A 62,792-nucleotide genomic window follows, 5' to 3' on the forward strand; every position below is an offset into this window, starting at 1 on the left:
ATGGGGTTTTGTTGTGCTTTAGTTTTAACTTCACTGTAGCTTTGAGTATAAAAAACTGGGAAAGAATAAGTATAGTTTTATATATTAAAGAACCTAAAGCACTGTGCCACAGACAGCTGGGTGGGTGAAGACACTCGCCTCCAAGCCTGATGACCCGAGTTTGATTACTGGGACTTGGTGGGACCAGAGGAAGGTGTTGAACTTCATCTCACTGCCGACACTTCCCGGTGTCCTGGGGTTGCAGGCACACCCTACTCCCAGTTTGTGCAGTACTAAGAATCAAACCCAGGGCTGCCTGCGCATTAGAGGGAAAACCCTACCAACTGAGTCACAACTCCAGCCTCCCCTCTTGTATTTTGAGGCAGGGTCTTGCTAAGTTGTCTAGGATGAATGTGAACTTGAGAGCCTCCTGCCTCCGTGTCTGAAATAATTAGGATTACAAGCCTAAGCCACCACACCTGGTACCACTCAATTTTCAAGAATTTTTTTTTCTAATTTTGGTTTGGTTTTTAGTTATTCATTAGGCCTATATACAATTTCATTAGTGTCTTGTCTTTGGGAACCTCTGGGGGCAGGTTCTTACAGACTCTTGCCTCCCTAGGTGATCCTACCACCTACGACTCTTGTTACCTGGCCTGGTGGAGAATTCAGTGTGTTCTAGATTCTGGGGATTAAGTAAAGACCAGTATTATCTGAAGTTCAAATGTGTCTTCAGAAATTGTATTTGAATACCCAAGAACTAGCAGGGAACTATTCTTGCTCGTAGAGTATTTCCCAATGGTTTGTTCAGTCTCCTCCTCAGGAATACATTGGTTTAGGGTGTGAGTTTAGTCTGTTGCAGCTACCAGCCAAGAAGACCCCAATCTGTAAACCTCTGGAAGCTTAAGATGCTGGGGAAATAGCCGCTTGTTAAATAATTGCCAGTAAAAGGTGCATCCATCCTTGCTCTGCTGCAGCCCCTGGGTGGAGACCTTAGAGGCACTGATTCTGACATTCCAGTTCAGCTACATAATCCTCACCAGCAAACTGAAGCACTTAATTCTGCTGAACCATATAACACTGCTTTTCAGTCCCCGGTAGATCCTGTCCACTTTGCTGTAGTTAAAAAGATTACAACCACATTTGTGAAGGCCACATTTCTTGAACTGCATAATTTTAATATCACTTGTGTAGGGTTTATAGTTTGTTTTATTGTTTTAAAAGTCATTTGGGGCTCTAAAAGAACTCAGTTTTTCCAAAGTTGTCCTTATGATTTTTTTTCACACAGTCAGAACTAATAAAACAAAACTGCTGTAGCCATTTAATTCAAAATCTCTTGGAGTTTCAATATTTTCTCTCTGCTGGATACTAAAACCAATAAGGCTACATGAGATTTTAATTATATGCCGAATTAAACGGGACTTGCCAAAAATTTGGTGCCATTTATTTTCGTCATTGTTATTGTGCAAGAGAACAAATTTTGCAGAAAGAAAAAGTAGTTCTGGCCTCTCATTTATCAAATGAGAGCTTAGGTAAACTTCTGCAACTTGTTTTCAATAATTAAGTATACATAGAGTTAAAATTTCGAATTAGTTGTGCTTGAGCAAATCAGTGAATTTTGCTATTATGACTTGGTTCTGTCTGCATTTGCACTGAAAATTATGATGTTCGGTTGTTGCGATGAATAATTTATTCAACTATGTATCAAATTATTTTATCTTATTTAATATTTGACAAAAACTAAGAGTTTTAGGAGTTTTTAAAACTAATACATCAAATAAAGATACCTAGTCCATATCACAAATGTACTGAAATAACAGAGGTGACAGGCACTGTGGCATCGTCACCCATGTTCCCTTTCCACATCTACCACATGCACTGCACTGCACTCTTCTCTGGGTGAATTTTACTGCCCACAGACTATATAATTGATGGTATTTATTTGTACAGTTTAAAAAGGTGATGCAGCCGGGCGATGGTGGCGCACGCCTTTAATCCCAGCACTTGGGAGGCAGAGGCAGGCGGATCTCTGTGAGTTCGAGACCAGCCTGGTCTACAGAGCTAGTTCCAGGACAGGCTCCAAAGCCACAGAGAAACCCTGTCTCGAAAAACCAAAAAAAAAAAAAAAAAAAAAGTAAAAAGGTGATGCACCAAATAATCAGAGCACCAAGCTTTTTAAATGGGTACAAGATCTGAGGTTGCAGTTCCCCAGAAAATTCGATACAGGTAGTCAGTAAGCATGTGAGGAGATAGATGTTCAACATCATTAGTCACCAGGGAAATGCAAATCAAAACCACAATGAGACGCCACTTTTCACAGGGTAGCTATGAGGAGGTTTCAAAAACAAAAGTGTTTATGGGGATGTAGTGTCTGGAATCCTCACATTTTGGTGGGCAGCACCATAAATGAAATAGGAAAACATGCTTATTCTTCTCGGGATGATTAAACATACCGTAACCATTACCATAATACCAGAACGCTGGTTTCAGTGGGTTACTGTATAGTTCCACCTTTTAGGTTCAGACTCAAGAAATGATAATATATTTTAACAGAAAAATTGTTCACAATGTTCACTGCAGAATTATTCATAATTGCTAAACAATGGAAACACAATAGCCAAGGCAAACAATCCAAATGTCCATCGAAGGGATAAATAAAAATGTAGTATATCTGTACAATATAATATCATATAACCAGGTGTAGTGGTACATGCCTTTAATCACAGGAGATTAAACTCAGGAGGCAGAGGTGGGTGGAGCTCTAAGTTCCAGGCAAGCCTGGTCTACAGAGGGAGTTTCATATATAGTGTGTGGATCTGAAAATACATATGTGTGTGTGTGTGTGTGTGTGTGTGTGTGTGTGTGCATGTATGTGCCTCTCAATCGAACCCAGATATCACCAATGTGACTAGTCTTGCTAGCTCATTTGCTATGAGGATCCCTTGTCTCTCCTGGAATTATAAGTAGGCTGTCATGCCCACCTAGCATTTATGCAGGCTCTGGGAATCCAAATTCAGGTGCTTGCTCAGTAAGTGCTTTAATCACTGAGCTATCTTCCCAGCCCAAGGGGGAAAATAAGGGATGAACTGTATGATATGTAAAATATTTCATTGAAGTAGCAGCTCACATTTGTAGTTCCTGTAATGAGGAAATGATGTCATCTGGAAGCCTTATGTGTGTAACCTCGGGTTTCAGCAAGTGTTACAACATCAGAAGTGATATCTTGACCGATAATCTAAGTCTGAGGGTGTACAGCCAGACTCCTAAGCGACAGCTCTGGGGAAGGTAGCAGAAACGATGAGCCAGTACTCTGGCTGGCTGAATCATGGGCTCTTCTAGTCGGCACACCAACCTGCCCTACTGGACCCATGGTCTCTTCATTTTCATTTTCTTTCATTTTTGTTTGTTTGTTTGATTGGTTTCTTGTTTGTTTTCCAGAGAAAGATGGACTTCATTGCCAAAGAACAAAATATCTAAAGAAAACAAAATAGTCTAGATTCTGGTCTTGATTTTTAAGATTTCATGAAATCATTTGAGAGACTATAGGGACTGAATTCCCCCATCCTTGACTCTAAGAATTCTGTTCTAAGAGAAGAAAAGACAGCCAATGTCAAGAGGCCAAGTCATCAATCTTGCTGGTGTGTGTGTGTGTGTGTGTGTGTGTGTGTGTGTGTGTGAGAGAGAGAGAGAGAGAGAGAGAGAGAAGAGAAGAAGAAGAAGAGAGAGAGAAGAGAAGAGAAGAAGAAGAAGGAGAGAGAGAGAGAGAGAAGAGGAGAGAGAGAAGACAGAGAGAGGAGACAGAGGAGACAGAGAGACAGAGAGAGAAAGACAGAGACCAATGTGTGTATGTGTAAGAGATAGAGAGTTGTGTGTGTGTGTGTGAGAGAGAGAGAGAGAGAGAGAGAGAGAGAGAGAGAGAGAGAGAAGTAGATCAGCTCAAGGATGTGGAAGAAAACCACTGTGGAGCTGAAGGATGGGGATCTGGGAGAGCTGGGGTGGCCATCTGAAAGTTGGAGCTTCAGGGTACCCCTGCAGTGAGCACTGTTCACCCCCGGGGTCCCGCAGGACTGCATTGCTGTCGAGCAATGTCTGACTTTCAGAGGTCACGTTTCTCCCGGCTGTGAAATGACCTAGAAATATGAACTTATTTTAAACTGGCTTATTAACAGATTCTGGAATGATTGGGAGGTGGGGAAATATTCCTCACACTTAGGCTGGATCTAAAAGGGACATTCCTAGCTGAGATTACAGGTCTCACAAGAAACTCAAAATGTTTAGAAGATGGAAACTGGACAATGGTAGGGACACATGAGAAAGCGAAATAGGAAGTGGCTTTATGAAGCCCTCATTTTGTACTTCTGAATTTTGAATTCAGGCCCTAAACAGTGCACACGGTAGGGGATTAATAGATATTTTTGAACCCTTAGTGGATTGGGGCTCCACGAAGGTCATCAGGCTTTTGAAGCAAAGTGCCTTTACCTGCTGCTCCATCTTGCTGGCCCTAATTGTGAGTTTTGACGTTTGTTTTGTGATGTGGTGGTTCAAACCCAGGGACAGCCCACATTCCTATACTCTACCACTGAGTGACACCCTTTGATTAGTTCTTAGCAACTTTAGGCTCCTATTGCCTTAAATGTAGCCATGGGCCTGGAGCGATGCCTTTTTCATGATATGATGTAGCTGTGAAGGTTCAGTGCAAATTTTCTGGCATATGGTAAGTATTCAGTAAGTGACAGTTGTCATGAAGATTAGACAGAGTCTGCTACTGCCAGTGACAACGACAGCTGTGATGGACTAGTTTTCCCCAGGCTCTTCCCGTCTTCAGGGCCAGCAGAGGCTTTGGACTCTCGGGAACTGGAGTTATAGTTGTGAGTCACCATGTGGGTTCTGGGAACTGAATCCAGGGCCTCAGCAAGAGCAACAGGTGTTCTTAACCACTGAGCCATGTCTCCAGCCCTTTTGGTTGTTTGTTTGGTTTTTTGAGGCAGGGTTTCTCAGTAGCTCTGGAGCCTTCCTAGAACTAGCTCTTGTAGACCAGGCTGGACTCAAACTCACAGAGATCCACCTGTCTCTGCCTCCCGAGTTCTGGGATTAGAGGCATTTGTTTATTTTTGAAGCAGAATCTCACTATGTAGCTCTGTCTAGCTTGGCTCTAAACTCAGAGATCCATCTGTCTCTGTCCCCCAAGTGCTGTGATTAAAGACGTGCACCACCATGCTCAATATATTACCTAATATGTATTTTTAGGATTTATATTTTGTGTATATAGGTGTTTTGTAAGTATGTATGTCTGTGTACCATGTGTGTGTATTGCCCATGGAGGCAAAAATGGGGCACTATATTCCCCGAAACTGGAGTAATACAGGGTGTTAGCCACCACGTAGGTGCTGGGAGTCAAACCTGGGACCTCTAGAGAGCAGCCAGTGCTCTTAACTGCTGAGCCCAATCTCGTGTGTGTGTGTGTGTGTGTGTGTGTGTGTGTGTGTGTGTGTGTAGCTGAGGCCCAAACCCAAAACCTCTATCACTGAGCTAAGTCCCTAGCTCCTTATTTTTTTAAGGTTGAATTTTTTGTGCAAAGAATATGAGATAGCCTCATTATTTGTCTTTATAGAAAACTAAGAAAAAGGTTGTTGTTACATTTATCAGCTCATATAGCACTAATGTTGACTTAAAAAAGTCAAAGTGATTCTTAAAAACAACACTTAAGGGTACTGAAGTGATAGCTTAGCTGTTAGGAGCACTCGCTGCTCTCACAGAAGATCTGGGTTTGAGCTACATGGTGGCTCAAAATACCTGTATCCCCAGTTTCAAGAGACCCAAAATGTCTTCTGAGGACACTACACATACATGGTTCACACGGACCACTGGAACCCCAGGTGACGTTTTTGACTACTTTTGTGGCTCCTTTTTGTAGTTTTTTTATAGTCTCAACTTGTGGATAATTCCTTGTATTGCTTGGTTCTTTGAGAATATCTGAGATTTGATTTTACATTTTTTTTTCTAGTACTAAACTCCTAGACTGTCCTGAGTTTTGGATATCACAAAATAGGATGACTATGGGTAACAAGGCAGTGCACTGGGAGACACACATGTTGACACCCAAGGCAGTGCACTGGGAGACACACATGTTGACACCCAAGGCAGTGCACTGGGAGACACACATGTTGACACCCAAGGCAGTGCACTGGGAGACACACATGTTGATACCCAAGGCAGTGCACTGGGAGACACACATGTTGACACCCAAGGCAGTGCACTGGGAGACACACATGTTGACACCCAAGGCAGTGCACTGGGAGACACACATGTTGACACCCGCCTGTAACCCTAGAGACACTGCAGCTCATCTTTGGCTACATGGCAAGTTCAAAGCCAGCCTGGGTTGATGAGACTGTCTCTTTAACAGAAAAGCAGGAAGACAGTTCAGTGGGCAAAGGCACCTACCCACCAGTGCAAACCTGAGGACCCACTCACTTCTAGGAACCCACGTAAAGGTGGAGGGAGGGAACCAACTACACAAAGTGGTCCCCTGACTTCCATATGCATACTGTCACCATGCACCCCCTCCATACACACACAATGAATTTATTTTTTGTAAAAACAGAAAGGGGAGCCGGGCGGTGGTGGCGCATGCCTTTAATCCCAGCACTCGGGAGGCAGAGGCAGGCGGATCTCTGTGAGTTCGAGACCAGCCTGGTCTACTAAAGCTAGTTCCAGGACAGGCTCCAAAACCACAGAGAAACCCTGTCTCGAAAAACCAAAAAAAAAAAAAAAAAAAAAAAAAAGACAGAAGGGGGGGGGCTGAAGAGATGGCTCAGTGGTTAAGAGCACTGCCTGCTCTTCCAAAGGTCCTGAGTTCAATTTCCAGCAACCACATGGTGGCTCACAACCATTTAAAATGGGGTCTGGTGCCCTCTTCTGGCCTGCAGGCATATACACAGACAGAATATTGTATACATAATAAATAAATATAAAAAAAAAACCAGAAAGGGGAAAATTACTACACTGTAACTCTCGAGCTAGAAATGAGAGTTTCTACCACAAGTGAGAAATGTACTTCTCTGTGAATAAGTGGCGCTTATTTCTTCCCATGTGCCAGGATGGTTTTTGTTTTTAAACTGGATATTTTGAATATTATAATGTACTGGCCCCAAATCTGATTTTCCACTCAGACTCCATATGTTTGCTACTATGACTGTAGGGACTTATTGACTTTTCCAAACTGTCAACAGAAGTTTCCTTGAGGGGGCTGGAGACTGGCTTAGCCGTAAAGAACACTTGCTGCTTACACAAGGACCTGGGTTAAGTCCCAGCACCCATGTTGGGCAGCTCCAGGGGATCTAGCACCTTCTTCTGGCTTCCAAGAGCACCTGCATGCATATGCACATGACAGAAATATAAATCCTTAGTGAAAACGAAGTTTCCTTGAAGACCAGACACCTGTAAGATAAGATCAAGAAATCATTTTGACAGAGCTGTGTTGAGACTTTCAGCGTTTCCCTGGACTACTTAAAATGTACCTTTGCTGTCACTCCCTCCTTGCATGGAGCCTACAGATCGGGCGGGCAGAAGTAAACGCTATCTTCTGGAGCTGTGTGTGCCCCTCACTGTGGCAGTGTACAGAACTTTCTGAATTTCCCAGCACTTGCAATTGTTTTTGCTTTCTTAGAGACCTCCTTTGAACAGCCGAATTTCCTAGTGAAATCCTCGCCTCTGCTTCCCCTCTGGCTACATGCACATCTTTATCTGAACAGCTAACTGTTCACCCCAGATGGTAGTGGGTTGCTCACCTGTGTTGTACCTGTGAGAGCTGTTCCCCACTTTTGAGTTAATGAGTGTCTTGTCTGTCCTTCAGGTTGTCCCAGGCAGGCTTTGAGAATGAAGCCTGCCCATTCTTAGGAACTAGGAACCACCAGGACCCCATCTTCTTGTATGTATGTGTGTTGTGTGGGTATATGTACCTGAACTTTATCCACTGGCGAGGCTGACTGGTCAGTGAGTCCTAGGAACCCACCTGTCTCTACCTGCTCCCACTTTAACCATCTCTGGGGCTACCCTGCCTGTTGCTAGGCCCTGCTTGGCTTTGGGGTAGGTGCTAAAGATCCAAACTCAAATCTTCATGCTCAAATCTTGAGCAGCCACCTTACTAGAGGAGCCATTTCCCTAGGTCCTGGGGCTGCAACTTCACAACTGTTGTAGACTCCTCAAGATGGAACGGGAAAAGGCCAGGTAAATTACTGCTTTGGTTTGCCCTGATTCAGCGCATGTGTGGTGGCTATAAATCGTTGACCGTTTCCAGAGTTTGGACAAAGTGCTAAATCTTCCACTAGATTTTCTCAAGCCATTCAAGTTATCTTCTAATACATTCTTGTTTGCTTGCTTTTGACAGGGTTTTACTATGTAGCCCAGGTAACTTTAAATTTATGATCCTTTTGTCTCAGCCTCCTGGGTTTCAGAATTAAGAACCACTGTCACTATGCCATGCAACTCTCCCATTTTAGGTGATATTGCTGTTGGTTATTTGAGTGCCTGACACTTCATATGGAGGTTTGTAGAGCTAATTTATGGCTCCGGTATTAATTTTGACATTTATTTGCTTGTCTGGCAGTTAGTTGTACTGCCATGCCCAGAGAACTTTACAACGATTAAGAAACAACGACATAAGCTGTGCTTCAATTGTGTAGGGTGAGCTGCTTCCTTACTGATGATGCAGAAGGTGTATGTCCTTGGAGTACACTGAGGAAAGCCTGCTTTTTTCCTCGATGGTACCTATATAGAAGCTTGCTTTAGGAGTTTTAATGCCGCCTGGCTACATCTATAAATATCACTGCCAAATAAGAACTTATGGGCCAGCAAGTAAAGGAAACAAATTCTAGGGCTAGAGAGATGGCTCAGAGGTCAAGAATTCTGGCTGTGCACACGATGGCCCACAATTGTCCTAACTCCGGTTCCAGGGGATCTTATGGCCTCTTTGGCCTCCAAGCACACCAAGCATGAAAGTGGAGCAGATATACAGGCAGGCAGAACATCCATACACAAAAAGAATTTAAAAAATAATTTAATATAAAAAACCCAAATTTACCAATTATATATTTAGCAAGAACATATTAGCAATATCCACAGATTAGATTGACATTATTTTTTTAAAATAACATTTCTATCTCTATAATGGGCAAAAGAGATGGCACAAGGAAGTTTAATTTCTTTGTCTTTTTTTTTTTTCTTTTTTGTTCTTCAAGACTGGGTTTCTCTGTGTAGCTTTGGAGTGTATCCTGGAACTCACTCTGTTCTGTAGACCAGGCTGGCCTCAAACTCAGAGATCTGCCTGCCTCTGCCTCCTGAGTGCTGGGATTAAAGGTGTGCACCACCACTGCCAGGCAGGAAATTTAATTTCTTGAAGTAGCATATTTTCTAATTTCCTATTAAGGTTTAGTTCTTAGTTACAAAGTCAAATCTCTAAAGCCAGGCCCTTGGAAAGATTATAAAAGATTGTCCTGGGTTCTAGGATAGTAGCTTGGGCTGCATAGTGAATATATGCCAGGCTGAGCTACACAGTGAGACTGTCTGAAGTATAAGAAGTTACATCACTTTAAAATGTCCACAACACTGAACTCAATGTGAGCACATTTACTCTCGGCATCCGCTCATTCATTCCTTCAAGGTAAATGCTCTGTTTCTTCATCCGGAAAGACCAACCTCCAGAAACAGTAGTCAGAAGGTTAAGATTCCAACTAAGTGAATGTATATACACATTTTATTATATACAAAGAATCAAGTTTTAAAAGATAAACAAAATAGAAGTTGTAGTCATAATTGGAAGTCTAAAAAAGTTTTGTCATCTCTAAGACACAGGCCTTAGAATGGGATCTCTGATGGATGGAGCTCTCCACAGGACTCCCGTGATAGCAGCTGACTCTCCAGGCTGCTGGTGAAGCCGTGTGCGAGAGCTGCTGAAGGAACGAGATGCTTGCATATCAAAGGAGGAACAAATGAAAGTGCTGAAAGAAGGGTACTTCCAGGGTCAGGTTTATTATCGGCAATGATTGTAGAGGTAATCACTAACACAGACGATTTCTAGGGAAGCCCTGGGCTTCTCATAACAAACCTTTCTGCGGGTCACAAATGGTTTAGTGATAGGAACAGGGAGAAGGGAGCTGAGAAGACAATAAAAAAGGCAGGTTAGAGGTAAGGAAATACAGAGACTGAATGCAGCCCTAGCAGGACAGGAAGGGATATGGCATTCATCTATTAAAGCCCAGGCCTGGAACAACAATTTCCATATATTTGGTATTTAATAATATACAAGAAAAAAAAAAAGGAAAAAGAGCTACTTTATATAATGAGCTAGAAACACATATTCAATGTAAATCCCAAATGAAACCCAATTTACTACATACTTGAACTACAAGGGTGATAAAAAAAGGACTTTCAAGTCACCTACATTTACTGTGATGTCTTGACATAAGTCTATCCCACTGTAATCTGTACACAAGTTCAAACTGTGGGGTTTCGGCTTTCATTTCCTTACAAAGAAAACCTTAACCCTCAGAGATTTATTGAGGGTCGAAGTGGCAGTCTGCTTTTTGATACAGAATGCTCTGAGGTCTCTTCCACTTTAGACTTCTCCACTGGGTTAATGCCTCTGTTTTCTTTGTCCTTTCCATGTGGCTTTTTATGCTGTGGGTTTAAGAGGAAAAACAAAGTCATAATTTTGCTAGATGTTGTAACATTTTTATTTCCAAGTTTTATATATTACAGGCAAAAGTTTAAATAAGAAAACCACAAAAGGCGAAGGATCCGCACAAAATTTTTTTTGGCGGGGTTGTTTGTTTGTTTTTGTTTTTTCGAGACAAGGTTTCTCTGTAGTCTTGGAGCCTGTCCTGGAACTAGCTCATGTAGACCAGGCTCACAGAGATCAGTCTGTCTCTGCCTCCTGAGTGCTGGGATTAAACACTTGCACCACCATTGCCTGGCCAGCACAAATTTGAGCCAAAAAAACCCCCAAGTACAGCCTTTTTTATTTTTCTAGTAATGGAAGTAGAAAGAAGTAGTTTGTTTTCCTAAGACAGAGTTTCTCTGTGTAGCCCTAACTGTCCTGAAACTCACTCTGTAGACCAGGCTGGCCTGCCTCTGCTTCCCGAATGCTGGGATAAAGGCCTGTGCTACCACCACTGGCAAGGAATATTTCTTTTTGGTATCATTTTCTAAAATGTAATTGTAAACTTTCCTTTGCGACATTGCTTCTCAACAGCAAGTGATTCTGCCCCCAGCGAACATAGGCCAATGTACTGAGACATTTTAGGACAGTACAAACAAGTGCTCCTAGCTCTGGTGAGGACTGGCCCTGGATGAAAGTGTTCAAACTCCAGGACCACCAGCCACAACATGGAATTTCCCAGATTAGACTGTCAACAGTGCTGCTTAGAGAGAGGAAGATTTGTCACCATGAAGAAAAGACCATTCTACTCTAAGCGGAAAAGCTGGCACGAGCAACTATGAAACACTTCCATTGGTCCATTTATCTTCCACTGCAAATGTATCTCACACTAGGTGGTGGTGGCACATGCCTTTATTCCCAGAATTTAGGAGGCAAAGGCAGGCTGATCTCTGAGTTTGAGGACAGTCTGATCTACAAAGAGTTCCAGAACAGCCAGGGCTACACAGAGGAAACCTTGGAGAAGGGGAGGGAGGGAAGGACGAAGGGAAGGAGAGAGAGAGAGGGAGGGAAAGACGAGGGAGGGGAGGGAGAGATTGATTCATACTATGCATTTGGGGACTCTATACCTCTGGAAGCTCCCTACGTCAGAAAAAAAATTAAAATGCTGCATACTCAATTATAAATGCTGAGACAAATCACAAACCAACTTTTTTTTTTTTTTTGGTTTTTCGAGACAGGGTTTCTCTGTGGCTTTGGAGCCTGTCCTGGAACTAGCTCTTGTAGACCAGGCTGGTCTCGAACTCACAGAGATCTGCCTGCCTCTGCCTCCCGAGTGCTGGGATTAAAGGCGTGCGCCACCACCGCCCGGCACAAACCAACTTTTTATAACGTTTTAGACTCTAGAGATGTAACTCAATTACTTGACATGTATTAAGGCCCCGAATTCTAACCATAGCACCAAAAGAAATAAAAAGCCACAAACAATAATAAAGAATTGGGCTGTCAGTACCGATCAGTGTTATGACTGACTAGCAAAACCAGGCCAAAACCAAAGATTAAAAGAACAGTGGGGAGAACCTGCCTTGAGATACATAAAGGATTTAAGGAAATGCAGCTGGGTGGTAATGGTGCACACCTTTAGCACTCAGGAAGCAGAGGCAGGTGGATCTCTGAGATGGAGGCCAACCTGGTCTACAGAGCAAGTTCAAGATCAGCCTGACTATGCAGAAAAAACCTACCTCAAAAGAACAAATAAATAAATAAATAAATGCAATATAAATGCATTTATATATAATGTAAAAATAATAAAAAGCCAGGTGGTGGTGGTGCATGTCTTTAATTCCAGTGCTCAGGGACAGAGGCCAGCCTGGTCTACAGAGTGATATCCAGGACGACCAGGGCTACACAACACAATGAAACCCTGCAATGAAAAATCAAAACACACACTCATTTCAAATGTAATTCAATATTACATGTCTTGCATAAGGAAATTTTTACTTTATCTATGCTCATATCTTCAAAATACAGGGAAAGATGCGAAGCAGTTTTTGACGGGAGTTTGTTTGGAGACAGGGTCTCACTGTGTGATCCTGGCTGGCCTTGAACTCAAGAGATAACTGTTTCTGTTTCCCAAGTGCTATGATCAAAGGTGTGTGACACCTCACCTGTACCAGCAGTTTTGAATGGCTCATCTCTAACTGTTAGAGGAGCATGACGTCATACATCTGTAACCCCAGCACATGGAAAGCTACAGCCGAGGATGCTACATTCTAGGCTAGCTATTCTACAGAAAGACTGTTTCAAAAGCAAACAAGGAGGTGGACATAGAATCTGTCAGATAATTTAATTGTATAGCATAAGAGAGGCTTGGGAAACCTAAGCCTAATTAATAAGAGAAAAGCCTCCAGTGGGCAGGATAAACCATTAATACAATTTATAGTCCCAAATGTTTAAATCCTTTAACCTTCAAAGTGTAATGGACAGAGATGGATACCAGGACCTACTGGGTTAAGGTACAAGTAAGAAAAATAACTGCTCTACATTAAGAGGCAGAAATGAGATGAAAATAACAGCCAGATTACTTGCTGACGTCTCTATAACTTCATCTATTGAAGTTAAATTTTACCTTTATGTATTCTCTAGAAGATTTCTTCATTAATATAAGTCTGTGTACACAATTTAAATAAAAATTATCAAGCCATTTGAAGGGAATGACTAAATTTTTTGTTGTTGTGCTAACGAGAATATTGGTTTTTTTGTTACTGCTTTATGTTTTGCTTTTAAAGACAGGTCTTGCTTTGTTAGCCTAGGCTAGCTCCTCCTTAGCCTCACAAGTGTGGGGACATCAGGTGTATATCTTTATACTAAATAGGAAAACCATGTGAGGGACAGCAGATGAGGAAGGATGCATGAAACACATTATCAAATACCTGGAAAAACGGAACACCACCAGTTACAGAGGAACCCACACTGGTATGTACAAATGTCTCTTGACTTAAAAGTTCTTCAGTACATTGTTCCAGAACCTCCTCCTCTTCATTCATGTCCTAAAATAAGAAGCTGGATGAGTGGGCAATTCCATGGCGCTGGATCACCACACAGAGTAGGATACAACTGGGATATGCTTTATACCCAGCACTCAGAAGGCAGAGGCAAGAGGATTGCTGCAAATTTGAGGCAGCTGGTCTGCATAGAAGTTCCAGGACAACCAGGGAAAGCCAAAAATCATCATGTAAGCCAGGCGGTGGTGGCACATGTCTTTAATCCTGACACGTAGAGCCAGGTAAATCTATAAAGAGTTCCAGGACAGCCAGGGCTACACAGAGAAGCCCGGTCTCAAAAATACGAAATACCATAACAGCATTTTCTTCTTTAAATGATTTCGTATGCATTATATAGAAGTTGAACATTAATAAATAGCAGAAAATCTATAAAATATAATGTATTAGCTTGTACTTAATCTCTACTTTCTTAACTTTTCTATACTTGCTATTAACTGTAGAACACAAATTGTAAGTTTGATTGCCTTGCTTCTAATTGCAGCTTCATTTTTGTAACCTGAGACAAAAGAATTCTGTTTACTCATTCATAAGATGTACTACAGTGGTACCCCTTCCACAGGGTTATTAAAAGGGTTGAATTAGCATACATGTAAAGAACTTAGAACAAACAGTGCCTGGAATGCAATCGTAGCTTAAATGCTGGCTTAGAAATTGTCTACTAGCCTAAAAAAAAAAATAAATAAAAATAATAAGATTAAAAGAAAGGCTTAAAAGCCAGCAATTCTCATAGAAAACAGCATAGGACTGAAGAACAAAAAGACACATTCATTACATGAAATCCACCACATCAAAAGTTTACAGGGGCAGGGGTGATGACTCAGAGGATCAAGCATTTGTTGTTCAAATGTAAGAATCAGATTTGGATCCACAGCCCCCACCTATCATCTTTGGGCGTGGCAGCCCACCTGTAATCCCAGCACTTAGGAAAGTTGGTAACTAGCAGCTTTGGGTTCAAGTGAGAAACCCTACCTCAATATAGTCAATTAAGGAAGGCACCCAAAGTCAACCTCCCACCTCCATACAGATACACACATGCTGTATATACATCCCCATGCACATGTGTGTACCCACGTGTAAGATTTATGGGAAAGTTCTAAAATTGTGCTTTAAATTTTACCTGACCGGTCTCTTTGTCGTTTTCTGAGCAGTTCAGCATTAATAGGTTGCACTGTTTCTTTTGCAGTTGATCAAAGAGCTGTTCCCGTGGTTCAGTTCTCACCAGTGTTGATGGATATAAGTAATTTTTCCTCTCTGGTGTCATACCTTTATAGTAGAAATTAGAAAAGCCAGGGAAAATTATATGAAATATAACTTTTAAAACTATGTTAAAAGATATACTTTCAAGTGAGTTGTCTTCCAAAACCAAAAATGATTTCAATATATCTTTTTTTATCTACCAGGCACAAACTGGTTGAAGCTAGTTACATTTTTTTCACATAGTAATATTATTTATGGGAGGGGGGTGAGTTTTGAAACAGGGTATCTCTGTGAAGCTTTGGAGCCTGTCCTGGAACTTGCTCTGTAGATCAGGCTGACCTAGAAGTCAGAGATCCACCTGTTTCTACCTTCCAGGTGCTGGGATTAAAGGAGTGCACCACCACCACCTAACGTTTGTTTGTTTGTAAAAAAAAAAAAAATTGATTTTCTTCTACTTCTAGGGCTTTATTTAAGTCAAGTCTCTGCTAGAAAGTCATTTCTTTTTCCTTTTTAATCTTATTTATTTACATTTTATGTATGAGTGTTCTGCGTGTATACCTGCATGTCCCATGTGGTTGTTGGGAATTAACTCAGGTCCTCTGGAAGAGCAGCAGTGCTCTAAAAATGCTGAGCCATCTCTCTAGCCCCATAATTGAAGATGGAGTCTGCTTTTTCGTTTCCCGTCACCCAATGATCTTCAGTAGATCTGACAATTTGTAAAAGTCATCTTACCACCAAAACTATGAAGTTTCCATTTCTAAGAATGTACAAACATACATTAGGCTTAAAAATGAATTTGGGGTTTTCTGAGAAATGGTGGCGTTACTGGAATTAAAGGTTTTACAATGTGATCACTTTGAAAGGAGTAACCATCTCTCTGTAACTCTGCTGTAGTGCCTAGTTCTGAACGCAGTTACATTTCCTTATACGGGAGTTGCCTTTTCAATTAACAGTCATTTTCATTGATAGTTAACAATAAATGTTGACAAAATTAAATAAACCAACGTTCTTTTAGCACAAACTCTTTAAAAAAAAGTTTTGAGATGTAATTTATATGGCACAAAAATCATTCAAAAAAAGTGTACATTTCAATGATTTTATAATCCAATGAAGAACGAACTATTAATCTTTGTAAATCAGCTTACCAATCAGGATAGTTTACCAATCTTTGCCATTTCTGATCTCTAAAAATGGTGATTTCTTTCTTTTTTTGGGGTGGAGGGTGTTTTGTTTTTTTCAAAACAGGGCTTCTCTGTGTAGCTCTGGCTGTTTTGGAACTCACTCTGTAGACCAGGCTAGCTAGCCTCAAACCCAGAACTCAACTTGCTTCTGCCTACCAAGTGCCGGGATTAAAGATGTGTGCCACCACTGCCTAGTCTTTAAAGTGGTGATTTCTAAATGATGCCAGTCAATGAGACAAATGAAAATGAGATGGACACGGACGGAGTGTGCTTCGCGGTGAACTTTGTATTCAACAACTTAGCTTTTACAGCCATCTAGCATTTTGGGTATTAAAACATATTTTAGACACAGTGTTGACTAAATAGTTGGGCAATTTTATTTGTTTTTAAAATGCTTTTTGATTTTGGTTTGGTGTTTTGAAACAGGAGCTCTTGTAGCCCAGGCTAGCCAAAGATGATCTTGAACTCCAACGGTCCTGCTTACACTTCCTTAGGACTGTTATTACAAGTGTGTGCCACCACACCCAACAACTTATTTTTATGTTTTTCTCTTTCATCAGGAGCCCAGGGTGGTCATTAAGTAACAGTTTTCTTTCCTCAGTTTCCTGAGGAAACTAGATTGTAAAATGTCATAAACATTCAGACAACCGGCTTTGTTTATATGCATGCTTTCAAACCACATCAGGCTTAAAAATGACTGTTCTTAACAAAGCCAATTGTCTAAATGTTTATGAAATTTTCTATTGTGCCCAAATTTCTAGGAATATACCACCAACAAGAAACAGCTAAGACTGAATTAAATTATCCTGGTGCTCTAAATTTTCTATATTTAAATTTATTACAGAGAGATGGTAAATTCCTGTCAGACAAAGGCAGGGCTCACTTTCAAACAGTATCTAATACTGTATTCAGCTGGATTTAATTTCAAAATCTTTAACAATTCTAAAATACCCACTGGGGGTAAAAGAGAGGTGGCTCAGTGGTTAAGGGCAGACATTACTCTTCCAGAGGCCCAGAGTCAGTTCGGAGCACCTCCCTGGGCAGCTCATACCAACCTCTAATTCCAGCTCCAGAGGTCCCTTCACCTTGCTCCAGGGACACCGCGCTCAAGTGCATGTCCACCCACTCCTCCCCATGTAAGTAAAATAAATCCTAAAAAGTTAAAATAAGATACCTGTTGGGATATCAAGTTTCAGATCCTGTTGCAGAAAGCAATTAAGCTTTGTCAAACCAGCTTTTATAGTTTCATCAAGCTCTAGACTTCCTGCGTTGAATTTCTCATCATCAGAAGTTATCTGCTCAACAAAGGAGATGCGCTGGTTCTCAATAGCAGCTGTGTGTCCACTTTGTTTTTCAGTGATCTCTAAACGTGAAGCCTCACAGCATCCATTTACAAACTGTAAATGATACAAACAAGCTTTCATTACTAAAGCTGGAAGCAAGTTGGTCCATCTACCATTTTTAATTACCTTGAAATGTTCTATAATACGTTTCAAAAACACATGTCACAGTAGAGAGAAGAGGGCAATTAGCCATATATTCACTGCCAAAGGGGATGCTGAGGCTTGAAGAAGCACTCTGACCTGCTAGGCCATCTCTCCCACTACTCATTCTTAACATTACTCCAGTATACAGATGTAAGAAGGCCTGGCTTAAGGAAATTAGACTGAAGGCTAAGTCTTACGTCTCTTTGCTCTGTAATTTAATTCTTTGATTTTTTTTTTAACTTAAAAACTTTTCTTTTTTAAAGAAACCAGGCCTTAAGCTGGGTAAGGTGATGCACACCTTTAACCATACATAGCACAAGGAGGTAGAAGAGGGTCATCCTTGGCTAAATAATGAGTTCAAAGACAGAATACGGGAGGAGAAGAAAAGAGAGGAAAGGGATGGGGGGGGGGCAGTGGAAGGGTGAAACTAGGTCTTTACTCCATGTCTCAAGTTCTTGATTTGATCACCCATCTCTATTCCAGGTTGTCTTTGTCTTAAGACTATGGCACAGATTGGACTCATTCAAACTAAGAATCCCCTGGCCTCTGGCTCTCGAGTGATGGTATCACCAGTGTGTACCACCATGGGCAGCTTCTGTGCAGCCTCAGTTTGATTCCAGAAACCTAAGTAAAAGTGGAAGGAACTGTGTCTCTGATCTCCAGTATGTGCCACGGCATGCATGCCTACACATACAAATCATGCACACAAACACAATAGTAATCACTGTAAGGGGTGAAGAGATGCTTAGTAAGAGCACTAGCCTATGCTCAGGACTCCTCAGGACTGCCTGTGACTCCAACGCCAAGGCATCAGATGCTTTCTTTTGACCTTCAAGGGTGTTCTTGCATGCACACACACACGCACACACACACACACACACACACACACGCACACACACACCAAATAAAGCTTTTGAACACACATCAAATAAAAGAAAACTTTTTGTTTGTTTCTTTTGTTTTTTTCCAGACAGGGTTTCTTTATGTAACAGCCCCAGCTGTCCTGGAACTCGCTCTGTAGACCAGGCTGGCTTTGAACTCACAGAGATCCACCTGCCTCTTCTTCCCAAGTGCTGGGATTAAAGGCTTGCACCACCTATGTCCAACTCACATAATGTTTTTTTTTTGAGACAGGGTTTCTCTGTGGTTTTGGAGCCTGTCCTGAAACTAGCTCTTGTAGACCAGGCTGGTCTCGAACTCACAGAGATCCGCCTGCCTCTGCCTCCCAAGTGCTGGGATTAAAGGCGTGCGCCACCACCGCCCGGCTCAGACAGGCTCCAAAACCACAGAGAAACCCTCTCTCGAAAAACCAAAAAAAAAAAAAAAAAAGATTCTAAGCTGAAATATTTTCATTTCTGATTCTATCTATTCTCCCCCAGTTAGTCCAGGCACAGACATATTACCTCCATTAAGTTCTCAAGTTCCCCTTTCCTCTTGCTTAAGCAGGATGCCCACTGTTCAGAAAATCCAACTGTGCTTGTGTTCAAAGCTTCACATCTCTGTGTGGTCTCCCAAGATACAGTTTCCAGGTTGCTGCTGAGTGAATCGCAGTGCTGTATAGACTCTTCAACCAACTGTGTGCCTTCTTGGCCAAAATGTCTGAGTTCTTGTAATAATCCATCAGAATCAGCCATTAGTTTTTTACTTTGGACTGTTGTCTTGTTGATTATATCTGCAGACTTCCTATAGAAAAACAAAAACAAAACAGAATAACCCTAAGTTCAAGGGCAGCCTAGTCTACAAGTCACAGTCCAGAGCAATGGAGCTACAGATTAAGACTCTCAAAAACCAAATACTAAAACAAGACAAAACCCTTTGGCTATCTGAAATCAATCATCACTCACGAGAGTCAGGATAACCACAAGTTGAAAGAGAAAGGCAATCAACAGATGCCAAGAACAAGAACACTTTAGAGTTATCTGGCAAACTTATAGGAGTCATCATGAAAATGTCTCAAAAAGCAGTCAAAAGCCTCGCGCCTGTGATTTCAGAACTTCGGAAGCTGAGCCACAGTGAGCTACAGTGAGGTCCTGTCTCAAGAACGGGAGGGTGGAGAAGAAGGAACACATTTATACACACATACATACATACACACACACACACACACACACACAAATAATATGTCAACAATCACTAACTAATTCACTGGTAAGAAAACCAGAACTGTTTGTACAATTTGAAGTTTTTCTTCCTTTTGAAATTCATCCCAGGCTTACAGAAACCTTCAACAGAAGTTAAAAGTATCTTACTGCTCTGTATTTTCCTGAATTCTGCTCAGTGGTTTCTGGATGTCTTCACACTTCTTCTCCAAAGCACAGAATCTCTCTGTCCAAATATTAACTAACTGAGAAAGTTCCTGTAAGGAAGATTCAGGGAGGAAAAGATTTGAAATGGCAATATTTAAATGCTGACTTTCAGAATATGAATGATGACAGGTTAGAATTTAAAACTTGGTTGTTGGGACAGGGTCTCATAATGAACTCAGCCACTGCATGCTGGGATTACAAGTGCATAACACAACGCTCAGCTGAAATACACCAAGTCTTTTTGTTCTTATTATTGCTTTCTCGATACCAGGTTTCTTGACAAAGGAAAAAATTTTTTTTTTTTTTTTTTTTCATTTTTCGGGACAGAGTTTCTCTGTGAAGCTCTGGCTTCCTGGAACTAGCTCTATAGTCCAGGGTGGCCGCAAACTCACAAGAGATCAACCTGCCTGTGCCTCCCAAGTGCTGGGATTATTGGTGTGCACCATGACAAAACATTTTTTTTTTAAAAAAATCTATTTATTTATTATGTATATAGTATTCTCGGTATTCTGTCTTGCATGTATGCCTGCAAGACAGAAGAGGGCACCAGATCCCAACATGTGGTTGCTGGGAACTGAACTCAGGACCTTCAGAAGGGCAGGCAGTGCGCTTAACCACTGAGCCATCTCTCCAGCCTCAACAAAACATTTTTTTTTAAATATTTTTTATTTATTTATTATGTATACAATATTCTGTCTCTGTGTATGCCTGCAGGCCATAAGAGGGCACCAGACCCCATTACAGATGGTTGTGAGCCACCACGTGGTTGCTGGGAATTGAACTCAGGACCTTCGGAAGAGCAGGCAATGCTCTTAACCTCTGAGCCATCTCTCCAGCCCCCCGGACAAAACATTTTTAATGTCTCCTCTCACACACAGAGGAGAGCCCTGAAAGGAGTATTAAAGGAACATTTTAGGACTTGAAAAAAAATTAAAAAAAAAAAAGAATAAAGAATTAATTTTTTTTTTCGCTTAATAACCAAAGAGTGTGATACTGTTGCAATGGCTCATTTCCCAAAGCTTTATTATTATCCATTACGACTCAGAATAACAGATGCTGGAGCTTGGCATGGTGGAACACACCATAATCAAAGAAGTCAAGAGGAAGAGGTAGGATGAGCAATGCTATAGCAATGAGAGAAGTCAGGGCTTAGTTTATCAGAGGGAGTAACTATCCATGTCACTTGAGAAAGAAAAAACTTGCAATATTTTCACTTAAAATGCTACAGCAACCTTCCTCTATGGGCGTGTTTTCTATTCCTTCCTTCTTGCTGGGAAAGGACCATTTTGTTTGTCAGAATGTTGTTAAGAACAGAGTTCCAGACGCAACAAATTCTCAAATATTAGCTGATCTAAAGAAGTATTCTCAATTACTTCACACTAATCACCATCAGAAACGACAGCAGCTGTGATGACCTCAAGTTTCCATAGTAGTTTTGCAGCATTCAAACCACGTGACATAGATTATTAAGTCCATCACGCCACTAAAAACATCACTTGAGTGATACCTGCGAATGGGTTTCCTTTATCATCCTCAGGTCTTCATTAAGGTTCCCACAAAGCTTCTGTGATTCAACCAAGGAAGAAACTGTATGTTCTTGGAGCTCATGTAGATTATTGCACAATACGCTGAGAAAACTGTCTATTTCTCTTTTTTGATCTTCTATCTTTAAAGAAAAAAATATTAGTTTCTTTTTTGGGCAACCTATCAAATTTGAGGTATTAAGAAGATAACATCTGTACCTTTTCAGCCATTGTCAATGAACTCCTGAAAATATGCTGCAGTTGCCTGTTGATATTCAAGATGGAAACCACACCAGGGGCTAAGATGGTCTTCAGGGAAGCGAGAAGGTCAGTCACAAGTTCATTCTGTTTTTAAAAACAAATGCATCTTTAAAAATGTTTTCATTTCCATTAACTTGGCCGATATATCTCAGATACTTAGCAACCAAACACCAACATTGAAAATTCTTAATAACCTAAAGTGACATAACTGAATATCTAGAATTTATATCCTGCCTAAAACTCTTAATCCTGCTCCACTAACTAAAACAATGTTCACTAAGTGTAGTAAATGTTGAAATAATTTCCTGTTCTGTATTTGTGTCTCGTAGCACAGGCTGACCTCAAACTCACTTGTAGCTGAGGATGCTCTTGAACTCCTGTTCTTCCTGCCTCCACACTACCAGGATCACGGGTATGTACCATGATGCCTGCCTCCTATAGTCAATTTAACAATCTAAGGTAAAGTTTAGAAGAGGAGAAAAATGACAGTAAAGTGTTAAGATTCCAGCACTCTGGTTTGATCCCCACCATAGGGGGAAAATCTATAGATACATTTAAACACTTTGAAATTTTGTCCCTGGAGCTTACACATGTAGCATGCACCCTCGCTCAAGTCCACAAACCCACACTAATAAAATAAAAAGAAAATGGGCTACTTATGTTTGGTCATTTGTGCTAAATAAGAAACCAGTTACCTGCTATCCCCCGTTGGGTTAACTAGCTCTAGCTCTGGTGAAGAGGCCAGATAATAGATCTCAAATCTCCTGAATCCACCTGAGCTGCTCTTTGTGACCAGAAGGCTTATTAATAACTGCTGCTCTTGTTTGTGCAGGGTCTCAAGTAGCTTTGAACTCACTAAAAACCAAGGGTGGCTCTGAATTCCTGATCCTTCTGCCCCCACCTTTCAAACGCTAAAATTACAAACATGTGAATGCTAATGGCTTAATTATTTCTATTCTCAACTACACCAAAGGAGTGGAAACACTTTCAAAGTTTAGTCACATCCTGTGGCAAACAAGTCTTTCTGTGAGGGGGAAACAAAAGCAAAAGGTTCCTAACTGTTTCTGGCAAAGCTTAAGCTAAGAGCAGTTAATGCCATTTCTGATGGCCAGTTACCCTTTGAAAACATTAACAGATTTACTAACAATCAATCCTTGCAGCACAGCTTTACTTTGTGCTGCTAAAGACTGCTCCTCCAATATCCTATCAGAGATCTGGGAGACTTGAGCCGACACGTTTTGTGGAATAGACACGAGAGATCCGAGTGCTGTCGTGGTAATGGTGTCTAATGCAGAGACACTGGAAGACATCAGATTACCTAAAAGAGGGAGAGATGTGAACTTTAGCATACATATATTTAAATGCAGTTTCAATAAGATCACTTTCAATAAGTTAAAATCAATCTTTATTATGGAATTTCCAATAACTACATTAAAGAATTATCTTACTACATAATAAGACTTAAATATGGCGGGTAGTGGTGGCACACGTCTTTAATTCCAGCACTCAGGAGGCAGAAGCAGGTGGATCACTGTGAGTTCAAGGCTAGCCTGGTTTACAGAGCAAGTTCCAGAACAGTCAGCATTACACAAAGAAGCACTGTCCCAAAAATGGAGGGAGGGGGAGAGGGAAGGAGGGAGGGAGGGAGGTAAGGAGGGACGGAGAGGAAAAAAAAGAAGAGAAGAGAAGAGAAGAGAAGAGAAGAGAAGAATTAGAAAATTCTTAAAATTAGTAACTGGGCGGTGGTGATGCACACCTTTAACCCAGCACTTGGGAGGCAGAGGCAAGTGGACCTCTGTGAGTTCAAGGCCAGTCTGGTCTACTTCCAGGACAGGCTCCTGTAGATAGATAGATAGATAGATAGATAGATAGATAGATAGATAGACAGAATTAGTGCCTAAAATACGCAGTTTTATAGTAGACAGGAATTTATAAAAAAGAGAAAACTGCACCTTATTAGGGTAAAACTCACTTATAATCCCAGCACTTTAAAGGTCGAGACAGAAAAGTCAGGTTCAGTTACCTAGTTCAAGGTCACCCTCAGCTACTTGGTAAACTGGAGGTTAAACTAGGTTACATGATACTTATCTCAAAAGACAGCATAAAAACCAATGCACACATACATGTTCTGATAATACAGCAAATCTTTAAGACATGTCTTTCCACAAGAAAAATGTTACAAGATCATTTATTCAAAGGAAATATCTAGGAAAGGGACTGGATAAGCACCGGCCACCAAGCCTAATGACCAGAGTGCAATCCCTGGGATCCACATGAGGGAAGGAGAGAAAAGGAATCCTCCTCTGACCTCCGAGTGCATGTGTGCGCGCACTCACAATAAACAAAAAAAAAATTTCAATTTTTAAAATTATTTATTTTGTGTGTATTTATGTCTGTGCACTAAAGATACAAGAAGAGAATGTCAGATCCCCTGGAACTGGAGTTAAAGGCAGTTGTGTGCTGTGATGTGGGTGCTGGGAATTAAGCTAATCTTTCCAGCTACAATTTACAATTTTTTTAAAAATAAGAACACTTTTAGGAAGGGATCCAAGAAATTACATAGTAATACCTCAGAGAAATTAGTCAGATTCAGCGATAAATTTTATTTCTAATGATAATATGCTAATTTGGTAAATTTTAACTTATAGATGACAGTCTAAAATCAACAACAAACCTCTAAAATTTGTTGTAAAAAAAGCAAAAACATTAATCTCTTGCCTAAATAGCTAACATGCTCAATGGGACAGGTACCAGTGACACTGTCACCTAAGTTATCTGTTTTTATTTGTTTAAAATAGTATTGAATTATACATTTTGAGATGTGTTTGTTGGCTCATACCTGTAACCCTAGTACTCAAGATGAGGCAAGAAGATCACAAATTCAAAGCCAGCTTAAGTGAGTTTAAGTTCAACTTGGTTAACTTGGTGAGACCGTCTCAAGATAGATAAACATTTTAAAAAAAAAAAGGCGGTGGTCTCCAGGTTTCGTGTGGTCTCTCCTTCTCTCTCTTTCCCTCGTTCCCTCACCATGCTTTCCCGGTGCCATCCAGGAGCACTGCATTAAACATGGGCACCTTTATTTGGTTTAATTTGGTCTGATTGGAATTATTTGCATTTTTTTCTTTGTCAAGAATTTATATAGTTCATCCAGATGGTGGTAAAGCATGCCTTTAATCCCAGCACTGGTAAGGCAGAGGCAGGAGGATCTCTGAGTTGGAGGCCAGCCTGGTCTACACAGTGATCAGACTGAGCAATGCCACTCCCACAGCATCCTATAGCTCCTCCAAGAAGATACATGGTTGCAAAAGACCTTTCACCTTGAGGTTTGCCTTTAGGTTTGGCAAAGTCACCCACACAGCAAAAAGCAGCCTTCCATCTCTTGAGCTTCCTGGATGCCACCCAGGGAATCAAATTTCATCGGGCCAGGACAGGTGGACTAAATCTTCCCCCCACAGGAAAGTCTTTGGGCCTCTTGTATTCAGCAGCTAACAGCAAGCAGTGCTTCTAGGCTGGTGTTCTCCAAGGACTAAAGAGAGACTTGGGATTGCCTCTGTAGCTAAAAAAGCTGTCTCGTTTCTGCTCATTTACCCTCCTTAGACCTGTCTAATGGCATTTGATGACTTAAGGTACTGGTAACTTATTACTTCATTTGTTAAGTGTCCTGCTAAAATACAGACAAGTGTGCTTCTTTAACAGGCTTTATGGTCCAGGACTAACAGGTTTCAGGTGTATCTTTAGAGGTTTAGAGTTTTTCAACTCCCTTTAATTGTTTTTTAAAATGTTCATACCTTATAACCTAAAGCAATAGCCTTTTGCTATGACACCAAGATATAAATCTGTTTCTGTTCTCTTACAAGTACCTATAGGTTCCTGAAAAAAAGTTCTGCTGCCTGGTAAAAACTAACAGTCTCAGGGCATATTTTAACTCCATCCATTTTCAAGCATATTTTACAGGTCACTTCTGCTGTCTGGGCCAGCAAAGCACTCTCCAGACAACACCAACACCTGCACCAGCTCCTAGGACTTCACCATTGGTACCAACTCTCCAGGATCAAGGACACCTACCAACTAAAATCTGGTTCTATCTGCTATTGTGTCCCAATTACACATCCAAGCCTCACATGTACAACCAGGGCACTGCTCTGTCCCATTCTGTCTGGCAGTCAATGACTTCCCATGGCTACCCCATTCTTAGGGCCAATAATAACAATATTTTTTTTCTCCTAGCCACCTGCCTTCTCATCTCCCTCAAGAAACAGATGCCTGAGGTCTCCAGGATGACAGTAAACTGGATGCTGCTCCAGCCACACCTCTCGCTGAACGCGACCCACCAACTCCCAGCTCTCCCCTCTCCCATGTCACCCCATGCCCGCAGGACTTGAGCCAGTGCCCCTTTATCTAAAGAGTCTAAAAAGTTTGATTGAGGGGCTTCACCTCAGCTTGCTGGTACCCCCTTATCCAAAAAGCCTGGAATGTTTTGTTGCAAGCATCACCCCAGCTCCCAAACACCTTTTATACAGAGTCTGGATTGTTTGCCTGGAGGCTTCACCCCAGCTCCTGGAATAAGACCCCTCCCCAGGGAGGGTCAAGACCGCTCCCACAGGGTACTTAGACTGCCCCACAGAGAATGTACATGTGGTCTCCGGGGTTCGTGTGGTCTCCCCTTCTCTCTTTCCCTCGCCATACTTTCCCAGTGCTACCCAGGAGCATTGCATTAAACATGGGCATCTTTTATTTGGGGGAGGGGACAAAATGAAAATTGTGAAATTAACACATCTGAAACACATAAAGAAAGACTAGGAATGGGCCGGGGATTTCGCTCAGTTGCCAGAGCACTTGCTTAATATGCATGAAGTCCTGGGTCCCATCTCTACCACTGCATAGAACCAGGCATGACAGCATAGGCCTGTAATCCCAGTACTCAGGTGGGACACAGGAGGACTAGATATTCCAAATCATCCTCTGATACACACCAACTTTAAGACCCGCTTAGGATACCTGTGACCCTGCCTCAAAAACAAACAAACAAAAAAAGACCAAAAAAGCTGAGTTTAGTGACTCTCTTCCTTTAATCCTAGGTCTTAAAAAGTAGAGACAGGGGGGCTGGAGAGATGGCTCAGGGGTTAAGAACATTGCCCGATCTTCCAAAGGTCCTGAGTTCAATTCCCAGCAACCACATGGTGGCTCACAACCATCTGTAATGAGGTCTGGTGCCCTCTTCTGGCGTGCAGACATGCAGACAGAATATTGTATGCATAAAAATAAATAAATAAATACTTGGGGCTGGAGAGATTGCTCAGAGGTTAAGAGCACTGACTGCTTTTCCAAAGGTCCTGAGTTCAATTCCCAGCAACCACATGGTGGCTCACAACCATCTGTAATGAGATCTCATGCCCTCTTCTGGTGTGCAGGAAAACATGCTGTATAAACCAATAAATAAATCTTAAAAAAAAAAAAGTAGAGACAGAAGGATTATTAAAACCCGCTGGTATAATGGTGGCGGAAGGAAGAAAGGGGAGGGAGAGACTGGGGAGAGGAGGGAGGAGAGGAAATGGGAGGCAATGTAGAGGGGAAAAAGGGAAAGAGAGGGAGGAAAGCAGGTAGAAGGCAGAGAGAAGGTAGAAAGAGAAGAGAGTGTGAGAGTGAGTGAGCGAGCTAGCCTGGGGTTCAACTGAGCCAGCCAACCTCGTCTACTTGGTCAATGAAAGATTTTGTCTCCAAAGAAATAAGGTGGAGGGCTAGAGATGGTCCAATGGTTAAGAGTATATATTGCTCTACTAGAAGCAGATTTTGATTCCCAAACTCACTATCAGGTGGCTCATATTCCAATGGAGGTAATCCAACACCTCTAGCCCATCCTGGGTACATGCACTCACACATACAGACATTATCAGATACATGCAACCAAAAATAAAATAACTCTTAAAATTAAAAAATGGATGGTCCCTAAAGAATAGCATTTGAGGTTGTTCTCCGGATTCTATATTCATGCACACACACACACACACACACACACACCCAACACATACCCACAGAAATGCTTAAACTTACCAAACAATGTCTTGTGAACTTCTAGCATGGCCTTGTGTTTTGCACTGCCATCCTTAATTAATTCTTCCATATTATTAAACAGATTGTTGAGGTTTTTGCCAAAAATACCCTGAGCTTCAGCATTGTGTGCATCAATCGCTCTCTTACGGTCCAGTTTAGAATGGAGACCAGATACATCCTTGGTGGTTTCTTTAACTGTGTTAAGTAACTGTATGTTTAAACAAAGAAACAAAATGAAAAAAATAACATAAAAACAGTCTGATCAATGTACCCGTGCTCCATAAGGCTCTGTCTCTGGTGAGAACAAGACACTGTAATGATCCAGTGCTCGAATGTCGAGTCCCCGCCAAGCCTGCTCTCTCCCAGCCAGCCGTCTGTACACAGAAAACTAAGTTGGCAAATCATTCCAGTAATTATGTTTAGCACAAATGTTTTTCCTTTTCTTTTACTGTCTCCTCAAAAGTATACCTGATAAAAATGTATTACTTTCATTCCAGTTTTAAAAAGAAACATGGGTCAAATAGTGTAATATTGTTTCATAAATGTACACAAATAACATTTAGAATGAATAAATTAAAATCTCACAATCAAAGCATAAGCAAACAAGGATACTTCTACCTTCAATGTTTTCAATACAAGTACAAACCTTGCTGGCTGTATCATGAAGCTTCGCTTCAGTTTTTTCCAAGGCTGAAGAGACATATTCCTCTTTAACAAGTTGTAATTTTGTTTCTTGCAAATGTTTCTGGGTGGTTTCAAGTTCCTGAGTCTTTGTTTGCAGGTCGGATTTACACTGGTCAAGTTCATTTTTACTATCCACAAATAACTCTGTAACCTACACACATAATACATTAAACAATTCTTTTAAGAATCAGAAAAATGCTGGTGGTTGGTGAAACACTTACCTAGTTAATAACATTAGGAAAACAAAACAAATTCTTTAAATGCAAAAATCATAATAGATTGCTAGACTTATTAGAATATTTTAATGGTATCTCGTTTCTTCCTAGAAAGCTTATTCAAAATTTAAATAACAGGTCTAATGTGGTGTTCTGCATTATAAAGGTGCCACATGAGGGTGGTTCAGAAAGAGTCCAGTTGCTTGTCTAAGTGTCCAATGTCTCCCAGTTTCTGAAATCTTTAACATGAAAAGGAGCAGGAGAGAAAGCTCAAGTGGTAGAAGGCTTACTTAGCATAAACAAAGCTGTAGGTCCCACCCCAAGCTCTGCATAAAACAAGGCCTGGTGATGCACTGTTATAATCCTAGGCAGAAACAGGAGAACCAGAAGTTCAAAATCATCTGTGGCTATAGTTTTGTTGCTCTTTTGAGGAGGGTTCTTGTAGCCCTGGACAGCTTGGATTTGGCTGATCTCTAACTCATAGAGATCCATCTGCCTCTGCCTCCTAAGTAATTAAAGGCATGTGTTTGAGTGTAGCCTAGACTACAAGAGACTTGTCTCAAACTAAAAATAAAAACTGAGTATTACCATGAATCCTAGACCTGTAGCAGGCTTTGGAAGTCTGTACAAGTATACTCTATAGTATTTACACAACAATGAAATCATTTAAAATACACTTCTCAAAAACACAACCCAGTCATTATGCAAATGTCTGACTGACTTCCTCTGAAGTTGTATTAATAAGAGTCAAACAGAAGCTTTTTCATTACAACCAAAGGTAAAAAATAAATTTAAGTTGAAGAATCAAAAAAAAAAAATTCGTTCGAAAGAGTAAAAAAGTCCCTACAAATTCTAAATTTCCTTCAGCATTTCCTTTTCAAGTGATCTTGCATGTCACCCGGAGTGCCTACCTTACTGAGCTCCTCCTCAAGAACACCGATTTTTTCAGCCAACTCAACAATTTGTTCCTCCTGAACAGTTAATTTTCCATTCATGGCTCTAAAACAGAGTTTAATACAAATTTAACAGTTAATGTTTTGTTCTAAATCCTAAAAAATGTTAATCTTATTATATAACAAAAAACATATTATAACAAAATTATGGCAGCTACATAAAATCAACTCCACACTTCTTACCCCCATGTGTGACTTATGTGGTGATAAATAGTAAATAAATAATAAGTGTAAAACGCAACAAATGCTTCCTTCTTAGTTTATGGATGAATGTTATGCCTGCATGTATGTCTGCATACCACTTACATGCCTGGTGTCCATAGGGACCAGAAGAGGGCATCAGATCCCCCTGTAACTGGAATTACAGTCGGTTGTCAGTCACCATGCCAGTGATGAAAATAAAACCTGGATGCTCTGAAGAGCCAGGGATCTCAACAACTAAATTATCCCTCCAGCCCTTCGCTGTTATATAAATTAACATTTCTCATTTGACCTCCACCCTGAAACTGAAGACCTTTATCCACGAAAGAAAGGTATGGTGTGCAAACCAAATTCGAGATGCAAAGGAGCTTGGGAGTAGCTCAGTAACAGGGTGCTTGTCAGCAAGCACAAGAAAGACTCTGGATTTGGTCCTTAGCACTATAAAATAACAGCAGTGAAGCATGCCTTGGGAGGCAGAGGTAGGGATCTCTGAGTTTGAGGCCAGCCTTGTCTACAGAGAGACATCCAAAACAGCCAGTGTTATACAGAGAAAGCCTCAAACAACAAAACAAAACAAATTTAAGAAGAAAAAAACCTGACAGAGGGAAAGTCTCTAAACAACAAAACAAAACAAAATTTAAGAAGAAAAAAACCTGACAGAGGGAAGGTAACACAAAGTGGAGATTGGGGGTGGGGATTACAAGTGACTCCAATAAATGAATCAGAGATACATAATATAAAGATGCCTCCCCATGTTGAAAGTCATTAATACTTGAAGACATGAAACATCACAAGAAATGGGTGAGATTAATGTTGAAAACCACCTAGAAGACTGAATCAAAGTAAGCATATGGAACAGTATCAATCCTCTTTATGTACAGAGATGCCACACACACAATTATACTAGTGCTAGGTATACTGTTAACACGCCTAGGACTGGGCCTTGTGAGATTCACTAGGGCAGAATTTCTCGGTTTCAGCAGCACAGATGCTTTGTACAAGCTAATTTTTGCAGTGGGCTATCCTGCACATGTTAGGGTATTCAGTAACATCACTGATTCCTATCAACTAGATGCCAGTAGCATTCTCCATCCACAGTGAGACCATCAAAGAGGCCTGGATGAGGTCTAGGGTGGTGCAGAAATGTAGAACTGTTTCGCATACTTAACCTTTGTGCTCTCTCCAACATTTTTGTTAATCAGCTCAGATCTGGGCAAAGGTGTGCTTAAACGGTGCTGCTATGAAACAGCAACATAATGTTTCCTTCAGGGAGCCAATAGAAACAGCAGGAAGATGACCTGATAGCCTGCTGAAAGGATGGATAAGTGCCCCGCCCAATTCCAGAAGCAAAGTAATGGGATGGGATTTTTTGTTGTTGTTGCTGTTTAAATAAAAACAGGACTGACTTATATATTTGCTTGTTAGAACATATTAAGATGCATTTATTTGCTACATTATTTATAACTACATTCTTCTCTTCATATTTTTGATCTAAGTAGATAAGCTAGTGTTGATACTGAGATGAAAACGCATACTCTCAAAAGCTAGATCTTTTTTTTTGAGACAGGATTTCTCTGTGGCTTTGGAGCCTGTCCCGGAACTAGCTCTGTAGACCAGGCTGGTCTCGAACTCACAGAGATCTGCCTGCCTCTGCCTCCCGAGTGCTGGAATTAAAGGCGTGTGCCACCATCGCCCGGCCAAAAGCTAGATCTTAATTCTAAGCTGGACAGACTTATTACCACCTCTTCCCTCACTCCTTACTGAGCAGTGCTGTCCAGAAAAGATGATGGTGTCAGTGCTCACCTGGACCACTTTACACCAAAAGAAGCCCCTACTTGATTGTTTTCATTTGTTGTTTTGTTTTCTGAGACAGGGTTTCTCTGTGTAGCCCTGACTGTCCTAGAACCAGCTCTAAAGACTAGGATGGCCTCAAACTCACAGAGATCTGTATGTGCCTGCCTCCCAAGTGCTGCGATTGAAGACATGCGCCACCACCGCTGGGCTAGAGCCTCTACTTCTATGTGCAAGAAATTACCACAACTGTCAAGTTGGCCTTGGCTCTAGGGAACAAGTGACAGAACAGGATCCATGAAAATAGCCTAAACTTGGTACGGGGAACGTGAATTCTTAAATAGAGACCACATTTTTTGGTAATCTTTGTTAAATACATATTATGAAAACACTTAATGTTTCTGGGGATTTTTGCTTTGTTTTTTGGGGGGTGGGGTTCAAGACAGAGTTTCTCTGTAGCTTTGGAGCCTATCCTGGAACTAGCTCTATAGACCAGGATGGCCTCAAACTCACAGAGATCTGCCTGTCTCTGCCTCCCAAGTGCTGGGATTAAAGGTGTGCGCCACCATTGCACAGCTAATGTTTCTGGGTTTTTTTTTTATTTTTTGTTTTTTTTTTTCTTGTTTGTTTGTTTTTTTGATTTTTCGAGACAGGGTTTCTCTGTAGCTTTTTGGTTCCTGTCCTGGAACTAGCTCTTCTAGACCAGGCTGGCCTCGAACTCACAGAGATCCGCCTGCCTCTGCCTCCCGAGTGCTGGGATTAAAGGTGTGCGCCACCACCGCCTGGCCTAATGTTTCTGTTTTAATGAATGGAGAAAACATGAGAAAAATCATAATCAATCTGGTAATACTACATTTTAAAAATGTTGTATTTGACAGTGCTTTAATTATAATAAAACTTAATTTTAATAGCAATACTAATTTATTTTTTAAACCAGAAAGATAACACCATATTGGTTACTTACTAAAGGAAAAAAAATAAATGCCAAAAAAGAAATCAACCCACAGAATTCACCTGAAGAAATACAGTGAATGAGTGAGCACGTGGCTTAACAGCTCAAACTTTCCATGATCTTTCTGTGTGGGTGAGATTACCCAGAACCCCATGCTCAGGAGTAACAAAAGGCTCTGGGTGTGATTTTTAGGACATTTAATAAACCCGACTGTGACTTGATTTATAATTCACAAAGAAAATTCAGGTGGGGTGGGGTGGGGTGGTGGCTTAACTGGGTGAGCTTAATTTGGATCCTAATGCACTACAGGTGCTACAAAGTCCTGGCCGTACGCTAGAGTGATTTCTCTGGGAACTTCCACATGGTAATATCTTATCAAATGGCCAGGAACTGTTACAGCAGGGAGCAGAGCAGGGAGAAGCCCTGAATCATGCACAGTCTTGTACTCAGGCCACCCAGACCTTTCAGGCTCACCCGGAACCAGGTGTCTCCCTACCACATGGAATTGCACGGATTGTATCAGGCAGACTTTCAAACTTTAGGAATCTTATTTGCCGAGAGATGGAATTAACCAAAATAATACTAAAAAGGCAAAATGCATTGAGAAAGGTCAGGTTTTAATACTCTTTTTTTCTCATGACAAATTTCTCAAAGGCATTTTATTACAAACTAGATTTTCACTATAAAAAACTACCATGTTGCAACTTCAATTTTTAAAAAATATTTATTTATTATGTATACAATATTCTGTCTACATGTATGCCTACAGGCCAGAAGAGGGCACCAAACCTCATTACAGATGGTTGTGAGCCACCATGTGGTTGCTGGAAATTGAACTCAGGACATTTGGAAGAGCAGGCAATGCTCTTAACCGCTGAGCCACCTCTCCAGCCCCCACAACTTCAACTTTTGAGCTCTGCTTCATACTACCTTTTATCTACACTTCACATCTTCACAGGCCTGCTTCAGTTCATGGACTTGAATGGCACCCTGCTTCTCACCTTCCATCTGCTCAAGTTAAATGTTAAAGAATGCTGTGTAACACTTATCCAATAAAGTCTTTGCCTTAAAACAAATAAGAGGCCTGGATATTGCTGAATATCCTCTAGGGGGCAATGAACCTCCTTCCTGAGAGCCAAGAGCCTCCACTTCAGCTCCCCTCTCACTACTCACAGTGAAGAGCCAGGCATCTGAATGAAAAGTCCAGTGAGCAGTGAACTCCTTTAAGCCCATGCTAAATGTTAACAGTGGCTAGAGTATTCTCTAACCAGAGAACAGGGTAAGTGTTCTCAGAAAGATTCAATTCGTTTGCCCTACAAAAACTTCAACCAAGGAAAGTTTGTGATGGAAGCCCAGATGTGATTCCAGGAATCACTTTTTTTTACACTCCAGTCAACTTACAAGCCTATAAGCCCCTCCCCCCACAAAACTAATTCATATTTTAATGCCAGCCAAAACTCACTAGCCAGTTGAGGAAATAACAAAAAGTAAAACAGATTCTGAAATGGTGGGCAGTGATAGCCCACACCTTAATCCCAGCAGTCAGGAGGCAGAGGCACATGGATCTCTGTGAGTTTGAAGCCAGCCTGGCCTACAGAGTGAATCCCAGTATAGCCAGAACTACACCAAGAAACCCTGTCTTGAAAACACAGACACAAGGCTGGGCGATGGTGGCGCACGCCTTTAATCCCAGCACTCGGGAGGCAGAGGCAGGCAGATCTCTGTGAGTTCGAGACCAGCCTGGTCTACAGAGCTAGTTCCAGGACAGGTTCCAAAGCCACAGAGAAACCTTATCTCGAAAAACCAAAAAAAAAAAAAAAAAAAAAAGAAAAAAGAAAACACAGACACAAACACACACATACATCCTGAAGTGTAAAGTTTTAATAATATTAACAATTTTCTGAGGAGTACAATCTACCTACACTAGAATAGGACACCATAGTCTCTAAAGGTCTGGAAAGATGTGATATAGCTCTTACAAACTGAAAATGGGACAACAGAAATAAAAATCAACAAAAATATTTGAACATAAAATCAAAGTATAAAAACTATATCAAAGTATAAATAGGGGCTGGAGAGATGGCTCAAAGGATAAGAACACTGTCTGCTCTTCCAGAGGTCCTGAGTTCAATTCCCAGCAACCACATGGTGGTTCACAACCACCTGTACTGAGATCTGGCACCCTCCTCTGGTGTGCAGGCATACATTGAGGCAGAGTGTTGTATACATAATAAATAAATAAATCTTTAAAAATAAATAAATAAACAAACAAACAAATAGGTAAAATAGCCAGGCAGTGGTGATACATGCCTTTAATCTCAGCATTCAGGAGGCACAAGCAGGCAGATCTCTGAGTCTGGTCTACAGGGCAAGTTCTAGGACAGTCAGGACTGCTACAGAGGAAGTTGTCTCAAAAAAAAAACCATTAATAAAAAAGGTAAAGTATGATGAATGATTCTTCTTCTTAAAGATAGACTGGCTGGATTAAAGGTATGAGATATTCCACCTGGCTGAAGCAATACTTTTAAACACAAAACTCATAAGCCTTCCAGACCCGTTTTAAGGGGTTACACTGATTTCTTGAGTGTTAGGAAATTTGAGAAATGACTGGGTCTAGAACTGTTAGATGACAGGGGTCATAGGGAGAAGAGAAGATGAATATGACCTTTTTCAAAGACGTGGCAAAAAAGAGGCCTATGTACCTTCTCTGCAGTGATGGTTACACAAATGTATACATGTATCACAATGGAATAGAACTATACATACACAAGGCATCAGTGTCAGTATCCTATGTTTACTATTGAATCATGGTCATATAAAGGAATATTGGTGGAAGCTGGGTAAATCATATATGGGGTGCCAGGTGTTATGAGCCACACTGTAATTTTAGTACTCAGAAGCTGAAGTAGGATATATATATCCAAAGTTAGCCTGACCTGCACAGTGAGTTTAAGGCCAGCTAGGACCACATAGCAAAACCCTGTCATAAAAAAAAATAATAAAAGAGCTGAGGATGTGACTCAAATGGTGAAGTACTTGTTTCACATCCAAAACCCTGGATTTGATCCCCAGGACTCTGTTAAACTAAGCATGGTGGCACATGCCTTTATCCCAGCACTTTGGAGGTAGAGGTAGAGGTAGGGGGATCAGAAGTTAAAGGTCATCTTTGACTACACAATGAGCTTGAGACCAATCTAGACTACATGAGACCCTGCCTAATTAAATGATCATTATGCACGGGGCTACTTTGTACACTGAGAACTTTTCACATAAACAATGATTATTTTAAAATAAAAAGCTAAAGAGCTTTCCAAAAAGTGTTTGATAACAATTGTGTGTGTGTATGTAAACATTTGTTTGGTGAGGGAGATGGTGTGTGCTACACACAGCACACACATGGAGGTCAGGTGACAACTTCTGGAGGCCTGACTGGTCCCCTCCTTCTACCATGTGGGTTTGAGGATTCGGGTCCTCAGGCTTGGTAACAAACATCTTTATCTGATGACACATCTCACTGATCATAGCTTTACTTTTAAGAGCAGTCTTGCTATGTGGTCCTGACCGGCATCAAACTCTCAATCCTTCTCATCTCTGCCTCCTGGGGCATGCCACTTATTAGGAAGAAAAAAAAAAAACCTCTAATTTTTTTTTAATTTGTTTTGTGTGTGTGTGTGTATGTGATGTGGGAGTGATTTCTTATTAATAAAGAAACTGCCTAGACCCATTTGATAGGCCAACCCTTAGGTAGGCGGAGAAAACAGAACAGAATGCTGGGAGAAAGAAGCTGAATCAGGAGTCGCCATGATTCTCCCACTCCAGGCAGATGCAGGATAAGATCATTCCTGGTAAGCCAGCTCGTGGGCTACACAGATTAATAGAAATGGGTTAGATCGATATCTAAGAGCTAGCCAATAAGAAACTGAAACTAATGGATCAGGCAGTGTTTAAAAGAATATAGTTTCTGTGTAATTATTTTGGGTAAAGCTAGCCGTGCGGGCGGCCGGATGCCGGGGACGCAGCCCCGCTGCTCCTAATTCAACATGTATGTGCATATGTGTGCATGCAATATGATGTCATATATGTAGCGATCAAAGGTCAACTTGTGGAAGTGGGCTCTTTTCTTCTACCATGTGAGTTGCAGGCATCAAACTGAAGTCACACTCTGCAGCGAGTTCCCTTACAAACAACCACCTCGCTGGCCCAGTAACTACTTTTGAACACCAAACCAAAAGAAGCACTTACTGGCAGTAGACAACATTTCCTTATTGCTACATATTTCTAAGTATAGGTAGTTTTACATCAAACTACCTATTATCTGAAGGTATGGTTTTTAGAGATGAGTATATTAGGACACCGCTGTAGTTCCAGTAACTGTGAGGCTGAAGCAGGATTCAGAGAGTTCCAGGCCAGCCCGGGACTTCCAGGCCAGCCCGGGACATATATATTCATGTGGTTATGTGTGTACACATATATCCACATATGCATATATGTGTATATATACATATGTGTGTATATATATACATATATACATATGCATACACACACACAGTGAAACCATCTCTAAAAACAAAATTAAGGGGCTGGGGAGATGGCTCAGTAGTTAAAAGCTTTGTCTGCTCATCTGGGAAACTGAATTCTGTTCCCAGGACCACATGGTAGCTCACAGCTGTTTATAAATCCATCTCCAGGAGATCTGGTACCCTCTTCTGGCCCATACAGCTCATCCTGAATAGGGTAAACTTTAAAAAAAAAGAAAAAAAAAAGCTTATCAGCCAAAGACTTACCTAAAACTTTCTTCAGAGATGTACACTCCATTTTTCTCACGGACTGCAGCAAGATCTCTCTTCAAACGCTCTATCTCTTCTGTATACTCCTACACAAAAGCATGTTATATACAAACACCACGTTAGTTTTGTTGTCTTGTTCTATCATTCAGTGTGGAGAGAACATACAGGAAATAAATGATAGTCCTTTATGTTTTTCAAACATAAAAAGTTATAATCATACTTTAAAAAAAATAGGAGTGCACTCCAAAATCCAGGCTGGCCTGAAATTCATGGCAAGCTTTGGTCTCACCCTTTGAAACGCTGAGATCATATGTGTAGACCCTACCTCCAGCTATATAGCTATATATAGCTATATAGTTTTAAATCCATGCTAATTTGTCTAGAAATATTCTTTCAATTGCCTTAATGAGTATTTAAATACGTTCATTCTAAACTTCCTATCCAACTTTGATCTCTACTGTGATAAAATACTGTGACCAAAAGAAATTTGGGAGGGAAGTATTCACTTAACCTTACGATCCTCAGGTCATACTCAGTCACTGAGGGAAGTCAGGGCAGGAATCCAAAGCAGAGGCCATACTGGCTTTGCTCCTCATGGTTTGCTCAACCCTCTTTCTTATATACCCAAGGACCATCTAACCAGAGGTAGTACACAGTGAGCTGGGTCCTCCTACATCAATCACTAACAAAAACCTCAAAAGCCTACAAGCCAGTTTGCTTGGGACATATTATCAATAGAGGTTCCCTCTGTCTAAATGACTCTAGCTTATGTCAAGATGACAAAACTAACCAGGACAATCTGAGAATCATTATACAATTACAGTAGTAATGTTGGTGAGAAAAGAGATGAATAAATATAGGATCGAACAGAGACCAGAAATAGGCCCACATAAATCTAAAAAACTTGATAAACTAGATAACACGAAAGACAGGAAGCCGTACCACAAAAGAGTAAAATGTAGTTGCAGAGAAAACACCCATTCATATTTTTTAAAAAAATCTAAAAAACGACTCTAAAGCACCGAAAAAGAACAAATAATCCATTAGGAAGTAGTGCTAAAGACATAAACAAACATGTCACCAAAAAGGACACCTAAGCTGGGTAGTGGTGGCACACACCTTTAACCCAACACACAGAAGGCAGAGGAGGCAGATCTCTAAGTTTGAGGCCAACCTGGTCTATAGAGCAAGTTCCAGGACAGCCAGGGTTACACAGAGAAACCCAGTCTTGAAAAACAAAACAAAACAAACAAAAAGGACATATGAACAATGAGAACACTAAGCGAGACTTACATAGACCTAATCTACATGGGAAGTAGAAAAAGACAAGATCTCCTGAGTAAATTGGGAGCATGGGGACCTTGGGAGAGAGTTGAAGGGGGAGGGGAGAGGCAGGGAGGGGAGCAGAGAAAAATGTAGAGCTCAATAAAAATCAATAAAAAGGAGAGAAAAAAAGGACATATGAAAAAAAAGACATGAATATCAAGTAAGCAAGTACAAAAGAAGATATTCAACATCACTGATCATTAGAAAAATATAAGTTGAAACCAAGTGATAAAAATAACACCTACCACACATTTTCAGAATAGCTAAAAAGAAAAATAGCTGTATCACCAAATGCTGGTGAGGATATGGAGAAACTAAATCACTCATGTTGAGGAAAGGCAAGATATATATCCACTCTAAAGAATGGCTTAGAAGAGCTGGGCTTAGTGGTACATGCCTGTAAATCCAGCACTCAGGAAGCAGAGGCAGAAGGATTAAGAGTTTCATGCCAGTCTGAGCTACAGAGTACCACCCCATCATTCCTTAAAAACTGAAATATTAGCAGGGTAGTGGTGGCTCACACCAGCACTCAGAAGGCAGGGGCAGGCCAATCTCTCTGAGTTCAAGGCCAGCCTGGTATCAGAGCAAGTTCCAGGACAGCCAGGGCTACATAGAGAAACTCTATCTCGAAAAAACAAACAAATAATGACTGACTACTTAGTTACCATGTATCACAGCAAATTCACTCTCTGACAAATAACACAAAGAAATGAAAGTGTATTACAGAAAAGATGTCTTGGTTGCTACAGCATCTGCCACAGAATCCTAACAACCTGAATTCAATCTCTTGGACCCATGGTTAGGGTTAGGATCAGGGTTTGGGTCAGGGTTAGGAGGAAGAGACACCAGAGGCTGTCCTCTGACTTTCACATGTACGCCATGGCATGTTAATAATAAAATTTTAAGTGAAAATGTACTGTGGCGATTTGGGTGAGAATAGCCCCCATAGGCTCATGTGTTTGAATGTTTGGTTCCCAGTTGGACTGTTAGGAAGGAGTCAGAGCCTTGTTGGAGGAAGTATGTCAGTAGGTGGGCTTTGAAGTTTCAAAAGCCCATGCCAGGCTCAGTTTTCCTCTCTCGGCCTCCTTTCAGATCAGATGTGAGCTCTTAGCTGTCACTTCTGTTCCATGCCATGCCTGCCTACTATCATGCTCCCCAACATGATGATCATGGACTAAACCCTTTGAAACTGTCAGCAAATCCCCAGAAAAAAAAAATTGAAGTTATTCAATATATCATTCAAGATTATCACATAAATTATACAAATAGCTCAGCCACCACAAAACACCCAGCACTAAAAAGACCTATTGAGATGGATACACGACAGCTTGGGTGAGACCTCAGAGAATACAAAATTTAAAAAGACAACTCCAAAAGTTTATGTACTGCAAAAGTTTAATTCCCTTCAATAGTACTTCTGAAACTACAGAATTTTACAGAACTGAGTAGTGAGTGCAGGAACTAGCACTAAGAAGAGAGGAGAGAATTCTATGAGCATCTTATGGCATTTTGGAAAATAATTTACTGGCTGGTGTATGTTTAAACAAAGTATAGTATTATCCATACAATAGAATGTTATTCAGCAACATAAAGAAATAAACTACTGGCACACATCAACAACAGCATAAATAAAATCTCAAATGTTATACCAAGTAAAAGATATAAGTAAAGGCCAAATAGTATATGATTCTCCTTCTAGGAAATGTACAGAAAAATCAAAACTCTCTTTAGAAAGTGTACTGATAAACTAGGCATGGTGGTTCATGCCTGCAATCCCAGAACTAAAGAGGTCGAGCAGAGGGGAAAGGAGACAAATGCCAGGGCAGCCTGGGCTACAAACTTAAGATTCTGCTCAAGAACAAAACAGAGACAGACATAGAGAAAGCATTTCAATGGTTACTTGATTATAAAGATGGGAAACTACAATGTTGATTTTTTTTTCTGAAAGTGGATTGTATAGATGTTGGGCAACTACATTAATGTATTAAATCATTTAAATAAGTGCTGACAAGAGGTAAATGCCATGGTGAGTAAATTTCGCCTCAAAGATGTAAACAAAATTTCTACTTGTTAACACAAATGTCAAGAGTGTCAACTGTGTTATAAAGCTGGGAATGTCAACATATCAGTGTTAGAACACTGTAATAGCAGGCATTTACTTTACTTTAAATCACTATATAAAAGCCCTACCACATGGGGCTGGTGGAGCAGTTTAGTGCAGCAGGTCTCCAGAACCACTGTGGGCAGAACCCTTTCTCTTGGTCAGTGAGACCATCACTCATTAACAAATGTCTACAACAAGACATTTAACAAATCCTGATTAAAAGTGAACTCTTGCTATTCTTACTCAGGCCTTTAATCCCAAGCACGTGGGAGACAGAGGCAGGTGGTCTCTGTGAGTTAGAGGCCAACCTCGTCTACAGAGTGAGTTCCAGGATAGCCAGGATTACACAAAGAAACCCTGTCTCGGGGGAAAAAAGAAAAAAAAAAAAACAAACAAAAAAAAAACCCTATATCTGTTGCTACTCATGTATTTCAGACATGCCAAACACGATTACATTATTCCATACAAATTCACAATTACCTTAATAAGAGCTTTTTTGGTGAGTTTCTGATTAACCTCTGGCTTATTCATTATGTTCTTTGCTCTGTGAGCATATTCCAATGTACTCAGAGTTTCCTGTCAGGAAAAAGAAATGTTAATTACTAAAGGCATGAAGATGAAGATAAGATGCTTCTGTTAAAATGTACATGGGGGCAGGGCGGTGGTGGCGCACGCCTTTAATCCCAGCACTCGGGAGGCAGAGGCAGGCGGATCTCTGTGAGTTCGAGGCCAGCCTGGTCTAGAAGAGCTAGTTCCAGGACAGGAACCAAAAAGCTACGGAGAAACCCTGTTTCGAAAATCAAAAAAAAAAAAAAATTATTTTAGTTGGGTAATGGTGGCACACGCCTTTTATCCCAGTATTCAGGAGGCAGAGGCAGCCTGATCTACAGAGTGAGTACCAGAACAGCTAGGGCTACACAGAGAAACCCTGTCTTGAAAAACAAAAACAGAAACAAAAAACATTTTTTTTTTTTAATTATCAAGCCAGTTTGATACAGCACATGCCTATTGTCACAGCACTCTGGAAATTGAGGCAAGGAGATTACAAGTCTTGGCCAACCTGAAAGACACAGGAAATTTTACCTCAAAATAAAACTAGCAAAGGGGGGGAAGGGAGAAAAAAATAGAACCCGCTTTGGAAGTCATCGCTAGCTTTTTATTGTAGTAGCATCCTCAAGGATATGTTCATATACAATGTCCAGATTCCTATATATTACAGTATAGAATGAAACAAGTAAAATGAACTTTAAAAATACTTTTAAAAAAAATTCCCACATCTGTAGCTTTCTCTCAAAGGGCTTACCTCAAGATTGAGAGACGCAGGGGAAATGGTTGCAATTATAGATGTTCTTGTACGCCCCCCAAGAGAATCTTGCAGGATTCTAGTTAATTTAGATTCTCGATAAGGAATATGAGGTGTTCTTTCCACTAGAGCAGTAATAACTCTTCCCAAAGTCAACAGGGACTGGTTGATATTCCCAGCTTCCCGGGCCCTCTTGTCAACAGCTCCAGAACGCCCAATATTTTCACTTCCTGCAAGATCGACCTTTAATTTAAAAAAGAAATGTCAATCTATTGTATTTGGATTCAAAGATTTGTATTATTTTATATCTTCTATTATATATAATGTACTAAATGGCTAGCAAAATAAACTTTCCACAAGTTTCTTCTTCTACTCCAAAGTAATTAATGGAGTTAACTATAGAAATACTGTTATGTAAGTGAAATCCCAAGCATCTCTAGGAAGTAATCAAGAATAACACAGTGGCATTAAAGCAGGATGCTTACCAAATTCAACTTTCCAATTTTAACAAGCTCTTCTCCATCAATTGTAGTTTCCTTCATATGTATTGTAACAGAAAAAACTGAATGGGAACGACTAGAAAACAAGACAGGTTGTCCAATCGTTACAATGTAAAGCACTGCTTGTTCTCTACAAAATACTGAAACCCGGCAAGGAACATCTAAACACACAAAGGAAGACAACAATAAAACCTGGAATGACAAAATTTCTACCTGCTACCTACAATACTGACCATAAGAAGAAGCTATCAAAACTCCCCTAGAACTTTTAGGGCTGGAGATGTAAAGCCTACATCTAGTACACACCAGTTCCTGGGTTCCATCCCCAGCAATGCACACACAAAGAATTTTCAGGCACCTCTGAAAAAAAAGGACCATCTCAGAGAAGATAGCTCCCATCCGGAACATCGCTGCATTTGTTAATGTGATCAGCAGTGGAGAATATACTAACTTTTAATTTTCTTCTTTATAGTTTTAAAAATTCTTATTTTTTTTAAAGATTTATTTATTATGTATAAAACATTCTGCCTCCATGTATGCTCACACACCAGAAGAGGGCACCAGACCTCATTACAGATGGTTGTGAGCCACCATGTGGTTGCTGGGAATTGAACTCATGACCTCTGGAAGAGCAGTCAGTGCTCTTAACCACTAAGCCATCTCTCCAGCCCCTAAAAATTCTTATGAGTTTTTTAAATTATAGAAAAGATAGTTTGTGCTTTAAGGTTCTTTTGTTTAGAAGCAAGGTCTCAGTGTGTAGCCTAGCTGGCCTAGTTATATATGTCCTTCTGAACTCGAGCTCCTGAGCCTCTTTCCTCAGCCTCTCAAATGCTGGAATCACAGACATGAACCACCACACCATAGCCAGCAGACCATCATTTGAAAAAGAATTCTGTTTTTAAAACTTTACTGCTTCTGCAATAATCTTTGTTTCCTTTCAATAATGTTCCAAAATTGCCACCATTTTGACTCTGATGGATGTCGAGTACCAAGAACTCCACTTACAGCACCAAATCTGCCATACAACACAGTTCCCTAATCATTCCTGACTGACGCCTCCAGATTTCTCCTAAAGGAGAATGGAGCAAAGGAAACGGCTCCCTTACCTGGAGTAAGCATTCATCAGGGTTGCTGCAGTTGTCCGTTTTGCTGCCCCCTTCTCCAAAATTTGGTAAACTTCATCTTTGTTGTGTACTGTGATTTCCTCTAAACCTTTGATTATCACTCCTCTCTGATCAAATATCAAAAGAATATCTATTACTTTGTAAAGAAAAAGTACATTGACTTTTTCAAAGACTCAGATATTAAAATTCAGAAACTTTATCTCAAACTGAGATACCTTGTTCCGGGGATCATCAAACATCTGCAGTCTCTCAGAAACATCAGTAGATGAACTAAGAAGATCAAAAAGTTCTTCGTTGTAGATTTCCAACAAGGACACTTTGACTGAAAATTCAGTGCCATTATCAGTAAGTTTCTCAAAAATTTGATGAAGAGTGCGTGGAATTATACCAGCCAAAGGATCCTGAAATTATATTAGTAAGAATTAAAATAAACTAAAAAAAAATTGAACTCAAAATGCCATTTGCTACAACAGTTAAAACATGACAAAGCCCTCCTTCAGAGTTTATTATTGTATTTGCAATAGTGAGGATTGATCCCTAGGTCTTACACATAGTAGGCAAGCATTCTACCCCATCCCTGTTTTTCTTTCAGAGGCAGGAGTCTCCCTTAAATTGCTCAGGTTAGCCCCACACTTGAGATACTTCTGCTTTGGTCTCCAGGGTATCTGGAATTATGGCTGCACAACATCATACTCAAGCCTAGTTTATTTCAGGTTACTTTATAGCCTAGACTGACCCTGCATCTACAATTCTCCTAACCCAGCCTCCCAAGAACCATATTCCAGGCATAAGTCACCACACCTGGTTTATATTTTATTTCAATATCAGCCAGTTGACCCTTCTGGTCCACTTGTTCTGCATTCTACCAATCGCAACAAACTACTTGAAGAAAATTCTGTCTGTACTGAACATGTACAGACACCTCCCTTTGTCACCACCCCTAAAAAATGCAACATAAACTGAGCGTGGTGATGCACGCCAAGAACTGCAGCACTTAGGATACAGAGAAGAGGATGGGTTCAAGGCCTGCCTCAGCTACATAGCAATTTTAAGGTCAGCCTGGGCTACATAAGAACCTGTCTCAAAACAAATATCCACCTCCCAAAACACAGCACAATTATTTACATAGTACTTGCATTATATTAAGTATTGTAAGAACCTACAGATGATTTAAGCTATGTACAAATACTGTCCCATCTGATAAACACTCCTGAGCATCCTCAGACTTAGGTGTGTGTACTGGAATCAGCTCCTCTCCACTGATATTGAGGGATAACTACTGAGGGATTAACTTGCCAAAGCAAGTTAAAAACCTAACTAATCTCATCATGTCAGAGAAGTCATTTCAGTCTCAGTTATAGTCAACCATAGTCTGAAAATATAAAATGGAAAAGTAAGAAATAAACAGCTGTGAAACTTAAAAATTGGGCATAATACTGAGGAGCATGATAAATAATGACCATCCTTCCAGGGACATGAATCACACTTTTGTCTATATCTGGCTATACTACCTATGCTTCCTGCTTGTTTGCCACTTGGTAGCACTATTGGTTATCAGAACTATTGTTCTGATAGGACAGTGTTAAATGTTTGAATAACTCTTACTCATTTAATCCCAGGACTATGGTACAACAACTATTACAAGTCCAAAGGTAATATATAGTGAGTTCCAGGCCAGCCTGGGTTATAAGTATAAGACCTTGGCTCAAAAAGCCAAAATAATGGTAATAATAGTAGTAACGATAATAATAATAATTTTAAACTATTGCCTAAAGCACAATAAACAGTATAATAAAATTGAAACAGAAACCATATCTGAATAACACATTATATAATATTGTTACATTTCTTATGTTATAGTACTAGTTATTATTGATAAATTTTTATTATGCCAAATTTATGAATTAGATGAAATCATAGTATACACACTATTCACTATTTTAGGTACCCACTATGGGTCTTGAAACACTAAACCATTTCCCTACAGATAAAACAGGGCGGTAGAGGGAAGGACTACATTCTGCTCCTGCTGTTCTGGAGGGGTTTTTTTTTTTGTTTTGTTTTGTGTCTCATTTTTTTGTTTTTTCCGAGACAGGGTTTCTGTGTAGCTTTGGAGCCTGTCCTGGAACTCATTCTGTAGACCAGGCTGGCCTTGAACATACAGAGATCCACCTGTCTCTGCCTCCCAAGTGTTGAAATTAAAGGTGTGTGCTCCCACCGCTTGGTGTGCTATTCTGAAGTCTAAGTAGGACCACCCCCCCTTTTTTTGAGAGGGAAGGTTGAGACAGGGTTTAACTGTGTAATAGCTCTGGCTTTCCTGGAACTCAGTCTGAGACCAGGATGGAATGCAAGAGATGCTCCTGCATCTGCCTCTTTTTTTTGGGGGGGGGGGGGGAGTTGGTTTTTTTTTTTTTTTTTTTTTTTTTTTTTGAGGCAGGGTTTCTCTGTAGCTTTGGTGCCTGTCCCGGAACTAACTCTTGTAGACCAGGCTGGCCTCGAACTCCCAGAGATCCGCCTTCCTCTGCCTCTGGAGTGCTGGGATTAAAGGCGTGCGCCACCACCGCCCGGCCTGCATCTGCCTCTTGAGTGCTAGGATCAAAGAAAGGCATGTGCCACCACCACCTGGCAACTAGACCCCTCTTTTTTATCACTTAACTATATTGTATGCGTTGTTCTTATCTCACCCATTGAGACCATATATTTCTGATACATCAGTAAATTTTACTAAAGTACTACTTATTGTACTTTAGTATAGAGAACTTAGGTTCATGGTTAACATGGTTCTCTGATCTTCTGCATCTCAGAGGTCCATAACCAGGTTGTAGTTGGCCAAAATTTTGCCACACTCAAGATAAAAGGATATTATAAACAATAAATACCTCCTCCCAGGTATATACTTCATTAGGTGATCTTTCACCTTCCATTGTAAAAGTTTTTCCAGTGCCAGTCTGCCCATATCTGTCAAGATTTCAAAAAAGGTATTAAATCAAAAACAAATGCACACATCTAAACTTTCTCATCAACTTGAAAATTAGTTGTTTTGCTTACGCAAAGATGGTGCAGTTATAGCCCATAATCACTTCATCTAGAATTGGACAGACAACACTTCGGTAAACATCAATCTGTTTCGTAGATGCTCCAAACACCTATTTAAAAAAGAGAAATGCAATGAAAACACATCATTCATGGTAATGATTTTGCCCACTAGAAACTCGCTCAACAAACTTGAAGACAAAGTTCAGAAGTATACCATTTTCCCAGGATCACTGTACATTAATGAGTAAGCAAAGAAGGCAGAAGAAGGAAGTACCATATCAAAAGTGTACGTCTTCCTGGAGGTCTTGTCAGTCAACCCTGCAGTTCGCACACTGACTTCTTTCCGCACGTTATCACATTCCACTACCGAGTGGGCGTTAGCTTTCCGCTCTGCCAAATTAAACGGTCTGAAAAAAAATACACATTAGGAACTTTTAGTTAACAAGTTAAATAATAAAGCTTTCCTTAATTACATTAATCAAGAAATATGTGTAGCTGGGCAGTGGTGGCTCAGGCCTCTAATCCCAGCACTGGGAGGTAGAGATAGGCAGATTTCTGAGCTCAAGGCCATCCTGGTACACAAAGTGAGTTCTAGGGCAGCCAGAGCTAAACAGAGAAACCATTTATTGAAAAGCCCAGGGGGGAGGGGGAGACGGACACAGGACAAATAGAAAAAAAACAAAAAACCAGCAGAAGAGATCAATGGTCTTCATTCTAAAAAGAAAAAAAAATGCCTAGCCGGGCTGTGGTGGCGCACGCCTTTAATCCCAGCACTCGGGAGGTAGAGGCAGGCGGATCTCTGTGAGTTCAAGACCAGCCTGGTCTACAAGAGCTAGTTCCAGGACAGGATCCAAAAACCACAGAGAAACCCTGTCTCGAAAAAAAAAAATGCCTAGACTTAAAGTAGTATTATTTCCGAAGGGCTCAAGGGATCAGTGAATAAAGTACTGGCAGTCCAAGAGTGAAGAGCAGGCTGGACCCCAGAGCTCATTCAAAAGCCTAGCTGAATGAGATAGGTGTCTGAGAAGATCTGATGAGAAGATACAGTGATAACTTGATCTCTTCTAAATATCTGTAAACATCTCTATTTTGCAGTTTTGTTCTCTGAGCCTACTGGGATGCTTGCCTGCACTTTGCATCCAGCTTGTTTTGATTGTTTATTTGGTTGGCTGTTTTGTTTTGTTTTCTCTTTCATCCATACCAATGTTATCTGTCACTGGGGAATATCTGAATTGCTTTCTATTTTAATAAAAAAATAACTTTATTTAAAAAAAAAGTCACGTATGTGTAAGGCTCCTGTAATCCCAGCACTTGGAGGCAAAGACCAAAGATTTCTAGGGCAAGCTGGCTAGCGAGAACATCTTAAGCTTTGGCTGCCGTGAGATCTTGGGCCATCTAGCAAGATATCCAATGTCAGCTCCAGGCCTACACATGCACACACAGATCACTTTAAAGGTGGGGAGGGTGAGTTTGGGTGGGAGTGAGACTGCTCAGTGGGTAGAGGTGCTTTGCCACGAAGCCTGAAAAGATGAGCTCAACCCCTAGAACCCTAGAACCCATACAGTGAAAGGAACCTACTCCCACAAGCTGTCCTTCGTCCTCTAAATATGCCTCCAACCAAAAGTAAATGAACAAAGAAATAAATGTTTTTTATTTCCTGAGCTTATGATGAAGCTCAACTGGAAGTATGTCTGGCATGCACCTGTCTCAAAATGAAATCCAGGGATTCCTTCTCATGGCCTTCTCCCCATAAACACTGCCACATTCAATTTTTGCTGTATGTTCGTTCCCACCACATTCCTTTTCAAACGTCATCTCTCATAATCGCCTGTTAGTGTCTAACAATTCAGAATAGGATATTTGTTTAGTTTACTATATCCCCGTACCCAGCACTATGTTTGGCTCTATGTCAAGCTATATTACTTAATAAATTTCATTTATTTATTAAGTAATTTATTTAATACATTCCCAAGAGGAATGATAAAAAAAACAAAACTAAGTAAACTGAAAATTAAAACAACGTATTTTATTTCTGGGAACTGTAACTTTATAAGTCAACAGTCTTGCTATAGCATTATCAGTTTAGCTCCATTTAATCCCTGTCAAAAACCACAGTCCACAGAATAGCATTAATAACATTTCATTTATACACTTAATATTTAACTGAGCCAAAGGAAACAACTTGGGTTATTTATCCCACTCGGTATATAAGGAAAGTCTAAGTAGAAAATCTCTTCCCTCACTGCTAGACAACCAAGGTATTATTCATTTATGATGCATACCTTGACTTTTCCTATACCTAATTCACTAGCATATTACTGGGATCTTGGGAAATTTACCTCCTGGCTAAGAGTAGTGCTGTCATTTTGTAGTAGTGCCTGCACAATGCACAGTACCAACGGGAATATACATTACTAAGAATTCACTAAAAACTAAGTCTATTGCAGTAAAATTATCGAGTATAATGGATTTGCTTTCATTAACTAAAGCTTTTCCAATTAGTCTTCTATTCCCAGCATCTCTACATTACTTTCTTGCATGAATATGAAATTAAGCTACAGAATGCATGTCATTCAAATTGTCAGGAAAGAGTAATATGAAATTTATACAGATCACACATTACTAAAAATTATGAAAACACATGCTGGGCATGGTGACACATGTCATTAATCCCAGCACTCAGGAGGCAGAGGAAGAAGGAGCCGGTGAATTACTGAATTACAGGCCAGCCTGTCTATAGAGCAAGGTACAGGACAGCTGTGGGGGTGGGAGTGGGGGTAGGGATAGAATTATAAAACTCTCGAGATATTCTTTTTTTTAAAAAAAAAAATAATTTATTTATTTATTATGTATACAATATTCTGTCTGTGTGTATGACCGCAGGCCAGAAGAGGGTACCAGACCTCATTCCAGATGGTTGTGAGCCACCATGTGGTTGCCGGGAATTGAACTCAGGACCTTTGGAAGAGCAGGCAGTGCTCTTAACCTCTGAGCCATCTCTCCAGCCCCCTCTCGAGATATTCTTTAAAGACTGTCAGGGCTACCAGAAAAAAGGACTTCCAATCTTCTATTTTCCTGCCCAGATTTCTCTAACTAAAAAATTGCAAGGATCTTGCTAATTATCTTAACAAACTCAATCAATTTGGGGCCTCAATACAGATAGAGAAAACCTTCAAGCCAAAATAGGGAGGGACACTAAAAGATTTTTAAAAAATTTTTAAAAGTCCGATGTCACTCCACAAATATTCAGCATCATATACTTGTTATATGATAGAAAGTAGGGATAAACTAGTGAACAAAACAAAAATCAGAAAACCAGCTGGGAGCTAGAGAGCTAGCTCAGCAATTAAGAACCCATATTGGATCCAGGGGATCCAACAGCCTCTTCTTAACTCCAGGGACATCAAACTCCCATGCACCTATCTACACACATATACACATACTTAAAAACAAAAATCTTTTTAGAAAGGGGTGCTGTGGCTGTTGCTCAGCTGATAGGAGTTGCTTGCTTGCCTAAGATACACAGGGCCATAGATTTGCTCCCCAGCACCACATACAGTAGACACTGTGGTGCACACCAGTGGTCCCAAGCACTCAGGAACTGGAGGCAGAAAGACAAGGTGTTTAAGAACAAGGTCACTGTATAATGATATTTTATTTATGTTTTAATAAATAAAGCTTGCCTGAAGATCAGAGGGTAAAACTAAGCCACTAGGGGCCAGGCAGTGGTGTCACACACCTTTAATCCCAGCACTAAAGGGGAATATAGGACAGGAAAAGACAGAGGCTCAGGGCTCAGTCTGCAGTTGTCCAGTGTTGGAAGAGGCAAGACGTGTTTAGTGGCTGGGCTGTTTTGCTTTTCTGATCTTCAGCTTCAACCCCGATATCTGTCTCTGGGTTTTTAATTATTTGTGCTGCACTGGGCACATCAAACCCCATCTCAAAAGAAAAAAAGAAAAACTAAACAAAAACATATCACCAAATCCTCTTCAGGAAACTTAACACAGTTGGAAGAGATATTACCAGATAAATATATTAGCTACTAATATACTAGAAATAAAAGAAAATTAAGCAAACTAAGGGGGCATAGGAAGTGATAAGATGGTAGATGAGTAGTATTTTGGGGTGATCATGAGATGCTTCCTGATGAGGTGACATGTGAGCAGAATTTAAATGTGAAGAGATCAGGCATGCAGGTATTGGAGCAAGAAAGCTTTCCAGAGAGACAACAGAAACTACAGGGTCCTGATATGCACAGCAGATGCATTAACTGTAGTTTCAAGCAGGGAGTGGTGCAGGCCTTTAATCCCAGTGCTTGGGAGGCAGAGGCAGGCGGATCTCTGTGAGTTCGAGGCCAGCCTGGTCCACAGAACAAGTTCCAGGATAGCCAAGGCTACACAGAAACATAGCTTGGAAAAAAATTGTAGTTTTAAATTGAATTTGCTAGTACCACACATAAATAAGTAAATAAAGCGTGCTTAAATTATTAAGATCAACAAAGAAAGCAGAATGAAAATAAGAAAATATTTGGAAATTAAAACAGAGCACACCCCAAGGTGGGGGAGGGAACTGTGTGACCTGAAAGCAGAAGGGGGCATTTAGAGAAAGGCGACCCAGCAAAAGGGGTCAAGGAAGATGAGGGCTGGTAGTGAGGTGAGTAACGACAAAGCCTAAGTACATAATATGTATGGAAATGCCCGCAGGAAACCATGAGCGATGGCTCTGTATGCTAACCTTCTCACAAACACACACGGGGGGGGGGGGGGGGTTGGTTCAAAATTGATTTTAAAAAAAGGGCCATAATAAAGCAAAGTGAATGTCCAATGCTAAGCAGTATAAATCCTTACATTAAGAACCAAGAAAGATCCAAGGACATCCTAACACTAAAATTTAAACAAATCAATCCAAAGCCAAAAGGTAGGAAATAATAAAGATAAAATTGAAAACTAGAGAAAAAACAATAAAGATCAACAAATTGACAAGGGGCTGGCGAAATGGCTCAGAGGTTAAGAGCACTGGCTGCTCTTCCAGAGGTCCTGGGGTTCAATTCCCAGCAACCACATAGTGGCTCATAGCCAACTGTAATGAGATCTGATGTCCTCTTCTGGTGTGCAAGCAAAATGCAGACAGAACATTGCATACACAATAAATAAATTTAAAAAAATAAATAAGGGCTGGAGAGATGGCTCAGAGGTTAAGAGCACTGCCTGCTCTTCCAGAGGTCCTGAGTTCAATTCCCAGCAACCACATGGTGGCTTACAACCATCTATAATGAGATCTGGTGCCCTCTTCTGGTCTGGTGGCATCCATGCAGATAGAACACTATGCATAATAAATAAATAAATAATAAATAAATAAATTGAATGAATGAATGAATGAATAAATTGGCAAGCCTTAGCTAGGTGTACTAAGAAAATGGCTTAATTAGAGATGAAAGTGCTGATAATTCTATTGATTTTACAAAAACAACAACAACTATGAACCAACAATTGTTGCTCAGCTGAAGAAATACAAAAACTTAAACTTAAGGCCAAATCAGAGGGATAGGAAGTGAGAGTGGTAGCATCATCTCCTAACGAAGTCCTCTTCCTCACCTCCATCTTCTGAGAACAGCAGGGCTGAGAGGTTCCGGGAGCTATAGACTCCAGAATTAACTGGCTAGAGAAGACAGTGCAGATCAAGACTTGTGCAACCCTTGTGCAGCCTCACGGGAGAGCATCACTCCAGAAAGAGCAGATATACTTCTTGCAGACACACTATTAGCAAATGATGGGCCCTAAGCCAGTGCAAGGGAGAGAGAGACCCTCACCAAAAGTACTCAGAACAAACTGGAAGGTAAAAGTCCATGGTTCTCTTTTCTGCAAAAACGAGAAGTGTGGCTCCCAAATCTCAAATCAAGAGAAGACACAGGCTAAGTTGGGTGGCAACTGCACCTGGGACCTGTCAGTGCGGTGCTCCTGTATGGCAACTCTCAAGTCCTGTGGAGCCCTGGATTTCTCTAGTAAAGCTAGTTTACCCACGAAAACGGAGGGAGGAAGAGGAAAAGGAAGGAGAGACTAACCCCTGAACCTGGCAGTTTCAAAGAGAATTCTACCAAACAATTCAAGAACTATTATTAATTTCCATGCCCTTTGAGAAAAAAAAGTAAGGGAGGTGTGGTGGTTTGAAAAGGCCGCTATAGGCTCATAGAGGTGGTACTATTAGGAGGTGTGGCCTTGGAGGAAGTGTGTCACTGGGAGTGGGCTTTGAGGTTTCAGTGCAAGCCACGCCCAGACACATTCTCTTCCTGCTGCCAGTCAATCTAGGTGTAGAACTCAACATTCTTTCCAGCACCACATCTGCCTCCATGCCACCATGCTTCCCATCATGATGACAATGAACTAAAGCTCTGAACTGTAACGCAGCCCCAATTAAATGTTTTCCTTTATAAGATTTGTCTCTTCACAGCAATAGAAACCCTACCAGATACAGGAGGGGAGTATTTCCCAACTCATTCCTAATACTTCTTGCTTTCTCTTTCTTTATAAGAAGGTTCATCCTGGGCCAGGCGGTGGTGGCACACGCCTTTAATCCCAGCACTTGGGAGGCAGAGGCAGGCGGATCTCTGTGAGTTCGAGACCAGCCTGGTCTACAGAGCTAGTTCCAGGACAGGCTCGAAAAACCAAAAAAAAAAAGGTTCATCCTGATGTCAAAACTACATAAAGGCACAAGAAAACTACAGATCATTATCACTATTCCCTATGAATTCAAAAACCACGGAGCCATGATGGTGGATTCTGGTGTACTGCCCCCCCCCCCGCAGGGGGAGTCAACAAAATACTAGCAAACTGAATTTAGAAGCATGAATTATGCACACAACCAATACAAGGATGACTTACAAAAGCTAATCAATGAAAAACTTTCCTGTTAATTGATGCAGAAATAGTATTTTGACCAAAAATTACAAGGAAAATAGTTCTACTAAAAGCCAAATTGGGGGGGGGGGGACGGCTGGAGAGATGGCTCGGCGGTTAAGAGTACTGGCTGCTCTTCCAGAGGACCTGGGTTCAAGTCCCAACACCCGCATGGCAGCTCACAACTGTCTTGTAACTCCAGTTTCAGGGGATCTGACACCCTCATAGTAACGTACATAAAATAAAGTTAGATACATTTTTTAAAATGTCAAATATTAGAAATTCACAGAATACTTAAGAGCACTTGCTGCTTTTCCAGAGGACCTGAGTTTAGTTTTCTAGCACCCATGTCTGTGGCTTACAACTGCCTGTAACTTCAGCTTCAAGTAATGCAGTGCTCTCTTTTGCCCTCTGCAGGCAGACACAGACGTGGTATAGTGCACCAAGGTCTCAAGGCCTTGTACAAGCTGTGTTGGGTAAATATTTCCCCTCAGAGTTACATCCTCACCCCAGTTCTTTTGTTTTTGTTTTTTCTTTTTAAGAAACAAGATCTTGCTAGATGTCTAGGCTGATCTTGAACTCCTGGGTTTAGACACTCCTCTTGCCTTGGCCTCTTAAATAACTAGGAGAGAACCTTAATGGTAAAACACACATACAAGTAAGACAAGTAAATCAATTCTGAGACTACTTGAGAGAAGAAACGAAATCAGCTAAAGGTCAAAGGGGAGAGCAGTGGGGGAAGAAAATAATCAAATCATAAGTATATGAAGATGCCATGATGAAATCCTATACTTCGTAATTTAAACTAGAACAAAAATTTTAAATTAAGGGCCAGTGAGGTAGGTCAATGGGAAATGGCACTTCCCACCAAATCTGACAACCTGGGTTCAGTTCCAGGGACCCAAAGGGTAAGAGGCTAGAACAAACTCCTGTGTTGCCTTTGCACGGCTAAAGGCTGTCGTGGCACGTGTGCATAGGCATGTGCTTGAACTCGCAGAACACATGCAATTAAAAACACACACAAAACAAAAACCTTTTAATTACAAATTAAGAGTAGGGACAGTAGAGAAAGGTCAGAGGCTAAGAATGCTTACTGTTTTTCCCAAGGACCTGAGTTCACTTCCCAATACCCACGTCTAGTGGTTTATAACAGCCTCCAACTCCAGACAAGTAATCCAATGTCCTCTTCTGGCCCCTGCAGGCAGGCACACATATGGTGGACGTTCATACATACACCATTCAAATAATGAAATTAAATCTTTGTATTTAAAAGTTTTAAATAATAAACTCAACAAAAGTATCAAGATACAGTCAGGGCAGGTTAAGAAGGGTAACATGGTAAAAGCATTTTCCGGATCAAGTCTATAAGACCTGAGTTAAATGTCTGTATTTCATGGTGGATACAATAGACTTCCAAAAGTTGTATTCTGTTCTACACACACACACACACACACACACACACACACACCCTGTGGCACATGAATGCTGGCACTGACGTACACATCATACACACATATAATAAGATTGAAAACTAGCGAGTAAAAATCAATTGCACTTACATATTCCAGCAGTAAACAGTCCAAAAGAAAGTTACAAAATTAATTCAATTTGAAATAACATTAAGAACAAATTAATTTAATCAGGTAGTTAAAAGAGTTGTAAAATGGAAATTACAAAACATTACTGAAACCAGTTATAGCAAATTTCAACACTTGGGAAGCTAAGGCGGGCAGAACAACATGCTGGAAGGTAACCTAGGCTTTTGTGAGCCTGTTTCAGAGACACCAAAAACAAAAGACTAAAAACAAAAACCCAACAAACCTCCAAAACTCACACTTCTTAACTTTAAAACTTATTTTAAAACTATAAGTAATCAAAACTATATGGGACGGACATAGACAGACAGACAAAGAACAGTGGAACAGAATGCCCACAAATAAACCCTCTCATATGGGAGCAAATGATTTTAGACAAGTGTACCAAAACTATTCAGTAGTTAAAGAACAGGTTTTTTTAACAACTGGTGCTAGGAAAAGTGAGTATCCACATATAAAAAAAAGAAACCAAATATTACCCTAACACCATATACAAAAAATAAATAAATAAAATAACTCAAAATGGACAAAAAACTTGCACCTAAGACTAAGACTGTGAAACAGAGAAAGAATAAAAAGCCTGACAATGTTGGCTTTAGCAATGATTACTTTAATAAGACACCAAACACACAGGCAACACAATCAAAAACAGGCATAGTGGCTCACACATGTAACTCCGTAACTCAGGAGGCTGAGGCAGGAGGACTTCTTTGAGCTGAAACTCAGCCTGGACAGCCAACTGAGTTTGAGACTAGCCAGAAGGCTATGAAGTGAGAGACCCTGCCACCAAACACAGATATAAGACAAACTGGATCTAACACTCAGCAGCCTGAGAAAGTCTCATAATGTTTAATGACAAGATTTGCACCAGAAACACTACTTGATAGAGAAAAAGCTAACCAGAAAGGAAAAAGAAAAACCTATGCCAAAATTATTGTACATGACAGACACAATGTCAACATTTTTCACTGGTAAAAAATATAAAAGAAATCTCTTAAGGCAAGGCTTGAAGTGTAGGAGGATAAGGACACATGGAGGTGGATTTATCAGTTTGAGTGATGATTGAAAGCTGGAGTCAGAGGTGGTTGTGAGCCACCAGGTGTGGGGGCCAGACCTCCAATCTTCTGGAAGATGAGAAGTTCTCCTAAACTGAGCAATCTTGCTAGCCCCCAAAACCCACTTTTTTTTTTTTTTTTTTTTTTTTTTTTTGGTTTTTCGAGACAGGGTTTCTCTGCGGCTTTGGAGCCTGTCCTGGAACTAGCTCTTGTAGACCAGGCTGGTCTCGAACTCACAGAGATCCGCCTGCCTCTGCCTCCCAAGTGCTGGGATTAAAGGCGTGCGCCACCACCGCCCGGCCAAAACCCACTTTTTAAACAGTTACTTTGCAGTTTGTTAATTTCTATTATTACTATCAGTATTACTTTTTCTGTGTATTATTGTTTCCTTCATCACTTGCAAAATATATGAGTTATAAAGAACACTAACAGTGGTGTGGTGGCACATTCCTTTAATCCCAGCGCTCGGGAGGTAGAGGCAAGTGGATCTCTGTGAGTTCCAGGCCAGCCTGGTCTACAGAGTGAGTTCCAGGACAGCTAGGTCTGTTACACAAACAAACCCCACCAAAATGACAGGCACAATGGCACACACTTGTCACCCAGCACTTAGGAGGAAGAGGCAGAAGAATCAGGCCTACAAGGTCACCTTGCGCTATGCCAAGATGCTCAAGATTAGTGCGGACTTCATGAATCTTGCGATAGGAAGGAAAGAACGGAAGGAACCCACACACATACTCAAAAACTACACGCCAAAACAAAGCCAAACCTTATCATTTTCAATATCTACACTTAGTCACCAAAGCTTGGTAAGCAATATAACCTAAAAGTTTTATAAAATATTTCAGTTTGGTGAATACTTTTGTTTTTTTGTTTTGTTTTGTTTTTTAGCAGACTGGATATGAGATTTATTACTGAACATGATTTGGTAGGGTACAGGAGAACATCGTGAAAGCCCTCAGGAGTGTAGGGCTCGCCACTTGTCCAGAGGACCACAATTAGGAATATATTTGACCCCACAGCCATCAGGAATGAGTCGCTTCTCAGCAACCATGTCTTCAAATTCATCTGCATTAAACTTAGTAAAGCCCCATTTCTTTGAGATGTGGATCTTCTGGCAGCCGGGGAATTTGAACTTGGCTCTACGAAGAGCCTCAATCACATGTTCCTTATTCTGCAGCTTAGTACGGATGGACATGATGACCTGGCCAATGTGAACCCTGGCCACTGTGCCCTGGGGCTTCCCAAAGGCACCACGCATGCCTGTCTGGAGCCTACATTGGAGACAGCATTGAGATCAGAGACTTGAATAAGTGCCAGAAAATTGTCTCCAAGGTCCCTTAGGGCAACCCATACAGGTAACAGGCTGCGTACACTACCAAGGAGGTTGCTGTTTGCAACCATTGCACACCAGGGCCCCAAGGGGAAAGGGACCTAGTCGGCTTAATTAGTTGCAAATGGTGAATACTTTTGGACTGACCAAAAAAAAGTTGCAAGGGCAACTCTCAACAGCAACCAAAGCAGATGTAAGATATACACACGCTATACAGGCAAAAGCGGATGTAAAATATACACACAATATACAGGCAAAGCAGATGTAAGACACACACACAATATACAGGGGAAAGCACTAACATGCTGGGGGGAAATCCATCACTACTTAAACCGCATTTCAACAAGTATCATCCGTTCTCCACGAGTTCATTTTAAAATTGGGTAGTGGGGTACCTGTAACCGTGAGCCAGCAATCCCAACTACCCCCCCAGAGGCTGAGACAGTAAAGAAGGCTAGCTTATACCCAGGAGTTCCAGACCGGTCACGGTAACATCACAAGAACTCAAAAAAATTAAAAAATTCGAGTAAGCTATTTGGATGTCAGTCAGGCGAAGAGTTGAAGCCCCACATCCTCTCTCTATTCACAATTCTCTTTTGGTCTGTGGACAAAGACAGATAAAAAGAGAAATAGGGCTGGGCGGTGGTGGCGCGCGCCTTCAATCCCAGCAGAGGTAGGCGGATCTGAGAGTTCGAGGTCAGTCTGGTCTAAAGAGCGAGCTCCGGGACAGTCAGGGCTACACAGAAAAACCCTGTCCCGAAAAAAAAAGAAAAGAGAAAAAGAGAGGAGATGTTGCACCACAAACAAGTCCCTTAATGGTTGTGAACTTCATTAACCCACTTTACAGCTTTGCTTTCAAAGCTTAACTTGAGTGACGTCTACTTGGATAATTGAGATGAGTAAGCTATTACATCCAGAAAAAAGAAAACGAGCAACTTACTCTTCCCGAGGTGCAAATAAGCCCAAGGCAAGCAAGCGCCAAACAATCTGCAAAGTCGATACGAAGCTTTATTCCCAAACTGACAAACCGCATGCAGCGGCATAGAGCAGTGACACCTAAATCTTCGACGATATTGGTCTTTTAAAAGGGGACGTGCTTTTCAGTGAAGCGCAATCATGTGAATGCAGCTTAACCCGAAGCAGCCCCAACATTCTAACATTCTTCCCCTCAGAAACAAACCTTAATGTAGAACTCAACCTGGTACCATTTTATCGAACAAAACACGGGGAGCCTAGAAACGGGCAATTTAGATCTTTTCAGAAAGCGTAAACAAGCCGCTTCCGCAGACGGCCCGGGAGGGAGCCCAAGAGAGAAGCCTCCGCGTCCGGACTCCTACCAGCCTCTCCCTACCTGCAGCGCACCACCACCTGGATGTTCTTGCCCTTTTCCTCTTTCTTCTTCGAAGAAGAACTCGGCTGGGACGCCATGACGCTCGTGCCCAAAAACCTGCCGCCCTGGCGGCGACTCCGACGGGGTGGGACACTGGGGGCCCTCTTCCTCACGACCAATGCTGCCGTGGCCTGCAGGACCGAGACCCGCGGTGCACGCAAGCCTCTGGCCGTGGCCACCGGCCCGCCACAAGCCGACAGCCAGAACCCCGGAGCTGGCCTCGGCACGGAAACCAGCAACGATTCGGCGCCTCAATTTGAAAAAAGGAGTCGAGTTACGCAGCCAGTAGCGGCGAAGCACGACGCGCAGGGCATCATGGGACGCCGTGTCGTCACCGCGGCACGCTAGGGCGTGGCCGAAGGGAGAGGGAAATGGTGCGGGCTAGGGAGCTGTGGTCCTAGGTACGCGGTCAAGAGCCGCGGCTGTTCTGCTGCTGGGGCCTGGGACGCCTTCGCCGCCGTGCTCGCCGGGTCCTGCCCGCCTCTGAGACCTCTCGCTTTCTGGAGAGCTGACGAACGAAGGACTCGGCGGGGTTTGGGGAGGCGCCGCAGTGGATGCCCGGAGCTGCGTTTCTGTTTCTTGGGATCTTAACGTAACTCGGGGGTGCAGGGAGAAGTGCCCATGTACCCTCCAAATACCTGCTCCCACAGTCCAGATCCCTGGTCCTCTCGGCTAATCACGGTCAGATGTGTACAGATAAACTACCGTATCCCAGAGACTCACTGGCATCTCAAAATGTCCCACAAGGTGGACATACCGGAACTGTTCGAGACAGGGTTTCCCAGTGTAGTCCTGGCTGCCCTGGAACTCACTCCGTAGACCATGCTGACCTCCAACTCAGAGATCTGCCTGCCTCTACCGCCCAGGGTTTTTCTTTCTTCCTTCCTTCCTTTTTTTTTTTTTTTTTTTGAGATAAAAGTTGATGTAGCTCAAGACAACCTCGAACTCACTGTATAACTGAGGATGACTTTGATCATCCTGACTCCACGTCCCCAGTGCTGGGATTATAAGCATTCACCACCATACCCATTTATACTGGACTGGGGAATAAAACCAAGAGCTTCTGTTGTTTTTCATTAAATTCCGTAGCTGTCCCTTAAGCAACTACGTCCTAACGGGTAATTGCATTGAAACTCTGCAGCTACCAATAGCGGTTAGACTGTACTGGCTGTAGCCAGGCAGAAATTCTGTTGCCTCAGGCACTGACTCTGTCACGTTTGGTAAAGGGATCTGGATCTCTATCCCTCTTTAGAATTCAGGATTCATTCCAGGACAGGCTCCAAAACCACAGAGAAACCCTGTCTCGAAAAACCAAAAAAAAAAAAAAAAAAAGAATTCAGGATTCAAAGGGTGAGGTGAAATTCTGCTCACAAGTAGCTAACCTTTCTTAGCTTGAGTCTCCTCCAAATAGGGCATCCATCATTCTGTCCAGCCCCTACTTAAGAACCTTAGCTACACAAGGGTCCTTCCAACCACTTGTGTCAGCCTGCTGACCCCAGGTTAATTTTTATGTAATCAAACAAATATAGCCGGGCAATGGTGGCGCACATCTTTACCCATCACTTGGGAGACAGAGGCAGAAGAATCTCTGTGAGTTCGAGGCCAGCCTGGTCTACAAAAACTCGTTCCAGGACAAGCTCGAAAGCTACTCAGAAACCCTGTCTCGAAAAACCAAAACAAACAAACAAAAAAAGCAAACAAACGTAACACATCTTTGCATCATTAAACAAATATTCCACAGCGTAAACGAATATAACCACATCTTAAGTTAATCTTCCATAACAGACTTCTTTGAGCTAGATCAACACTCCACCATCTCCACCCCTAGCTAGCTTTGTATTATCTGAACAGATATTTACACAAAATAAATATATCCTTGGCTCCTGAAGGAAAATATTTAACATCTCGCAGTTTGGGCTTCCTTGTTGTTAAAAGGAGATAATAAAAATTATTGTTGTCTGAATATCAGGTCTGTTGGTAGATGCTTTGCAAACCCACAAACTCCAGAGATAGGAATTTGTGCAAAGACTTGGGTTTATTATATTTTGAGCCAGAACTGCGAAGAATATAAGTTCTCACCACTGCCTTGAAAGCAAAGCCAGGAACCATGTTTATATAGGTTGAACCATTAGTTATCACAACTATAAAATGATGCCTTTTCCGGGGAGACAGCTCTCGACAGCAGGACTTCAGCCTATTCCCGTACCATCATGTCCTGGGGAAAGCATTTAGGAGACACTGGGGATTGAAACTAAGATTTTGTGTGTGCTAGGCAAATACTCTACCACTAAGCAACATTCCCAGCTCTTAAATGTGATGTGTGTGTGTGTGTGTGTGTGAAATTTTCACTTTTTCAGGCCTCCTGTTCCACTGTTAGAATTATTAGAGGATTAAGGTAACATGTGTAAAGTACCTAGCAGATAATGGTTTTAAAAAGACAAAAAATTATTTCTCCTTAGTAAATATCAAAGCAGTATCTACAGGAAATCTTTTAGGTTCTTACAAGCAATTCAAGACAATAATTTAAAAATGTAAAATATAAGCTAGAGGCTCAGTACAGCATTGGTTTAGTGTGGATGAGACCTTGCTTTTTGTTGTTTCTGTTTTGTTTTGTTTTTTCAAGGCCTGGTTTCTCTGTAACTTTGGAGCCTGTCCTAGAACTTGCTCTGTAGACTAGGCTGGCCTCAAACTCATAGAAATTCACCTGCCTCTGCCTCCCAAGTGCTGGGATTAAAGTCATGTGCCACCACCACCCAGCTTCTTTTTCTTTTTCATGTTTCAAGTGTTTTTTGCTCACCACCATCCCCTCACCCCATAACAAGTCTTTCTTTGAGTTGCAGCTCACAAATGACATAAAGACCTATTAGTAATAATTATTATTAATTTATTATTATTAATTATGAAAGCTTGGGCTTATCTTAGGCTTGTTTTCAACTACATCTTATAATTTAAATTAGCCCATTTATATTAATCTATGTTCTGTCATGTGGCATCACCTCATCTCCTTACTACCCATCCTGCTTCTCTGCCAGGAGTCCCACCTATACCTCCTACCTAGCTATTGGCTGTTCAGCTTTTAATGACACCAACCACAGCAATACATCTTCACAGCATACAAATATATCACAGTATTCCCCCCTTATGTCTAAATAAAAAGGAAAGGTTTTTAACTCTAATACAGTAAAATTATATACAATAAGAATAATTATCAAGAAAGAATTACATTTGCAAAGTACATTCCACTTGTATTTGACAAATTTGAAGAAAATACTCCATTTTCTATCCTATCTTGGTGAGTCCAAAGTTTTGTACCTGAACGGTCAGTCACTCCAAGGTTTCTCTGCAACGTTGGGCCATCCATTTTCAGCCTACAGGCCTAGGAATAATTGACAGACATTTTACAAAGCAGACTTTTTGTTTTTCTCTGTTTTTGTTTTTGTTTTTTGTTTTTTAGATAGGGTTTCTCTGTATAACAGCCCTTAGCTGTCCTGGAACTACCTCTTTATACCAGGCTAGCCTCAAACTCACAGAGATCCACCAGCCTCTGCTTTCTGAGTTCTGGGATTAAAGACGTGCTCCACTACTACCTGACTGTGAAGCAGATTTTGAAAACTGCCCCAGCTTGTCTTGGAAAAGTTTAGCAGTTGCTTTCTTTTGTGTCCTGCTTGTCCAGTTTGGACAAGATACTGTCAGCAATCAAGGCAAGAGTAGTAGTTTCTTGCCCAGTGACTAACTTTTACCTCAAAAAAAGCAAACTCCATATTGAGGTTCTTCAGTGCCTATCTTCTCTGAAGTAGATTAGTGCTGCCAAGAGCAGACATGTCTCACAGTCATGAAAAGTCTTATGTT

At 41.1% G+C, this 62,792-nt stretch overlaps 1 protein-coding gene and 1 non-coding gene across 2 annotated transcripts; both read right to left on the reverse strand.

Annotated features, from left to right (window-relative positions):
- Nucleotides 1-9,020: 9,020 nt before the first annotated feature.
- Kif11 (kinesin family member 11) lies at nt 9,021-59,111 on the reverse strand. Its single transcript, XM_041662204.1, has 22 exons — nt 58,905-59,111; nt 46,955-47,087; nt 46,693-46,790; nt 46,524-46,602; nt 43,860-44,045; nt 43,627-43,751; nt 42,506-42,596; nt 42,021-42,263; nt 41,198-41,293; nt 37,285-37,373; nt 29,515-29,602; nt 28,351-28,539; nt 27,705-27,912; nt 22,799-22,971; nt 21,612-21,737; nt 21,377-21,535; nt 19,813-19,919; nt 18,967-19,246; nt 17,251-17,473; nt 14,816-14,961; nt 13,567-13,683; nt 9,021-10,656 (listed from the first exon to the last, which is right to left on the reverse strand). The coding sequence occupies exons 1-22, from the start codon at nt 58,979-58,981 to the stop codon at nt 10,525-10,527; spliced, it is 3,165 nt and encodes a 1,054-aa protein (XP_041518138.1). The 5' UTR covers nt 58,982-59,111; the 3' UTR covers nt 9,021-10,524.
- Nucleotides 57,543-57,677, reverse strand: LOC121454834. The gene has a single exon (XR_005975351.1). It is a non-coding gene; the product is annotated as a small nucleolar RNA SNORA70 (small nucleolar RNA).
- Nucleotides 59,112-62,792: the final 3,681 nt, after the last annotated feature.

This window comes from Microtus oregoni, unplaced genomic scaffold (assembly GCF_018167655.1).
Source record: "Microtus oregoni isolate MIOR12 unplaced genomic scaffold, Mior012 000012F_ref0000307, whole genome shotgun sequence".
NCBI classification, from domain to species: Eukaryota; Metazoa; Chordata; class Mammalia; order Rodentia; family Cricetidae; genus Microtus; species Microtus oregoni.

Excerpts from the sequence above, each read along its gene's own strand:
- Kif11 (XM_041662204.1), bottom strand. The coding sequence starts at position 58,981 with ATGGCGTCCCAGCCGAGTTCTTCTTCGAAGAAGAAAGAGGAAAAGGGC. Across the intron at positions 29,603-37,284 it reads ATCTCTGAAGAAAGTTTTAG|AGCCATGAATGGAAAATTAA; the intron begins GTAAGTCTTTGG and ends ACTCTGTTTTAG. Across the intron at positions 14,962-17,250 it reads GAAACTTGATATCCCAACAG|GTATGACACCAGAGAGGAAA; the intron begins GTATCTTATTTT and ends TCTACTATAAAG.